The sequence below is a fragment of the Peromyscus californicus genome, unplaced genomic scaffold (assembly GCF_007827085.1).
Source record: "Peromyscus californicus insignis strain IS unplaced genomic scaffold, ASM782708v3 Scaffold_5__1_contigs__length_169319896, whole genome shotgun sequence".
NCBI lineage: Eukaryota > Metazoa > Chordata > Mammalia > Rodentia > Cricetidae > Peromyscus > Peromyscus californicus.
In genome coordinates, this window is record NW_026294573.1 from 43267909 (window position 1) to 43339269 (window position 71361).

General features: G+C 45.5%; 1 protein-coding gene across 4 annotated transcripts; it reads right to left on the bottom strand.

The window, feature by feature from the left end:
• Positions 1–2780: 2780 nt before the first annotated feature.
• On the bottom strand, positions 2781–47029 carry LOC128096059 (cytochrome c oxidase assembly factor 7). 4 transcript variants are annotated; one of them, XR_008213517.1, is made up of 5 exons: positions 46763–47029; positions 33726–33807; positions 30897–31037; positions 22790–23312; positions 2781–4032 (listed from the first exon to the last, which is right to left on the bottom strand). XR_008213517.1 is itself a non-coding variant. In XM_052715171.1 (4 exons), exons 1-4 carry the CDS (start codon positions 46808–46810, stop codon positions 22864–22866), a joined length of 720 nt encoding a protein of 239 aa, XP_052571131.1. In that variant the 5' UTR covers positions 46811–47028; the 3' UTR covers positions 20198–22863. The 4 variants fall into 4 exon arrangements, 2 of the variants coding, with proteins under 2 accessions (XP_052571131.1, XP_052571132.1); XR_008213518.1 differs by lacking the exon at positions 2781–4032 and adding an exon at positions 18879–19531; XM_052715171.1 differs by lacking the exon at positions 2781–4032 and having other exon boundaries at positions 20198–23312; positions 46763–47028.
• Positions 47030–71361: the final 24332 nt, after the last annotated feature.

Here is a 71361-nt window from a genome sequence, read left to right on the forward strand (position 1 = left end):
TTGACATATGGAAAATGCACTGTCCTACAAGGCTGTTTTCCAATCCCGTCAGCCCATTCTTGCACCTTAATTTGACGGTCTCATTCTTATGTAATACCCGTACAGATGTGAAAGGACTATAGAGATTCTGATGTGCTTGTCATGTGTCATTTTTTGTTATTAAATGAATATTCGGGGCTGGAGAGAGAGCTCGGGTGTTGCGTGCCTACAGTCATGAAGATCACCTGGGTTCGGTTCCTAGCACCCACGTGGTGGCTCACAAACACCTGTAACTCCAGTGCGAGGAGATCCGAAGGCATTTCTGCGTACACACGGTACACATACATACACCTAAAATTAAAAAAAAAATAATAAACATCAGAGAAAGATGCCCTAGATTTTTTTTCCTCAGTTCCCCTCCCCCACCCTTGTCAGGTTGACTCTGAAATAGTCTATTAACATAGGTGATACTAAAAGTCCATGAGTCTGGCATCCTGAGCCTGATTCTCCTCTCAGAATCCCGTGGATCCAACTTCCTTACTCTATCCATCGGGGCAGTCTAAATCCCAAGGCCAACGCAGGGTGGGGACTAAGGCCAGAAGAAGGACAGTCCTGGACCACCAGGGACAAGCAGGTGTCTCTGCTGTCCACCACCTGGGCTCACCGGTGGAGCTACAGCCTAACTGTCCCTGATTTGTCCCTTTTCTCCCAGCCAGCCTCCTGCGGGGCCTCATTTTCTACACTAGCCATATTCATGGCGTATTTTTCTTCCATTAATTCCAGTTAAACCACTTTGTCAATGCTTCTGGGAATAAAGCCTCCCTCACTTAGGGCGGGAGCAGAGGAACCTACCTGCCCCTTCCCCACCCCTGGCCTCTCCCACGTCCTTTTCCTGTGAGCTGTACTCCAGGCCAGACTGGTGGCTGCTGAGCACTCCATCTCTGCAGGGTCTGTCTGGTACATGGTGTTCTCTCCCTGATAGCCTCCTAGGAAAAAGCTGCTGATTCACCCCAGGGCTTGACTAAACCTGTGTTGTGTGAACTCCTCCTGGGGAGATGTAAACAAAGTTGACTCATCTCAGATAGGTGCCGAAGGAATGGCCCAGCTTAGTGAACTAATGAGTTTATTGGGCTGACTTTCGGAGGCCCGGGAGACCCCAACACAATCACATCACCTAAATGTCTCACCCCAGCATGGCATCTCCTCCTTCTGTGAATCTTCCACACTCTATATATTATTGCACCTTGGGAGCCCACCTGCCGCTGGAGCAGAATTACAAACAGTTAGAGTTGAGTGTGTGTAGGAGGGAATAGTTAGAATCTCAGGGGTGAGTATAACGACCCTCCCCACCTCCTCCTTCTATGAAGGAACACCTGTATACTGTGTTGGAAATGGCTTCATATGATGCTTGGAGGACTGTATTCCACAACAGGTATCCATGTGTTCTGATAGGACCACTTCACAAAATGAAACAGAGCAGCACATGTTACTTTGAGTTCACACATGTGTCAACACCACCAGAGTGCCAGCCAGGAGCTACTCAGATACATGGGTCCCAGTCCACACTGTTTACAGAGTTTCATTGAGCTAGCACCTCATCCAGGCATAAAAGTGTAATGCTTGGTTTTAATGTCAACTTGCCACACATTAGAATCACTTGAGTGGGGAGGCCTCATCTGAAGAACTGTCCTGATTGCCTTAATTGCCATGGGAAGACCCACCCCAGAGGTGGCAAAGGGAAGGTTATTCACCTTTTGCCTCACTGGCCTTCCCCCTTGCCTCTGGGTTGGTTTTACCCTGTTGCAGCAGCTGCTGATTCATTTGCTGATGTTAGAACCAGTTTTTCCAGGTCTCCATCATGGACCAGGAACCAGCAGCTCTCAAGGAATCTACCAGGTTTTCAGATAGAGATTGCCGAGGAACCCAGCTTCCTGGATTGAGCAACAACCAGCCTCTCAGGTATGAGACAACTGTTCTTTCTTTCTTTCTTTCTTTTTTTTTTTTTCCTGAGACAGGGTTTCTCTGTGTTGTTTTGGTGCCTGTCCTGGATCTCGCTCTGTAGACTAGTCTGGCCTCGAACTCACAGAGATCTGCCTGGCTCTGCCTCCCGAGTGCTGGGATTAAAGGCATGCGCCACTACCGACCGGCTAACAACTGTTATTTCTATTTATAGATATTCATATTCCTTTAGAAAACCCTGACTAATATAGGAGGCATTCCTACCCCCTAAACTAAAAGTTGTTTTGAAAGCTATGAACAAACAAACTATACAGTGTCAAACAACAATGTATTGAGATAGAAAGTGATGTCTAAGTCATCACTTAGAGACATCCAGCACTTGAGAGGTAGAGGAAGAAAGATCAGGAGTTCAAGGTCATCTCTGGATACACATGGAGTTTGAGGCCAACCTGGGCTACATAAACTTTGTCTGAAAAGCAGAAACAAGACAAAAAGGAAGGAGTGAAAGAAGGAAGATGTCTGAATACAGTGCACCACAAAGAAGTCTATCGTCAGCCCCATGCCTGTGCCATTGCCGGTCACCTCTGCTCTGTTGGACTCTCGGCCACTGCAGCCTCCTGAATAACCTCTGACCGTCCTCACCCTTCTGCTTAATTCCCACCAGACTCAAAGTCCTGACAGGGCGTGAACTTGGTCAAATCCAGGCCCACACAGGGTCAGAGGGCAGAGTCACTGATTCCTCCAAACAGGAAGAATATGGATGTGGGATAACCCAAAGCCATGTCTACCTAGCAGTCAATGATCTTAAATCAGATGATAGTCCATTTTACAGATGAAAAGACTGAGGCCCTGAAAGATTTATTTGCTGTCACCCAGCCTTACAGAAATAGAGGAGCCCCATGAGCTCCTCCATGGATCCACAAAATGGATAAGAGCTGATTTTCTTGCTAGGAGTGTTTGCTTGGAGGAGATTTTCGAAGACTCATCTACATCCCCTGGGACTCTGGACATGGCTTCTCTCCTTGGCCACAATCACAGTTGTGTTTGATCCAAGGAGATTCCCGTGCAGAGGACCACACCCCCACCACCTCCAGCTTGTTATCATCACCACCATGCTGATGTTTGCTCCCTGGAGCCTCACAGAATTTCCGTTTAGGGCTCAGGGAGTTTTTAATGGCTGTGGCAAATTCACAGGGCCCATCAGAGCCAGAATCCTATCCAGAACTCTTGTTTCCAGAGTCCATTCTAGTGTACAGCCTCTCAAAGCTGCAGGCTGAAAACAGTACAGGCAGGCGTCCACACGGACACAGAGCATCAAGGCAGGAAGAGGCCTGGGCTGTGTTCGCACCCTGTCATCTTGTCATTGGCAGGAAAGCCGAGTTCCTGAGGGAGGTGAGAAGTATGCTTCATTACCCCGTGCCGCAGATGACATCCACACACAAGAGCTCAGGTTTAAACGAAATTCTCTTGCCTCTCAGTTTAGAAGTGTTCACCTCACCATCACGGAGTTCATTTTAAAGTCAATTGACTAAAATGGACAACAGAGAGCAAATCGGCTACCCAGATGTTGGTACAGGAGCTGGCTGAGGTGTGGGCTCACAGGAGAGGACAGGGCAGCAGAGTGGTTGGGAGGGAACAGGCTCGTACCTCCGGAAAACTGTTCTTTCCAAATCAGGTGATGTCTGCACACATTAAGAGTCAATTGCCCTCCCCTGGTTGGAATTGACTGCCATAGACATAAACCTGTGGGGTTATTGGAATACCTGGGAAAGAAGCCTAGAGGTAATTAGACTTGAGTAGACCAAACATGCACAGCCCAAAGAACTGGACAGTCTGTGACTGTTAGCACCTTGACCTGAGGCCCACACATCAGCACCTGGAAGTGTCCATGTTCTTTTGTGATGTCCCAGCCCTTCCAGGGTCAGCTCAGACACTTCTCCAGCAAATGTTGGTGCTTCTCACACCAGGTGGGATCCTCCTCTGGTCTCCCAGAAGCCCCACAGCTTCTGTGTCTCGACTCTGGCCGCACTGGCTGTTAGGCCCTGTGTGTCTGTCTTCTCCATTCCAGTATGTTAACTCCTAGACATGAACTGCCTGAAAAAGAGAGAGGAAAGGAGAAGAGAGGAAGTACCCGGGAAGCCAGCCCTCATCTCAGCTCCCCTCTCTCTGCTCCCCTGGAAACCCAGGCTGAGGGACCTCAGGCTCCATCCTGCCAGCTCCAGGGTTTGGCTTTAGACCAGATTTCTCTGGTCATGAATCACTCATCATCCTCCAATAACTCTGGCTAACTGCCCTGCTTCTTACCAAACTCAAGGGTCCTGAGTTGCATAGAAGCTGTCCCCAACCCTGAGTATTCCATGTGCCAGCACTCAATGAGGTAACCCGGGAGCTGTCACAGGGTTAGCATGCACTCTGGGAAGGTACTGAAGTCACAAAAGTGGACAAAGCCCACCAAGGAGACAAACCCTGGATTGGCACCTGAAACGTTTCCAAGGACGGCGGAAGAGTCAGAGAGCAGTAACCAGGTAACCAGGCGGTGCCATTAGTGAAGGGTTCCAGCAGTGAGTTGGTGCTGCCACCGTCCCGTCCCCCTCCCTTCCCCCTCCTCTTGCTCCTCTTCCACATGGATCCCAGGCCAGTCTTAAATCCACTGTGTAGACAGGCCTTGTGATCTTCCTGCTCCGTCTCCCAAGTGCAGGGATTGCAGTTTGATGGCGTGCTGCGGATGGAACCCAGGGCTCCGTGCATGCTACACAAACACTCTACCAACTGAACCCTTACAAGGCACTGAACTAGGGCTCGTCCGGGACTCACGCTGAATCCTGGAGATGTAACCAAGCAAGGAGGGTGCCAGGACATCTGGAAGAAGGATTTTAGGGACTTGGCTAAATTCCAGAACATGCTAACATTCTGACACACTAATGCTCCAGAGCTACACATGTTCTTACTTTGCCATTCCATTTCAGGGGACCTTCTGCCCCCCCCACACTCCACCCCATCAGCCAGCACTACAACTAGACCATCCTTCACTACAAGTATTTCTTCTTCTCTTCATTCCTTATATCAATAACTCTAATATTTCGAGGAATGTAAACCTCCTTGAAGAAAATGTGCAAACTGATCAAAGGAATGGTCCCTTCTCCTTGGGGAAAAATATACATGTAAATTTTATATATCACTCTATCAAGTCAATGATTCTTGGCAGAGTCTACAGACTCTAAAGTTAAGAGCTTTTTAATTTTGCCTACCTTGATCCAGAGGACATTTAAAATAAATCAAGAGCATCAGGTTTAAGACAGGTCAAGAGGAGACTAGATAGAAACAAGGTAGGAACAGAGTGGGGCCTGCAGTGATACCAAGCACAGACCAAAGTTTGTGTCATACATTCAGCTCTGAGGACTCCAGCAGCCAAGAGAGAAAGGGAAACATCACTTACACAGGTCATGGCGTTCATGGGATAAAAACAAACCCCTTCTTCCTCAGAAGATGCACAGCCAGTCTCCGTTCGGTAGACGGATGAGATTCCCTTCTGAAAGTCTCATAACGATAACAAAGGACACGTCTCAGCAGAGCCCTGCCACAGACTCGGATGCCTTCCCTCTGTGGCAGTGCGACCCATGTCTCCTCTTTTGCCTGGAACTCTCTTGGTTTTAGTGCGGCTCACATTGTAGGCAGGCTGAGAGGGCTGGTCTCAGGTTTGAGTTACAATTCAGTTAGAGCTTGTGTGGGGACCGGCGAGATGGCTTATCAGATAAAGGTGCTTGCTTGTCACCCGAGTTTCATCTCGAGGACCCCCACGACAGAAGGAGAGAACACAATCCCACAAGTTGGCCTTTGACCTCCTCAAGCATACCGAAGCATTACATGTTTTTTTAATGTTTTCATTTTAGGTGTACAGGCATTTTTGCCTGCATATATGTCTGTGCACCACTTGCATGTCTGAGGCCCATGGAGGAGGCCAGAAGAGGCTTCAGATACCCTGGAATTGGAGTCACAGACAGTTGTGAGCTGCAATGTAAGTGTTGGGAATTGATCCCAGGTCCTCTGAAAGAGCAGCCAGTGTGCTTAACTCACGAGTCATCTCTCCAACCCCCCCCCAAAAAACACACACACCAAAGTTTGTTTTCTTTTTAAGCTTCTATTAGCTGGGAGTATAGCCCAGTGGGGAAGAGAACATGTTTAAAACACCCAAGATTGTCCATTCCATCCCCAGCCAGAAAAAACCAATAACAATAACAGCAAAACTACTTCATCTAAGACAAAGTCTAGAAAGTTGTGAATAATTAAAATCATTCTTTTATTTCTGCTTTTGCATTTGTTTGTCTTTTGTTTTTTGAGACAGGATTTTATGTAGCCTAGGCTAGCCTCAAATTCCTTAAACTCCTGGTCCTTCTGCTTCTACCTCCCAAATTCACCACCACACGCAGCTCAGTTTGTAGACTCCCTCCACGCACCCAGGAGGTAACAGCACTGAGTTGAACACACACAGCTCTTTCCTCCCCTGCCGATGGAAGAGACCACAACCCCACTGTTGTGAGGACTGATAAAATACTGGCTTGCTCAAGGGCAACACTATAGAGTCATGTTCAGTGTGCAAGATGCACACACATGAAGGAACTGACGAGGTACCTAGCCACTGGGACAGAGAACAGTCGACTTTCCTCCCCTTTGACCCACTAACCGCAGGCTAGCGCTGGTTATATACCATCTGTTTAGTATAAAACCTATTTTTCAGCCAGGCAGTGGTAACAAATGCCTTTAATCCCAGCACTCAGGAGGCAGAGCCAGGTGGATCTCTGTGAGTTCAAGGCCAGCCTGGGCTACAGAATGAGATCCAGGACAGGCTCCAAAGCTACAGAGAGAAACCCTGTCTCGAAAAACAAAAAAATCTATTTTTCTATTTCTGTCTCTTTAGCTCTCTAGTCCTTGTTTGTTTGCTTGTTTTTCAAGACAAGGTTTCTCTGTGTAGCTCTGGCTGTCCTGGAACTTGCTCTGTAGACCAGGCTGGCCCCGAACTCACAGAGATCCTCCTGCCTCTGCCTCCAGTGTGCTGGGATTAAAGGCGCGCTCCATCACCACCCACCACTGCCTGGCTCTAGTCTTTTGATAGCAAACATAATCGAATTTCTATAAACTAAACAAAAACTGTACCTATCTCACAAAATTGTTATAAGAATGAAAAAGAATCGATATTGCGGGCTGTGGCTGTGGCTGAGTGGTCACTTGAGCTGGGTTTGGTCCCCAGCAGTAGGGGACAAAGAGTAAGCTCCAAATGTATTAAATACAGGTGGTCTGTTTGGGGCCTTTAGGGGTTTTGGTTTGTTTACACTTCTGAAGCAGGGCATTATGTAGCTCAGGCTGGCCTTGAGCTCCTGATGCTCTTGCCTCCACCCCCTCAGCACTTGGATTATAGATGTATGCCACCACAGGCGATGCCGAGGATGAAATGCAAGCTGTCCTTCGTACTTAACAACCATGCTACCAACTGAGCTACAACCTCAGCCCGCCTCCTGTATTTCCTATAGTGATTCTGCATAGAGCTCCTGTTGGAATCTGGCAGCAGACCCTGTGGCAGAGAGAGGCTGCAGAGCCTAGCTCTCTGTGCGTATAATGGACCACAGAGGCTCCTAGAGCATGGTGGGCAGCCTTCTTCAGATTCCTCCAGAGTGGGGAGACTGACTCTCACATGGGACGCGTTAAGTCGGAGAGGGGGGTCGTGTAGCCTTGCCTCTTTCACCACACTTGGTGACTGGCTCCAGACACACCCAGACAGCAACAACCCCAAGTTCCCGGTGTTTAGACTGCACAGCCCCCTCCCATGTGGCCCGATGGTCCCCGGGGGCAGGCAGCCCCGACTGGTTGGGATCTGTCTGGAGAACTGGCACCCTGGGCTTCGTGCCAGAAAGTCAGCCACAAACCAATGAACCACTGAAAGTGAAAACGGGACACTGTGGAATGCTGCGCAGATGTGAGGGGCTGGGATTAGCATGCAGCAGGGAGTCCAGGGGCCAGAGAGACTAGAGCTTGGACCAGCCTGCGGAGGAGGAGGGGAGGGAGAAAACGGGACTGATTCAGAAGGCTCAGAGTGGAATATACCTGATGCTTTTTTCTCAAAAGCTTAGAAAACACCTACTTCAGTTGCAATTCTAGGAATAATGGCCATAAAGTCTAACCTAGCTGTTAGGGAACAACCTTCTAGAAACTCCACCACTTACCAGTGTTGCGATCAACAAGCCACTTACCTCTTCCAAGATTTAGTTTACATGTCTGTTAAATGGGAATCCTGCAACATGCCTATACTGTAGACTTGTTCTGAGGGTTAGATAAAATGACTAATATCTCTACACGGTACTTCATTTATGTCAGGTTCTACTCAGCATGTTTTATGTATGTAAACTTAATCCTCACACTAACCCAGGGGAGGGGATATTTTTATCCTCACTTTCCAGGTGATAAAATGGAAGTTCAGAGAAGCCAAGCAACTGGCCCTGAGTCACACAGCCAATAAGTGGTGGGGACAGGCTTGACTGTCCTGTGGACCACTCTTCACTGATCTGCTATTGCCTGTGTTCCCATGAAGGACAGCTATTTGCACACAAGAAACGCTCTCTCTCACCTGTCCATATCACAGTTGCATTTTAACAGCTTTATTGGGGTATATTTTGCATATTATGATTACATTTTGGCTATCAGGAAATCCTTCCGACACCAAGCTTAAGTCTCCTCGAATCATGGTGGCTTCCAGTTTGATCCCCTGAATTTCTCTAGCCAGGCTCCTCCCTCGCATCTGTACAGTCTTGAAGAGATTTGCAGTAACAGGCAGACCTGCCTGGTGGGGCTTCGGCTAGCTTCCTTCCTGTCTGTTGGTGACTCACCCATTAGCCTAAAGGATGGGATCATGGGATTGACAAGCCTCTGACAAATCCCAGAGCCACTGCAGGTCCGGAGCAGTTGCCTCCCGCCCCAGAGCCCAGCAGCCACATAAATAAACTACCGAATTTTCAGGGTCCGGTACAAAATAAAAATCTAGGTGTCCTGGTGTGGTTTCTGTGGCTGTGATAAATACCATGACCAAAAGCAGCCTGGGGGAGAAAAGGGTTTATTTGGCTGACACCTCCACATCACAGTGCATCATTAAGTGAAGTCAGGGTGGGAGCTAATGCAGAACGGCAGAGGAGCTCTGCTTACTGGATTGCTTCCTCAGCTTGTTTGGCCACTTTCTTAGACAGGCCAGGCCCACTTCCCTTCGAATGGTACCACCTACAGTAGGCTGGGCCCTCCTCCATCAATGAACGGTCAAAGTCCTCCACAGATATACAGGCCAGCTTGATAGAGGCACCTCTTCAGCTGACGTTTCTCATCCCAGGTGTGTTGACAACCAAGATCAGCCACCGTGTAGGGAAGGCCTCATCATCAAAATCGTTAAGACTTTCAAGATAGTGACTGAAAGGTCTCAGACTTCCGAGCTAGATCATCTTCTTGGGTAAGAGATTTATTGGGCAAGTTCTTAATGCCACAGAAAGACAACACAGGGTGCCACCAGCAATTCCCAAATACCCAGCGGCCACTTCCCAAATTTCTATACAGAGGCTTATATTAATTATAAATGCTCAGCCAGCAGCTCAGGCTTGTTACTGACTAGCTCTTACACGTAAATTAACCCATAATTCTTATTTATGTTTAGCCATGTGGCTTGGCACTTCTTCTCATTTCAACATTCTCATCTTGCTTCCTCTGCATCTGGCTGGCGACTCCTGACTCCGCCCTTCCCCCTCCCAGCTTTCTTAGTATGCTCACCCCACCTATACTTCCAGCCTGGCTACTGGCCAATCAATGTTTTATTAAACTAATTCGAGTGACAAATCTTTACAGTGTACAAGAGGATTGTTCCATAGCAACAGGACTCTGAAGAACCTTCAGGCCCATGTGACTAAGTGGGGACCTCTTTCTAGGTTTCCAAGAGAATGGGGAGGGCTCTCACCTCATGTGTTGATGAGTAGCCTGGAGTACAGGCTAACAATTAGGTTGTCTCTGATGGCCGACTGACAGGAGGAGAAGGGAGAAAGTTTCAACCTTTTAACTAGTTCTTGTGTGTCTATCAAGCAGGATGTACCTACCACATGGAGGGTGCCTGGTAAACTTGCTTTGGGAAGCGGGGATTTTGCAGTTACTGCCAGCCACAGCAGGGCATGTGCCGTGAAGCTCTGAGGGTAGAGAAAGAGGCCTAAAGACTCTCTAGAGCAGTGGTTCTCAACCTTCCTCACACTGCGACCCTTTAATGCAGTTCCTTATGTTTGGTGACCCCCAACTGTAAGGTTATTTTCACTGCTGCTTCATAACTGTCGTTTTGCTACTGTTATGAATTGTAATGTGCACATCTGCATTTTCTGATGGTATTGAGACCCCTGTGAAAAGGTCATTCCACCCAAAGGAGTTGCGACCTAGAGTCTAGGCCAAACTAAATAGTGACCAGGTGCATTAAGCCAGACTCCACCCTTGGCAAACATACAGGCCCCGAGGGAATCCTTCATCTTTCGCCCCTCATCCCACCTGCAGCCCATCCCACCACATGCCCACTGGAGGCTGAGTCTAGAAGTTGCGAAACAAAGGAAGTATCAGGGTCAGAAAACTACAGGCCAGCTGGGCTCTGGCCTCTCACACAGTGCTGACACATGGCTGTGCTGCTGCTGGGCCTCAAGCTGCTCTTCATTTGCCCTTTCTCTTTCTGTTGTTTGGAAACTTGCTCTTTCTCTTTTTGTTGTTTGGAAACCTGCTCTTTTTTCTTTTTGTTGTTTGGAAACCGGGTCTTGAATTTGTAGCGTCAGCAGGCCTGGAACTCACTCTGTAGGCCTTGAACCCGGAGCAGTCCTCCTGCCTCTGCCTCCTGAGTGCTGGGATTACAAGTATGTGACACCTCACCCAGCTACAACCTGTCTTTTATAGACTCCTGGGCCACGTTCTACTGGGGCACCAACTCGGAAACCTGGGCATTTGTCCGCTATGCCCAGGACCCCTGAGGTCCCAGGAGTACTCTTTCCCTTCTCACAGACTCAGGGTCACTGGCAGGGGCAGCGAGGCTCAACCCCAGGCCTGCCACATACTCACTAGGACTTTGGGCAAACTATAGCTGAGCCCCAATGTCCTCATCTGCAAAATGGGCTCCATGTTCCGCAGAGTTCCTCACAGGAGCTCTTTTCCAGGTGCTTCTTGCACACAGAAAGCAATTCGTGTCACCGTTCCTATCCACCCCACAGCAGCTTCACCATCACAGCTTGCTCAAGAGGCAGAGGCAGGAGGATCTCAAGAGTTCGAGGCCGGCCTGGTCTACAGAGCAGCCAGGGCTACAAGAGAAACCTTGTCTTTGGGTGGGGGGAGGTGATCACAGTTTGCTGCCACTGATGTCTGGAGCCTGCCGAGGCCTCGGGGAACCTGATCAGAGGCCATCAGCAACTGAGGAACACTGTCAGTTGCTATTCCTGGAGCAAAGAAACCCAGCTGGCTTCAGGTTCCCTCAGGGAATCCTGGCCCAGACAGATTGCGGATCAGGTGAGCAGTATCTGACCTCAGTTTGTTCTCCTGGGCCCTCCATGTGGCCGGGCTGAGAGGCCTCTGGAGCACAGTGTGCTGTGGAGACACCATGTCCCCCCTGCAGCTGACCTTAGCCTTTACCTCGTGTTCCCTAAAATCTATTCCATGCTCAGAGATGAGTGTGTGCTGTTTGGGTTCCAACACCTCAATGGAAGGATGGAGTCAGGACCAAATCCTAATCCCAGCTGCCATATTCAGAGGGTCTGTCTGTGTTCCTAGAAGCTACTTTGGCCGGGCCTCAGTGTCTCTGTCTGGAAAAATGTCAAGAATGGGAGTTTCCTGGGAGGGTTGCAAAGAGGACTGGAATAGTTTGTGCTCAAACAATGGTCACCGTTGAGACCACGAGTTCCTCAACAGCAAATGCTCTCAGTGCCTCTGCGTCTCCAGCATTCATCCTCAGTGCTGGCTGAGTGAATAACAGAGCAATGCGGTACATGTGTCCCTTCACATGTTAAAAGCTCAGTTCCCAGAGCAGTGCTGGCAGGAGGTAGGGGAACCTTTGAGAGGAGGGGCCTTGAGGGAGAAGTTTAGGTCACTGTGGGGTGGAGGATGAGGTAAGTCTTGTGAAACTGCTCAGTTCTTTTGTTTCACGTGTAGATGTGTGTGGCGTGTGTGTGTAGGTGCCTCCATGTTTACATGTGTGTGCAAGTGGAGCCCAGAGTTTGGCAGCAAGTGTCTTCCTTGGTCACTCTCTACCTTCTATGCTGGGGCATGGTCTCTGACTTGGACCCAGAGTTTGCTGATGTGGGCCAGTCTAGCTAGTCTGCCAGTTCTGGGGAGCCCCTGTCTCCACCACACCTACCTGGCTCTGCCTGGGTTCTGAGGATCTGACCTCCAGGCCTCAGGTTTGGACAGCAAGTGCTTTATGTGGGCGTCTTCCTTCCAGCCTCACTCCCCTTGGCAGTTCATTCTTCCTGCCCCACTCTCCTCCCCACCCTCCCACGACAGGGTTTCTCTGTGTAGCCCCGACTGCTCTGGAACTCACTCTGTAGACCAGGCTGGCCTCAACTCAGAGATCTGTTGGGATTAAAGGCATGGGCCGCCACCACCTGGCCTACTTGGTAGTTCTTAAGAATGTCGTTACATAACTGGTGGTGTGTAATCCTAGTGCCACAGGAATTTCACTAATTCGAGGCTAGCCTCGGCAATACAGTCAGCTGTGGTTGTTTGAATGAAATCGTCCCAACAGGCTCATACATCTGAAACCTTGGTCCCCGGTTGGCTGTTTGGAAAGGATTAGGAGGTGTGTCACTGGCAACTGACTTGGGATTTTTTGGGTGGGTGGGTGGGAGGTGTTTTCGAGACAGGATTTCTCTGTGTAACAACCCTGGTCATCCTGGAACTCACTCTGTAGCCCAGGCTGGCCTCGAACTCACAGAGATCTGCCTGCCTCTGCCTCCTGAGTGCTGGGATTAAAGGCATGCGCCAACACCACCTGGCTCTGATTTGGGATTTTAAAAACTTCCCACCGTTCTCACTGTGCTGTCTGCATCCTGCTGGAGAGATGGGAGCTCTCAGCTGCTCTTGCCGCTATGCCTTGGCCCACCATCATGGATTCTATCTATAACCTTCTAAAACCATAGGCCCCATTACATGCTTTCTTTTACAAGCTGCCTTATAAAAGGTGTTTTATCATAGCAATAGAAATACAAGCTGGGTGGTGGTGGTGCATGCCTTTACTCTCAGCACTTGGAAGGCAGAAGCAACTGGATCTCTGTGAGTTCAAGGCCAGCCTGGTCTATAGAGTGAGTTCCAGGACGGCCATGGCTACACGGAGAAACCCTGTCTCAACACACACACACACTCCTAAAAAATTAAGAAAAGAAAAAAAAAGAAAAGAAAGGAAAAATAAATATAACTAATAAATAGCTTGGGCTATTTGGCAAGACCCTGTCTCAAAACAAAACCAAGCACAAAACAATGAAAAAAGAAATGTGGCCATTGAGTCTGCTCAGTGTTTGCTGCCTAAGCCTGGCCACCTGAGTTCTGTTCTGGGAACCCATGTAAAGGTTGAAAGAACCAGCTCCATAGAGTAGTCCCCTGGCCTCCACGTGAGCACCGTGGCACCCACACCCACATCACACACACAGACACACAGGAATAAATAAATGAATAAGCACTTCCTTTAAAGAAGGGAAGGGGTTAAGCAAAGGCAGCAAGCCTGGCCCTTCCCACCCCCCTTGCCGGGAGCCTGACATCAGTCTCCTGTTGGCCTCTGCACACACACCAACCGCTTTTGCTCTGCCCTGAGGTACACAACTGAGGGCGGCCCTTGTCCCAGAGTCTCTTCTGTGACTTAGATTTTTGAACTTCCAGAACTGTGAGCTCAGTCAACCTCTTTTCTTATCAAGTCAGCTGTCCCAGGTCCTTCGTTGCAGAAAGGCAACACTAAGGCAGACACGAATGCCCCATCTGGCTGCTGTGTTTCAGATTTTTCACACTGCTTCCTACTACATTTTACCTTGAATCACCACCTCTTTGTCAACCCTGGCCTTCCAGCACCCAGCGTGGCCTGCATGCGCCTGGGACCGGAAGTTCACGGAGGTTTCCCATCCCACCAAGCAGAATGTTCTTCCTTCTACACGGTTTCTACACTCTGAGGTCTGTGTCCAGGCTATGGTCCACTGGGCCTACTTCTGCTCTCTAGATGGAGGTGAAATAAGTCTGGTTCCACTTCCAGGAGAAACCATTAGCAGTGGCAGGCGTTGAGCTGGGCACCTCATTTAATCCTTTAACCGTGACATTAACCTAAAAGTGGATACTGTCTACTTCAGAGATGAGGGACACAGGCTCAGAGAGGACACACACTTCGGACAGGGTTTGGTTTTCGTTTGTTTTTTCTTTCTGTGTATCCCAGGCTGGCCCTAAACTATGTAGGTCAGATTGGCCTCAACCTCACAGCAGTCCTCCTTCCTGGGTGTTGGGTTTATGGGCACCTGTTACCACATCCAGCTAACGTCCATTTCCATGACCAAGCATTTCTCCAAAGTACTGCCATTTCAATGCTCGGTGAACTACACAGAGAAACCCTGCCTTGAAAAACCAAAAAAAAAAAAAAAAGGTGTAATCCACGCTCCAGACACTTACTCCAGGCATTTCACTGTTCTAAACCCTGTGAAAAGAGATGGAGAGGCACACGTCTTGAGCATCCAGGAGGGCTTCCTGGAGGCAACATTTGGGCTGAGTTTTGAGACTATTAGTTGTGCAGGCTCATGTCAAGGAGCAAGAAAGCAAGATGTTGCAGTGTGGCTGTGTCTGAAAAGCTCCAGCTGGGGGTAGGCATGTCGCTCAGCTGGTAGTGCTTGCTTAGCATGCAGAAGGCCTTGGGTTCAATCCCCACCATTGCATAAACTGGGTGTAGTGGTGCATGTCTGTAAACTCAGCACTTAAGAGATGGAGGCAGGAAGATCAGGAATTCAAAGCCATCTTTGGCTGCATAGTGAATTCGAGGCCAGCCTGGGATACACGAAATTGTGCCTCAAAACCAAAACCACAACCAGAAATACCGAGACCATGGAGCTGGGATGCAGAGAGGGCAGAGTGTCTAGCTAAGGAGGACCCTACTTCAGTCGCTGGCACAGGCCGCCTTGCCTGAGTGCACATGACTCCTCGGGGTTGGTTCGTTTGAACTCCAGGCTGTCATTCCCTGGGTCAAGGTGGACCCTAGAATCCCTGTTTACAAGATGCCCCGGGAGAAGGGGAAGTAGGTAAAGCTAGAGATAAAACCTCAGGGACTGAAAGAGGACAGAGCTCTTGGTCTCTGTTAACAAGTAGTTATGATGAACAAAGACTGTCAATTATTATTTTCTTTTTTAAGACAGGGTCTCTCTACATAGCTAGGCTGGCTGCCCTGGAACTCACAGAGATCCACCTGTCTCTGCCTCCTGAGTGCTGGGATTAAAGGTGTCTGCCCTATGCCTGGCTTGATCATCAATTACTTTAAAAAAAAATTTATTAGGTGTATGATGCATGCCCTTAATCCCAGTACTTGGGAGGCAGAAGCAGGAGATCCTATGTGAGTTCAAGTTCAGCCTGTCTACAGAGTGAGCATTCTAAGACAGCCAGGACTGTGTAGGGAGACTCTGTCTCAAATACATACATACATACATACATACATACATACATACATACATACATACATAAGTAAATAAATAACAATAAAATAATTTTCAAAAATTACTATTTAAAAAAACTTGCAAATAAAAACATCACATATTACTGGGAGGTGATGTCACACACCTTTAATCCCAGCACTCGGGAGGCAGAGGCAGGCAGCTCTCTGTGAGTTTGAAGCCAGCCTGGTCTATAGAGTTCTAGGACAGCCAGGGCTACCCAGAGAAACCCTGTCTCAAAAAACAAAGAACAAAAAACAAAAGAAAGAAAGAAAAAATATTAACCAGACCCCAAATCTACATAGCACAGTGATTTCTACACAGTGAAACTGGCATTTAGAACAGCTGCTGAGCTTCACATTAAATTTTACACTTTTGGTATTGAATATATTTTATGCATTTATCTACCAGCAAAAAAACAAAACAAATTTCATGACAAAGTTAGAACTAGAAAAGTAATTAGTTTTGTATTATCTTTTGTATTATTTTGTCCATCACCTGCATTCAGTCCTCCGTCAATTATTCTTAGTATTCCAAAGATATGTGGCCTACTTAGAATTCTTTGGCCAAGAGGATATTAATATTGGTCTGCTGGCATTAAATGACCAAACACATGCTTTAAGATGCCAGGGTGGCAATTCTAGGTCCTGTCACTTCATTATTTCAAAATTCAAAATTTGTTGTTTAGCTCAGAGACCAGTGAATGCAGAGCTGATCTTATCTACTGTATGTTTAAGCCATGTCAGTGCAGCAGACTGGGGTTGGGGAGTGTGTGTTCATTTACAGCCCCAAGAACCACACAGAGCTTTATGGATGAGAAGGAGCCTAGGTCTGATTTGTCTTGGTGGAGGAAGCTGTCAAGTCTTCTCAGCAAGTAGCCACTGAAGGCCTGGGATGTGCCCAGCCTACCTCAGGTCTCAGGGTAGAAATAGAACCGACCCAAGCCCCTGCTCCCCAAGAACTCAGTCTTCTGAGGAGCAGAGACCATAAACACAGAGAGTTCAGCAAGTGTCATCAGGGCTGTGATGGATGGAAGCTACGGGAGGGAGCAGACTCGTGGAGAAAACTGCACCACTGCAGCCTGGAGGAACGTGCAGCCTTCCAGTCTGGGAGGCGAAAGAGAAAAGGGGTTCCAGGAAAGAACCCAGCATAGGCAACCCGGCTATTTTTGTTGTTTCGATTTCACTCATAGTAAATTGACAAATGAAAAATGTATATATTCAAGGTACACAGTGCGATGGATGTACACATCATGTACTGATTATCGGTGGTTAACGAAGACCCCCACCCCCACAGTTAACACGTGTGGCCGGCCATCTTTTGTTGTTGGGTGGCAGTGCAGGACTACCGGCGGTTCCCTGACACAGAAGCCTAAGGAAGGAACAAGATGGAGCTAAATACAGTGGCAGAAATTGGCACGGGGGGTGGGGAGACATATGCTGGGCAGAGGATTGTCTTTCCCATTTAAACAGCAGGGAGGCCTGATAACATAAACTGTAACACAATCGGCACTCCTCAGGCCCGTGAAGGGGCAACAGCTGGGAATAGTTTCCACTCTGAGCCCCTGGCAGGTGCAGTTCTCAGGGACCGTGTGCAGGCAGCCGAAAAAGGAGAGGATGGTAGGGCCCCAAGTCCCCCACCCCAGGCCCACCTCGTGCAGCTGCTCTGTGCCATCAAAACTCCCCTCCCTGGTTCCTCCCTGGAAAGCCTCCTCCCTGGCTCCCCTGATAGTAAAATGATGACAGCCTGTTTTAGAAGCTAGACTCCCACAGGAGCTAACAATGCCGCCGCGTGGCAAGAAACAATGATCTAACTGTAGTCTGTCTTTAAAGTCCACCATTCTGTGATAAAGGCCATTACTTAATCCTTCCAAGGACCTATTAGAGGGCCTTCTTATCTCTACCTCAACACAGAAGGTTGGGTAACTTGTCCAAGGTCAGAGAGTCAATAAAATACAGAACAAAGAGTGGAAACCAGTGTATGCCCTTTGGACCTAGAAGCTGTAGTCTGGGTCCTCACAACCACCACACACCATGAGGTGGACTTCGAAGTGGAAGGTCTACGCTGCAAAAGCTTGGCAGCCGAAGAAGCTTTCTAAAATGTATTTCGATTTTTATCATCACTATGATTGTTAGTGTGTACGGGTGCCTGCATGCTACAGACACACAGGGAGATTCCAGGTCGGTTTCTTTCACCATGTTTAGGGGGGTTCTGGGGACTGAACTCCGATTGTCAGTTTGGGTGGCAAGCACCCTTACCCACTGAGACGTCTTAGCCCCTAAAACAATTTTTTTTTTGTCTCATTCCTTGTCAGATGCCCTGTTTAGTCTGTTCACTAATCCAGAATGGGGCACACCTGCAAGACACAGAGTCAAGACTCTTTCTCTGCTGTGCTGTCTTTACAAAAAAATTCAAAAAACAAACCAAAAATGTAACTTATTTCAAAATATATATTTATCTTTAAAGCAGCAAACAGCTGTTTCTTGTTCCAGCCCCTTCACACAAGCTTCAAATCATTATGAATGACTCCCACTGTCCTTGGAATTGCCCGAGCTAAAATTTATGTTTCTCTTTAAATTCATGCTTGATTGCACTCTAAATTCTGCCTATCCGGTTGCCTCAACCTTTTTCCCGCCCTCCCTTGCCTCACGTTCCTTAGCTCGGGCCCCACACCATCCATGTGTCCCATGCTGGAATCTTGTTTTTTTTTTTTTTTTTTTTTTTTTTCTCTTGAGACAGGGCCTCATTATGCAGCCCAGGCTGGCTTGGAATTCAATCATCTTGCCCGCATCTCCCCAGTGCAGGGATTACAAGTCTACACCACATCTGGCTGGAAATGTAACATTTTGACAGCTAACTTTCTCTATTGTTCCCAGCTCCACCTCAGGATGTGACCTAATGGCATAGGTGCCTCAGGTCCTGGGCAGGAACTACTCCACACAAAAGAGTAAGCACCCAACAGTCAAGTAAACTAACTCCTCAAAATCACAAAGCCATTGTCTAATTGAAAGGATATATATAAAATTTGTTGTTTTGATTTTCAAGACCAAGACAGGGTTTCCCTGTGTAGCCCTGGCTGTCCTGTACTCACTCCATGACCAGGCTGGCCTTGTCCACCTGCCTCTGCCTCCCGAGTGCTGGGATTAAAGGCATGCACCACCACCATCTGGCTCCAATTCATCATTTTTTAAAAATGTATTTTTTTTTTTTTTTTTTTTTTTTTTTTTTTTTTTTTTTTTTTGGTTTTCCGAGACAGGGTTTCTCTGTGTAGCTTTGCGCCTTTCCTGGTACTCGCTTTGGAGACCAGGCTGGCCTCGAACTCACAGAGATCCGCCTGGCTCTGCCTCCCGAGTGCTGGGATTAAAGGCGTGCGCCACCACCGCCCGGCTTTAAAAATGTATTTTTATATGTATGTTTGTCTACATGTATGCACCATGTGTGCACACATCTGTGTGCCTGGGGAGGTCAGAAGAGGGCCCTGGATGCCTTGGAGCTGCAGTTAGGGATGGTTGTAAGGCACTAGGTAAGCATCGGGAATCTAACCCAGGTCCTCTGCCAGAGCAAGTGCCCTCAACCATCTCTCCAGTCCCAATTCTTAATTTTAAAAAGAGTTAATTCGGGGGCTGGAGCAATAGTTCGGTGGTTAAGAGCACTGGCTGCTCCTCCGGAGGACCCTGGTTCAATTCCCAGCACACACATGGCAGCTCACAACTGTCTGTAACTCCAGTTCTCGGGGATCGGACATCCTCACGTCAACACACAGACAGGCAAACACCAATGCTGCTTACATCCCACTGTGTACAGCATCCTGTTTTTCTCCATCACTGACCTTTGGCTGATGCCACTATGAACACAGGCTACAGAGAAGTCCCTGGAGATCCAGCTTTCAGTTCCTGCAGATAGGTAAGCAGAAGTGGAATTACTGGCTCACAGGGCTAATTTAAAATTTCCTATTTTTCTCATAGTCAGGCGCTCCAAATGCATAGGCTTGGTCTGCCTCTGACTAACCCAGAACTGTATACCCAGAACTGTAAGAGCCAGAATCCAGGCGTTTTCTCTGCTATGTTGATAGCCACAAATCTTTTCAAGTGATTTCATAAACAAAAATGCAATTTATTTCTAAACTTTCACATTCCCATCAACAGTGCATAAGGGTTCCAATTTCTCTATACTTGACATTTATTTTAATAGTAGTGGTCCTACTAGGTGTGAGGTAGTATCTCAGTGTGATTCTATTTTGAATCCATTTTCTTACAGCTTTTGGTTCAAAGCAAAATTGAGACAACACAGTAATTTCCTATATATGAAGAATCAGCCTTGAGAGACATCCTGACACCTTCAGCAGAAGGCACATTATAAATGACGAGCCTACAGGAACACATCGTCCTCGCTTACATTAGGGTTCACTCTTATTTCACGTTTTACCAATCTGCACAAATGGCTGAAGACCTGTATCCACCATCAAGAGAACCACAGAGAGTGGCCTCGTGACCTTAGAACCTCTTCTTTAACCATCCTACCATGTGAACACTTTTAGATTTTTGATTTGTGTTTAAGACTTTTGCCTTTATATATACGTGTGTGTGTGTGTGTGTGTGTGTGTGTGTGTGTGTGTGTGTGTGTGTGTGTACCATGTACGTGCCTACTACCTGTGCCAAGACAAGAAGAGGGTATGAGATCTCCTGGAACTGGAGTTAGGAGGTTCTGAGCCATCAGTGAGTGATGGAACCAAAGTCAGGTTCCCTGCAAGAGCAGTGAGTGCTCTTATACACTAAGCCACCTCTGCAGCCTGCCACTCAACTTTTCCTGGAGTACTGGAACCTGTAGAACCCAGAAACTCAGCCTTCCACCACAGAGCCACACTGCCAGGCTCTAACTTACTTCTATCACTTTTTTTTGAGGACACCAGTATCATACATTGGAAACAAGAATGTAACTCCAGGCAGTGATGGTACACACCTTTAATCCTAGCACTCAGGAGGCAGAGGCAGGAGGATCTCTGTGAGTTCAAGGCCAGCCTGGGCTACAGAGTTCCAGGACAGGCTCCAAAGCTACAGAGAAACCCTGTCTCAAAAAACAAACAAACAAAAAAGAACGTAACCCTTTCAGATTTGGCCTTTCCTTCAGTAATAACCCTCTACATCTCTTGTGACTAACTCATTTCTTTTTAGTACTAGACAGTCCATTGTCTGTATGTATCATTTACCCTTTCATCTACTGAGGGACCTCTTTGTTGCTTCCGAGTTTTGGCAATTATAAGTAAGGCTGCTATGAAAACCCCTGTGCTGGTTTTTGCATGAGTATACTTCTAATTCCCCTGGGGAAATATAAAGAGGCAGGGTCACCAAGACACTGTGTTTAGTTTTGTTAAACTCATCAACTGTCTTCCCAAGTGGCTGAGACGTCTTTTGTTTTCATGAGTGAGGCAAGTCCTTGCCTCTCCACAATCCCACCTGCATTTGGTGTGTTTCAGCCTCTACAGTCACAGCAGTGTGCTCGGTGCAGTTTGTACCCTCCTGACACGCTGCAGAGGACCTCTAACACACGCATTTGCCACTTCTGGTGGGTTCTCCTGGTTAGGAACTTCCGTGTACATCAGGCTGTCTGTCTCCAGAGTGTGCCCGCCACCGCACACAGCTTTCAGTTCTTTTCATCAACTGTCTACTGTTTTATAATTCTTATCACATTTGTTTTTACTGTGTGTGCACTCCTGCATGGAGGTGAGAGGACAGCTTGCAGGAATCAGTTGCCTCCTTCCCGGGACAGCAGAAGAGTTCATGTGGTTTTCATGCATAGGCCCCCACGATTAGTATCTTTTCCTATGCGTTGGCCTACAGCAGCCAATCACACCAAACGCAATTTCCAAGACATCCTAAACACAAACTTGATGGCTTTTAAACGCTCTCTCCACTCAGGACAGGCCCTCCCCTGTATCAGCTTGAGAGGGCAGCTGGCTGAGCTCACAAGGCTCAAGGCAAGCTTGCCTTCTGGAGCAGCTAGCTGCCAGACCGGAAAGGAGACCAGGGTAGTGACAGCTACAGTGGTCCAGCTATCAGAGGAAAAGGACACGCTCGCCCCCTGGTGACCAATAGAGACAATAGAAGGGAAAAAATTATTAAAAAGGCACACACACAAAGGCAAGAAAGAAAAAGGCACAGCCACCATGATGAACACATTCCATCCTGCCAAGATCTGGAGAACAAGAGCATACCAGATAAATCAATCAACTGAAACAGCTCACTCATCTGGACAGTTTAACAAGTTCAGTCCTGCCTGGTATAGCTGAGGCAGCCTGGGAGTTTAAGGCCAGCATAGGCAGCACAGGCCTGTTCAAAAGAGCAGCAGCCACGTGATGATGGCACACACCTCTAATCCCTGCACTCGGGAGGCAGAGGCAGGCAGATGTTTGTGAGTTCGAGGCCAGCATGGTCTACAGAGTGAGTTCCAGGACAGCCAGGGCTGTTACACAGAGAAACCCTGTTTAGAGCACCCCTCCCCGCCCCCACCGCCGAAAAGAAAAAGGCTCTGTTCAGTGGACAACTTTGTGCTATCCCTCTCCCAAATTCCCAGGTGGAGCTGCTTCAAGAGTCCTCTGTCTTCCCCTGAGGAGCAGAGGTAGCTGAGGAGGTTAATTTTTAACTGTAAATTTCTTATCTAAAAGAGAGGACACTTAGGTCTTGTCTTCTTTGGCCACCACAAGGCATAACCTAACTACCTTCAACTTTCATGTGGCACAGAGCTCCCGATCCCTATAAATCTGTCGAAAGGTCTGACTGGAAAGGCAAGGAGCCCACACCGTGGTTACATAAGGCAGAGGGCGGCAGTCGTGACTGCCGCTGTTCTTAGCTCCTCAAGACCTCTGTTATGCAAATTAGGATACTTTCTAATTTTCAAGATCTTCCGACTAAAATGATAATGATAGCTGATTCTTTGAGGCCCGTGGCTGCTAAATTTCCCAACTTCTCTTTGTCTCCCAACCCCAAAAGGCTATGGCTCTACAGTTTGCTTCTATTTTTCAGAGGTCCAGTTTAGAAATTAAAACCCCCATAACGTGGGTGTCGTCACAGAATACACACAAAGGATTATTTACTAAAACAAACTTCCAGCCACTCCCAGCAGGCGACACTCGGGTGCACATGGCACTGACTGACCTCCAAGGGCTCTTCTGGCCTCATCAGAGCTGCCAGTGTCAAGTCGTCTGTTGCTCGGGAGGATGGGCCACACACTACCCAAACGTTAAAGGCTGGACGTTTTTCTGCTGTTCTTTGTGCAGCTGCTGGGCCCGATTTTTCAGCATTTCAGCCTTGGCCTCATCCTTATCAACACCATCCCCCAGTTTGTACATGCGGCTGGCATTGGCGCAGGCCCAGATGTGGCCCAGGTCACAGGCCTTCATTGAATATTTACATGCCAAACCCATGTCCTTGGGGAAGCCAGGGGCACCCTGTAGAAACATGGCACTGAGGTTGAAGCAGCTGGCTGCAAAGCCACCATCACAGGCCCTGGTGTAGTAGTCCCTGGCCTTTCCCAGGTCAGGCTGGCCATCCTCATTGACCTGTCCATCGTGTGCCAGGAGTCCAACATTGTGACATGATTCCACAGACTTCTTTCCTGGTTTCTCACAGGCCATCAGAAAGCAAGCAGATGCAGCCTTTAGGTCTTGAGTCAGGCCACCTACAAACATAAAAACAAAGAAAACTTTGTAAACTCAAGGGCTGGGCAGATAACTCAGTGGCAGAGCTCTTTGCCTAACAATGTCAGGCGGCTTGGGTTCAATCCCTAGTACTTCCCCCACCCCAGAAAAAAAATCACCACCCTACCCCTCAACCAGGGCTGAACCGATTTCTTTCTGGCCAAGGTTAGGGAACAATCCTTGAGTGAAGTCCTGTGAGCTAAATTAACATGGAGGAAGGTAGCCAGTTTGGTAGCCATGGAATCTTTGATTCACACGCTGTCTTACAGGGAAGCCAAGACAGGAAGAGACATGGCAACTTAGAGCACCAGAGACTACCACATGGGCTACAATGAGAACAGAGAATTTTTAAAATAAGCAATTCAATGTTCCTTAATCTAAATATACAGTTGGCCCTACATATGTATGAGTTCTGCATATGCAGATTCCATTAGTTATGAACATTATTACAGCATTCAAACCAGACAGCAGCTGCAAATTTAACCAACCATGGACTGAAAATATTCAGGGAGAAAAAACCATGTCTGTGCTAAAAATATATGGACTTTCCCCTGTCATTCCCAGAACAGTACATGATACAACTATTTACATTAGTGTTTATACTGTATTAGGTAGCACAAGCTAGAAATGATTTGAAGGGAAGGAAGGATGTGTGGGTGTTTATGCCAACTCTCTGTGCACAGGAATCTGGAGTACCTAAGGATTCTGATCCAACAAAGCTCCTGGAAATAATCTCCCAGGGCAGACTAAAAAAAGAAAAAAACAAAACCAAAGCTAAAGGTATGCGTGCACACCTTTAGTCCTAGCTCTTGGGAGGCAGAGGCAGGTGGATGCCTGTGAGTTCCAAGGCAGCCAGAGCTACCTAATAGAGAGACCCTATTACAAACAAAACAAACAACCCCCCCCCCAAAAAAAAACAACTAAAAAAAGAAATGACACAGGAGCTGGGAATGGTGGTATATGCCCATAATGCCATATATAACCCTAGCACGGAGGAAGTAGAGGCAGGAGAATTCAAAGTTTGAGATCACCTAAGCTACATAATAAGGTTGTTTCAAAAAAAGTAGCATCCAGGGGCTGGAGAGATGGCTCAGCAGTTAAGAGCACTGACTGCTTTTCCAGAGGACCTAGGTTCAATTCCCAGCATCCACATGGTGGCTCACAGCTGTCTTGTAACTCCAGTTTCAAGGGACCTAACACCCTTACCCAGACATATATGAAGGCAAAAACACCAATGCACATAAAATAAAAATAAATTTTAATGTACTGAACCTCTGAATCGTAAGTCACCTAATTAAACGTTTTTCCTTTATAAGAGTTGCCATGATCATGGTGTCTCTTCACAGAAATGGGAATCTTAACTAAGACGGAAACTGGTACCAGGGACTGGGGTATTGCTGTGATAGGCCAGACCAAGTTTCTATTTGGAATAATATGGACTTTGTGAGTTTGGGTTAGGAAAGCAGTGGAATGCTTTAAGCACTGCTTAATGGGCCATCCAGGTAGAAGCATGGAAGACAGTGGTGTTGAGAGTGATTTGAACCATGGGGACCTGACTCAAGAGGCTTCAGAGGAGAATAATATTGATATGTGGCCTAGAGATTGTTCTTGTGATATTTCGGTGAAGAATGTGGCTGCTTTTTGATCTTGTCTGAAGAGTCTGCCTGAGGCAAAAGTGAAGAGATCAGGATTAATTCTGATAGCTGAGGAAATCTTGAAACAGCTTAGTATTGACTCTGCTGTGGGGTTATCACTAGTCACGCTCATAAAGGTTTATAATGAAAAGGAGCAAGCTGAGCAAGGAAAATTTTTTGAGGAGAAAAGGAGCACCAGAAAGTGGAATGGAGCTAAGTCCTGTGTTGAAGGAGATAAACTGATTAAGAAATGGAATAAAGGGTGGTGAGGTGACCTCAGTGCAAGATCCCACCCAGCTAAGTTTCCAACTTGTGAAAAGGAATTAAACAAAGCTTAGAGCCAGGTGTGGTGGTGCATGCCTTTAATTCCAGCACTCAGAAGGCAGAGGCTGACAGATCTCTGAGTTTGAGGGTAGCCTGGTCTACAGATCCAGTTTCAGGACAGCCAAGCTTAGGTAGTGAAGGGAATCATCAAAAATAGAAAGTTGGTCTGTAGCCTTGCTTGCTGACCTTGACCTTGATGTCCTCCCTATGCTAATTCCCTGCCAGGTTCCACCCTCCTGAATGCTTAAGGGAAGTTCCTTGTCTGTGTATCCTGCATAATGGGCATAAACAGCTTAGATGCAAGACTGTAAAACATCTGTAGCCCTCCGGGGTTCTCCCATTGTGCTGTAAGCCTGTATTTAAGACCTCTTCCCTCCTCCAATAAACAGCATTCGGCATAAAAAAAGAAAAAAAAGAAAAAAGAAAAATATGCCAGTCTTTTAAAGCTTAATAACTTCTCACAACTGTCCAAATTTTATACTATTCTTGTAATTCAAAAAGAAAAAACACACCTAAGATTGCCGTACTCTGTGATCACTGTGTGGTAGGAAACTGTCCTATCATAACCAGTCTCTTAGAGTTGTAAATGGTTTTTCAAATTCAATACACTTCTTGAATTTAATTCCTAAAATAAATACAATACAATTACTATATAAAAAAAAAATAGAAAGTTGGTGAAGATGTAACTGAATGAGGGGGTCATGTTCCAGCCCCAGCAAGCAGCAGAACTTGGCAACTTTGGCCATGTGGTTCTGGCTTTAGAGTTAAGGACAAAGAAAGGGGTTGCGGAACTTGCCTCAGCAACTAAGGAAAGCCGATGAGGCCAGACATGTGTCAGGGGTGTCCCTGAATGGAGGCCTAGAGAGGCCATTTTGTGAAGCTGTGAAGTTGAAGCTTGGATTGGGTTGGAGACCCCAAGATGTTGGAGATGCCAGAGTCATGGGATACCTGCCGAGAAAAGCTGCTAACAGGGAGTGGAACCAGCTCAAGAGAGAGAAGTGTGTTGCAGTCAACAAAGCTGAAAGAGTTGGAGATCTGAAGAGTGCTTTGACATCAGATGTAGAGATGCAGAGTTTGGAATTGCCCAGCTGGTTTTCAGTCTTGCTTTGGTCCCATATTTCCTCACTATGCTCCCTTCCCTGTGTTTTGGGATGGTAATGTAGATCCTGTGCCATTGAATGTTGGAAGTATGTGATCTGCTTTTTGATTCTGACTTATAGGGGATCACAGTTAAGAGAATGCATGAATCTCAGAAGAGATTTGAACTTTTTAAACTTATCTAATGAGTACAGGTGAGTACCTGCATGTATATCTGTGTATCACATACATGCCTGATACCTGCAGAGGCCAGAGGAGGGCATCAGACCCCTTGGAATTGGAGCTACAAATAGTTGTAACTGCCATGTGGGGGCTGGGAATGGAGCCCAGGTCTCCTAGGAGAGCAGCCAGTATGAACCACTGAGCCACTCTGCTCCAATCCTTTTTGGATTCTCTGTCGGGCTACTTACCCTGAAGAGAGCTAAAGGCAGATCATCAGGAGACTCCAGCACAGCAGGGAGATATGGAGAGCTCAGTCACTGGTATCACAGGTCCCCTGACAATAGCTGACAGGAGTCAAGGCCTTTGCTATCAGGCCAGTGAGTTAAGTCAACATCTGAAGACCAACTTCAATCACATCTTCCAACGACTACAAGTACTACTCCCTTGCCAGTGTTTTGACCAAAGCACCCAGCTAAACCAACCCCATATTCCTAAGCCACAGAAGCAAGGAGGGAAACTTGTTATCTGGCAAAAAATTAGCATTACTTAAGATATAAGGCCAATTAGAGCATGAGAAAAAATATAAGGCATAATATCTCAGTTCTTATTCTGTGCTCAGTACATCCTGATAGCTTTACTATATATATGTTTGTTTGTTTTTTGAGACAGGGTTTCTCTGTGTAGCCCTGGCTGTCCTGGAACTTACTCTGTAGACCAGGCTGGCCTCAAACTCATGGAGATTCGCCTGCCTCTGCCTCCAGAGTGCTGGGCTTAAAGGCGTACACCACCACCACCCCATCACTTTACTACATTTTACTTTTAAATTTTATTTATTTTGAGTATTTTGCCTGTGTACATGTATGTGTACCATGTGTGTGTCTAGTGCCTGAGGTCAGAAGTCGAATCCCCTGGAACTGGAGTTACAAATGGTTGTGAACGTGGGTCCTCTGCAAGAACAACAAGTGCTCTTAACAGCTGAGCCATCTCTACAGCCCACACACTAATAACTTTACCTGAACTGCCCAAAGTAACTCCATTTTGTCCTAGCTAATCTAACCTATCTAACTGCTCCCCAGCACCCTCAGCACCACATCCTGCTGAGCACAACGTTCTCATGTAGCTTCCGGAGGTTCATTGTTTTACAACATAAAACTGTTTTAACAAACTGACCTCTCCCTCCCCACGGACACCCTCCCCACCTTCCCATGCCTCTGATGTGATGTAATTGTGATGTGGACTTTAGAAACCCACCCCGTTTCATCTCAGGTAGAGAGTCCTTTCTGATATGAGCCTGTTCTCAGGCCCTAGGAAATAAAGGACTTTTCATTGGCCTTGTATTCTTGGTGGTCTATAATCTACTCAAGTGGGCATTTCATACCTATACTGTCTATCCTTCACAATAAAACTATGGAGTAAGAGCTACTGCTTTCATGCTGTGGATTTCGCTCTGTATGCTGTGAATGTGTTGCTCTGATTGGTTAATAAATAAAGTGCTGATTGGCCAGTAGCCAGGCAGGAAGTATAGGCGGGACAAGCAGAGAAGAGAATTCTGGGAAGAGGAAGGCTGAGTCAGGAGTCGACAGCCAGACACAGAGGAAGCAAGATGTGAAGGCAGAACTGAGAAAAGGTACCAAGCCACATGGCTAAACATAAATAAGAATTATGGGTTAATTTAAGTGTAAGAGCTAGTCAAGTTAGTCTGAGCAAGTGGCCGAACAGTTTTAATTAATATAAGCCTCTGTGTATTTACTTGGGTCTGAGCAGCTGCAGGAGCCGGGGTGGACACAGGAAAACTTCAGCTACACTTTTGTTTTTTCTTTTCCTTTTGAATTCTGAGGCAGAATCTTAATCTGTAACCCAACTATGTAAGTTCAGGCTCTGTAAATGGCAGTTTACTGGGACATAGAGTTGAAAGTGACTAGCTAAGGCTGGGATGGTTGTCATGCCAGATTGCCAGGGGCCATGCCAGGGGACCAACAGAGAGCACTGGAACTCATTGGAACTGTGGGGAGCCATCCCATCCCCACTTTACCCCAGGGTACTCTTGAGCAGGAGCAGCAGGAAATATTAGATAGAAATATAGCTGAAGAGAGAGACAGAAACACAGAAGAGCCTCAGGAGGACCTGGATACTTATCCATCAGGCTCTGACTTTTACAGGAATGCCAAGCAGAGGGGCAAAAGACCACCCCCCAGCACAGCAAAGTGTATACCCTTCCAACCACCTGGCGACCTTGCCCATGGTCAAATCATCCCCTTATGTGGCTCTGCTGTGTCAGGCAAACTCAGATCTCACAAGGAAACTTCTGGGGGCTCCCACATGGAACACAGCTAGGTGGTCAGCAAAGCCACTCCAGAGTGAGCCTTGGAGAGGCACAGCCCAGGAACTACATGTCCTGTTATTGAGTATGCCTCTGTTTAGTTCCCTTGCCAGCAACACACCCCTCACAATCTATGAGTTGTATGAAGACTCTCAGGGGGTTTCTAGCCCCTCACTGGGCAGTGTCACTGGCACTTAGAATAATAGTGATTGACTTTTTCCAAGCATTGCTGCTGGAGCAGATTAATGACTCAACCACCACCCTTAGAAAGAATTCATAGATGTAGATGGTTAGTAAAGTTAGGTTAAGATGTTTTTGTTAATGGCTTTGAGGTAGAAAATCTTGAGGAACAATTTAATGTTTAGAAGGGCTCAAACAGTTAAGTGAGGGGCTCATTGAAGTCAGGAACAAAAACAGTGGCAGCCTGGTTATTGCTGGCTGACATACCTTTCCTGCTAGCAGAGGCTGATGATCAAAGATGATGATTAATTCCTTGTTAACCATTTCTGCTCTCAACTTCTCAATAAAAAACTGTTGATGAGCCGGGCATAGGTGGCAGAGGCAGGCAGATCTCTGTGAGTTCAAGGCCAGCCTGGTCTACAGAGCGAGATTCAGGACAGGCTCCAAAACAACACAGAGAAACCCTGTCTCAAAAAAACAAAAACAAAACAAAAAAAGTAAAATAAATAAACTAATAATAATAATAATAATAATAAATGATTGATCCTTTTGTAACTGCAAAATGCAGCCTGCCAGTAAAAGACCTGGCTGAGAAAAGTACCTTGCTTGCTTAAACTTTGTTAGTTTATAACAAGTTGCTTGGACATGGATGCATGTGGGTTCTTGGGGAGAATTTGTTTTTCACTTGTAATACGTAAAATGCATTACGTAGGTGAGATCCTGACATGGGTGTGTGTGTGTGTGTGTGTGTGTGTGTGTGTGTGTGTGTGTGTCCTTCAATTCCTGAGCTGCTGAACGCTGGTCCTTCCAGCAGCAGCTCCTCTGTAAGGAAGCAGAGGCAGGAGCGTCCTGAAAATTCCAGTTCAGCTTAGACTACAAACTGAACTCTAGGCCAGTGTCTTAGTGAGGGTTTCTATTGCTGTGATTAAACACCATGACCAAAAGCAAGCTGGGGAAGAAAAGGTTCATTGGGCTTATTCTTCTGCATCCATAATCCATCCCTGGTTTTCTTAGCCTGCTTCCTTTTCTTTTTTTAATCTTTCTTTTCTTTTCTTTTTTTTTTGAGACATGGTTTCTCTGTGTTAATAGTCCTGGCTGTCCTGGAACTCGCTTTGTAGACCACAGCCTGCTTTCTTATAGAACCCAGGACCATCACCACCTGCCCAGGTGTGGCCCCATCCACAATGAGCTGGGCCCTCTCTGATCAATCACTAATTTAGAAAATGCCTTACAGGGATGCTTACAGCCTGACCTTATGGAGGCGTTTTCTCAATTAGGGTTCCCTCCTTTCCTATGACTTTAGCCAGAACACCCAACAAAACTACAGTAAAACCATATCCTAAAAAAAAAAAAAAGAAAAAAGAAATATGAGCCAGACCTGGTGACGCAGCGCTCAGGAGGTAGAGGCAGGCAGATCTCTGTGAGTTTGAGGCCAGGCTGGTTCACACAGTGAGTTCCAGGACAGCCAGGGTTATGTAGAGGGACCCTGTCCAAAAGAGCAGTTTAATCACGAGCCAGAGAAATGCCTTGTTGCTGCCAAGTCTGATGGCCTGGGTTCAATTCCCAGAACCTACACAGTGGAATTAGAGAACCAACTTCTGCTAGTTGTCCTCTGATCTCCACATGTAGGACATGGTACACATCAAAATAATTAAGTAAATGTAATTTAAAGAAATTTTTTAAGAAAAAGAAAAAAATTAACTAGCTCAAGGTCCCACAGTAACCTCAAAGACGGCTTCACGGAAAGGGCGATCCTGTTCCACCAGCTCTCTGCTGAACCCCTGCCCATACTCTGCCCACCACACTGCCCTCCATGCCTGCGAGGCCCGTGAAGACCTGCATCTTACCTTTTCCAGTCACGTAATAGGCCCCCAGCTTATAGCAGCTGTCACTGTGCCCGTTGTCCTCACAGTTGAACTTCAGCACCTTGGCGGCTTCATCAAAATTCTTCTCAATTCCCTCCAGATAGTCCACCAGCCGATAGCAACCTGGAGGAGAGAGGAGTTGCCCATGCCAGCAGCTGCTGGTCAGCTGCTCAAGGGGTCCAGGGAGTCAGATGGAGTCTAGTTCTTACTCCTCAAGTATGGCAAGCAGGCTGAGCACAGAAAGGCACAGTGTCCGGGCCCTCCCACAGGGGACCATGTCTCCCCGTGGCCAGCAATGGAGACAGAAGACTGAGCCCAGCAATGGCTCTACCACTGCCAATCCTAATCCCTGTCAGCCTAGCCCAAACACTAGCTGACCTCCATGGCTGACACTCTGCTAGCTTTGGAACTGCTCTGCAAGTTCTACAATGAAAACACTAAAACCTAAAAGGCTTTGTGGGCTCCTCTCGCAGCAGCAAACCAGAAATGAGGTGGCCCTTACTCCCGGAAGCCCAGAAAACAGAGATGGAAGCTACCACAGTGGTGGGGAATAGGTCTCCCTCCTGGGTGTCCCAGTCCTAGCCAGCCCCTTAGCATTCTCAGCAATGTCAAAGATGGTTTCTCATTCACTCGCAGTCAACAAATATTTAAACATATACATACTACCATATGTGTGGAAGTATGTACCAGATACACAGCTGCTGGGAATATTGTCATTTGCCCTCCTAAAATTTATACTCTAAGCCAGGCATGCAAATTCATGCCTATAATCCCAGCACTCACAAGGTAGGGCCAAGATAAGGAGTTCAAGGTCCTCCACAACCTAGTCAAAGAGTACAGCTCAGGCTATGTAAGAAGGAAATACAGTAAGGAAATTCAATGTTTTCAAACACTAAGTGTTATAACTGAAATAAGCCAGGATGATGAGAAAGTTCGCTGTGCATCTTGGGAGAATGGTGAACACAGTTTGGGCCACCAAGGACCATGATAGCTGAGCTGGGACCTGACTACGAAGAAAGCACTAGCTACTTAAAGACAACGGGGTGGGGGGTGGGGTGAGATTGGGGGGTTGGGGGGGGGTCTGGAGGTGTTGTTCCATGGCAAAGGAGAGTACAAGGCCCTGGGTGGTTCCAGCCCTAGCATGTCAAGAAACTTAACTGGAACTAGAGGTAGAGGGCAATGATGGAAAACTTGCCTAGTACACTCAGTTTGGGTTTGAGCCTCAAGATTGCAAAACAAAAATTAATTTGACTTAATTCTCACAGATCCTGACTTCAACCTTCCAAAAGAGAACTTGGTTTTCCCACCTCTCCTCCACTGACTATAAACTCACCCCTGTAGACCATGCCTAGCCACCCTGCTCCTCAGGGACCCCAAGGGTCAAGTCCTCTGAAATTTCTCTTCAGCTGGGACATGGACTATCTCCCAAAGAATAATCCAGGTTTCCTTGTCCACACAGTCACTCTGTAGTAGACTAGTTTCAAGAAATAGCAAGTCATTTCCTAGAAACTAGACTGCAAGCTACTGGAAGGGACGGCCAGTGCCATTTTTTCTTTTCCCTTACATAAATAAAACTCCAGGAAAAGAACTCTGAGACACTGGCTGCTTCTCTGAGCATCGATCACCCATCCACTCAACCACCTCACTGCACACAAGAGGCCATTTCTGCCTCCGACCTTTTCATTAGCTGTTACCTCTGCCTGGCAAAGACCTACAATTGTTTGTTTCCTCCTTTAAAGCTTTATTCAAAAGCCATTCCACTGTGCTGTATTCTCCACTTAAAAAAAATTAATTTTGTGCCAGGCAGTGGTGGCCAAGCACAAGTCTCTGAGTTTGAGGACAGCCTGGTCTACAGAGGGAGTTCCAGGACCGCTAGGGCTACACTGAGAAACCTGACTGGGGAAAAAAAAAAAAGATTTAATTATGTGAACAGGCCTGGTGGCTCACGCTGGAAACCCAGGAGGCAGAGGAAGGGGGTTCTCTAAGTCCACAGCCAGCGTGGACTACAATGCTGTCAAGGCTACATGATACTTGGTCTCAAAATTTTTATTATTTTAAATTATGTATACGTGTGTATATGTGCAAGTGGTGTGGAGCCAGAGGTCTCGATCGCCTGGAACTGTAGTTACAGACACTTGTTAACGGCCCCACGAGGGCAAAAGCAGTATGCGTTTTTTTTTTCCTTTTGATTTTCCGAGACAAGATTTCTCTATATAACAGTCCTGGCTGTCCTGGAACTCGCTCTGTAAACCAGGCTGGCCTCGAACTCAGAGATCTGCCTGCCTCTTACTCCCGAGTGCTGGGATTAAAGGTGAGCACCACCACCGCCTGCCGCAGTAAGTGCTCTTAACCGCTGAACCCATCCATCAGTACAGTCTCCTTATCCACTCCTCTTTTGGACCGTGTTTCGCTATGTACCCAGGCTGGTCCGTAACTCCTGAGCTCTAAGTAATCCTCCTGCCTCAGCCTCCCGAATGCTAGAATTACAGCTGACACCAAACCTGACTCGCATTTACTACCATCACATATTTCATTTGTTTTCTATGCGTGTTAACCGATTCCTTCAAAGACACGTAAGCGGAGGGTCCATCGCACCTCCAGTCCTTACATCCTACTCCGCACCACTCTGTTCAAGCCTGAGGGCTCCGCCCCTCCACAGAAGCCCCGCCCCGCTGCACCCCAAGTCCCCGCCCACAGCCCGCTAGTGTCCCTGACCACGTCCTCAGGCGTCCTCGGCCCGCCACGTGACCGCGTCCTAGTCAAACGCTCGCGCCCCTCCTCTGCGTGCCCGGCTGCGCGGGCGGCACTCACCGTCCGGGTCCTTCTCGCGGTAGCACTGGTAGTGGCACTCCACTTTCATGTTCTCCAGGAAAGACTTCACCTGCTCCTCGTCCTGGAAGTCAACCAAGCCCGCCATGGCTCTGACTCCCACAAACCGAGCGCTGGCCCCGCCCCTCGGCCACGTGAGCCGCTCAGGGGGCGGGGCTTGCGGCGGCGTGCGTGATGTCAGGGCTCCGCGGTACTCCGGATGACCGCCGCTTCCCAGCAGCCCTTGCGGTGGCGGCGGTGGCGGCGGCGGTCTCCGCCCGCTCTTCTTCTTTGTGGAAGGCTCCCTTCCAGGATCCTACCTCAGCTTATCTGATAAAATTCTGCCCCTTAATAGTTTGCTCCCTGCAGTCGGGATCTGACAGCCAGCCGGGAGCTTCGGGTCGGTTCCTGCCTTTCCAGAGCTTGCCGCATTGGGCTGGAGCTCACCACTTAGTGCTCCCAGCACTGCCAAATAAAGAACTTGAAATTCATCGGGAAATCATTTGCTTATTCAGGCAGCAGGCATTTTGAGTAACTTGTGTGCCCACATATGACTGGAACAACTGACAAAAAAAATAAACTTGTCCAAAGCTATACAACGAAAGAATTGGTGCACAACACTTGTTAAGAGAAAGAATGAAGATGTAGCTCGGTGATAGAGGGCTTGCCGAGCATGGGCAGGAGTCCTGGGGTCAGTCCCCAGTACCATGCAAAAAGAGAAGCACGTCAAGATGTGGGGGAAGAAAGCGTCACCTGTGTTTTGTTTGGTTGGGTTTTTAAAGTTTTACTTAGAATCATTACTTTCACAAACCTGAAACAAGCCCCTCAAGCATGCACCCCTGCCTCCTGGCTAATAGCCCAGCACCTCAAGCATGCTAGGTAAGTGCACTATGGCTAACCCATACACCCCAGAGTGCCAGTTCATCACTGACTGCCAACCAGCCCTAGTCCAGAGCCTTTGTGGAGCACAGCCCGTGTTTCCCCACTATCTTAATAGCATGGCTTCACCACTAACTTGTCTAATGGCAGATGGGGAGCAACTTACTTCAGCTAGTACATGTCTTTGGAAATCCCTGATTTATTTATTATTTATTTTTCATTTTTCAAAACAGAGTTTCTCTGTGTAGCAGCTCTGGCTGTCCTGGATCTCACTCTGTAGACCAGGCTGGCCTCAAACTCACAGAGATCTGCCTGGCTCTGCCTCTCGAGTGCTGGGATTAAAGGCGTGCGCCACCACTGCCTGGCTGTGATATGCCATTTTTACATATGGCTTCTTTTGTTGATTTTCCTTGGCATAGAATCTCACTGTGTAGCTCAGAACTACCTTTAACTTGAGACGATCAACCTGCTTCAGCCTACTGAGTACTATTACAGATATAAGCATCTACATCCAGCTACTCATATTCTTTTTCTTTTCTTTTTTATATCCTGGTCACTTGAGGAAACCCTCAGAAAACATGCCCTAGGATGGGATGGCCTGATCTCTGGTTTTTTTTTTTTGTTTTGTTTTGGTTTTTTTTTTTTTTTTCGTTTTTCGAGACAGGGTTTCTCTGTGTAGCTTTGCGCCTTTCCTGGATCTCGCTCTGTAGACCAGGCTGGCCTCGAACTCACAGAGATCCGCCTGCCTCTGCCTCCCGAGTGCTGGGATTAAAGGCGTGCGCCACCACCGCCCGGCCTGATCTCTGGTTTTAAGAGTCCCTCCTTAGCCTGACCTTCAAGGCCCTGTGAAATCTCATCCTACCCTCTCAATAAAGTTTGACAGATACAACTGCCATGCCAACCCAAAATAGATCTAGAAGCTTCTTCCTCAGTGTTTCATATTACTTGATATATTCTGTATAATATGTTAGGAAAGGACTAGCTTTGGAGGACAGACAGATCTTAGTTGAGAATCACTATCCCACTCTGAGGATGGAGCTCAGTGGTATAGCTCTGGCCTATCATACTCAAGGTCCTCGGTTTCAATCCTCAGTGCAAGGGAGAAAAGGAAAGGAGGAGAATGAGAGCCAGTGAGATGGTGTGGCACAAACTCCTCTCCTCTCATAAATAAATGTAAACCATTTTTTAAAAGTCCCTATCCTTGTCTGAAAGCTAGGTGTAGAGGCTGGAGGATCAGGACTTCAAAGTCATCCTGTTTTTATTTTTTCTTAAGGGTCATCCTAGACTACATACTAAGTTGAGGCCAACCTGTGCTATATAGTGAGAGCCTGTCTCTAAAGACAGGAGCAACAACAAACAAATTCAGAGAAAAAAGTAAGAATTCCAATGCCATATTTATTACGTTATGAGCTTAGACCTCATTCCTATTCTGTAAATACAAATCTATTTCCACCTGTCAGTGTAACTAAAAGATCTGTGCATGCCATGTGATTTGCATGGTGCCTGGTTCAGAGTAATTATTGTTGCAGAAATGTTTCTTGCCATGCCCAGAATGACATAAAAGCTGGTGTCTCCCACCAGATCGATTTCTGTCTCTTCTGCTGGTGAGAAGGTCAAGAAGAGGAACGGGGTGTGGTACAGCTTAGTGGTAGGGCATTTGCCTGGCATGTTCAAGCCTGGATCACCAACACTGTGAGAAAGTAATAAGAATAGAGCAGGGCTCCATGAGGATGCTACAGACAACTGAAGTCAAGGACTGGCCGCAAGCACAGCTTTTCACTTAGTCCTTTTCATGGTGTTAAACTGCATGGCGTGCAGCCAGCTGAGCAGTAGAGGGCAGTAGAGGGCTGGTGAAAAGCGAGGCACGACCAGGACACATACAAAGTCACACAATCAGACTTCTTGTTTGGTTTTTTGTTTTTGTTTTTGAGACAGGGTTTCACTGTGTACTAGTTCTAGCTCTCCTAGAACTCACTCTGTAGCCCAGGTTGGCCTGGAATGAACAGAGATCCACCTGCCTCTGCCTCCCCAGAGCTATGATTAAAAGCGTGCTACAAATTTTATAAAGAAATGTAAGATCTTTAAAAGAACAGTAAGCTGCTGCTTCATTTTGAAAAGCCCTTTCATTATCTCTGTAGGATTATTTCCCTCAGTTCTCTAGTGCTGAGATCAAACCCAGAGACTCACATGCTAGGCATGTGCTCTCCCACCGAGAGAGACCAGCTCTTATGTATTCTTACAAATGTTCATGCTCATTTTGTAAATGTCTCAGCTGTTCAATGAATACATTGATCAGTTTATCACAAATTAACCTCCTGTTTTTCACCTAATAACCCTTTTCTATAAGTGTGATATACAGCTAGCAGGCATGCTTCCGTGTTGCAGATAAGCATGTTTGTGGAAGTGATTTTCCGTAAAACACTGTGAAGGAGCTTTTCTAATCCTGCAGTTCACAGCTGACATCCCAGATGCTGGCGGGAAGAACTCAAGCATTGCAAAGCTCACTTTCTAACTCTGGACTTAGACTCAACCGATACCGATGGGTCTTTAACCCTGGGTTGAGTGCTTACATAATTCCATTTAGTCTTCACCGAATTCTCCTCACTCATTCAATAACATTCCTGGTGCTTTAATAGTGACTAGGGTTTCAAGGATGCAATACTAAAATCTAGAAGGTTTCAATCAAAGCATGCAGCTCTCAGAACAGGAAAAGCATCAGCTAATAGATATGATAAGCTCTTATTCTTAATGATGAAAGCCAATTAAAAACAGTGTGGGCCAGCAAGATGGGTCAATAGGTAGTGGCACTTGCTGCACAAGCCTGGTAATCTGAGTTTGATCCTCAGATCCCATATCAAAGTGGAAGGAAAGAATCAACTCCACACTGGGCAGTGGTGGCGCATGCCTTTAATTCCAGCACCTGGAGGCAGAGGCAGGTAGATCTCTATGAGTTCCAGGACAGCCTGGTCTAGAGATCAAGTTCCAGGACAGCCAGGGCCACACAAAGAAACCCTGTCTCAAAAAAAGAAAGAAAGAAAGAAAGAAAGAAAGAAAGAAAGAAAGAAAGAAAGAAAGAAAGAAAGAAAGAATCAACTCCACAGAATTGTCCTCTGGCTTCCATATGTTAACTATGAGATACACATACCCATATACATTATACATACAAACACACACACACACACACACACACACACACACACACATTAATAATACTATTTCGGCCAGGCGGTGGTGGCACACACCTTTAATCCCAGCACTTGGGAGGCAGAGCCAGACAGATCTCTGTGAGTTCGAGGCCAGCCTGGTCTACCTAGTGAGTTCCAGGACAAGCACCAAAACTATACAGAGAAACCCTGTCTCAAACGCCCCCCCCAAAAAAAAATAAATAAAATAATAATAATAATTCTAAAAATAAGACCCAGTGTGATAATTTCATCTATTTGGTTAATAAAGATTGGCTGAACTGGGCAGTGGTGGAGCACGCCTTTGCCTTTAATCCCAGCGCTTAGGAGGCAGAGGCAAGGGGATCTCTGAGAGTTCAAGGCCAGTGAGTTCCAGGACAGGCTCCAAAGCTACACAGAGAAACCCTGTCTTGAAAAACCAAAAAAAAAAATCCACAAACAAACAAAAAAAGATTGGCTGATGGCACATGTCTTTAATCCCAGCACTCAGAAGGCAGGGGCAGATGATCTCTGAGAGTTCTAGGCCAGCCTGGTCTACAGATCGAGTTCCAGAACGGCCGGCATCCTAGAGGCTGAAGAGATATATCCATAGTCAAGAGCACTTGATGTTCTTGCAGAGGATGCAGAGGATGGGAGTTCAGTTCCTAGCCTGTATCTGAAGGGTCACAACCACCTGTAACTCCAGCTCTGGGAGATCAGATGCCCTCTTCTGGCTTCCTGGGGCACCTACACACATGGTACACACACAGAGACACATATACATAAATTTTAATCTTTAAGAAAAAAGGATTGAGGCCAGCAAGATGACTCAGTGGGTAAAGGTACTTGCTGCCAAGGCTGACCAGCTGGGTTTTATCTCTGAGGCTTACATGACAGAGGAAGAGAACAGACTGCTGAAAAAAAGGATTGGCCTCCTATGCTCATATGCATGGTGGGAAGTTAGCATTCCTATACACTATTGGTAGAACTATAAATTGATGCTTTCTGTTTGGAGAGAAATTTCATGATATTTACTAACATTTAAAATGTGCTGGAGCCGGGCGGTGGTGGCGCACGCCTTTAATCCCAGCACTCGGGAGGCAGAGCCAGGCGGATCTCTGTGAGTTCGAGGCCAGCCTGGTCTACAGCGCGAGATCCAGGAAAGGCGCAAAGCTACACAGAGAAACCCTGTCTCGAAAAAACCAAAAAAAAAAAAAAATGTGCTGGGGTAAAGGATTTAGCTCAGCGATAGAGTGCTTACCTAACACTCATGGGGTCGGTCCCAGGAATTCCAGGATAGCTTGGGGAAACAACAAGCCATTTCTTAAAAAAAAAAAAAAAAAAAAATTAGGCCGGGTGGTAGTGGCACACACCTTTAATCCCAGCACTCGGGAGGCAGAGGCAGGCGGATCTCTGTGAGTTCGAGGCCAGCCTGGTCTACAGAGTGAGATCCAGGAAAGGCGCAAAGCTACACAGAGAAACCCTGTCTCGAAAAAAACAAAAAAAAAAAAAATTAGGCTGGGTGGTGGTAGCACAAGCCTTTAATCCCAGCACTAAGGAGACAGAGGCAAGAAGATTCTGTGAGTTCAAGGCCAGCCTGGTCTACAGAGTGAGTTCAGGACAGCCAGGGCTACACAGAGAAACGCTGTCTCAAAAAACCAATAATAATGATTAGGTTGAGGAAGTAGCTCATCTGCTGGAGAACTTGCTTTGTACCCTGGGTTCAAGTCCTTGTCACTTCATAAGACAGACATGGTACAATCCTAGCATGTGTGAGGTGGAGGCAAGAGGGCCAGAGGTTCAAGATCATCCTCAGTTACAAAATCAAGTTCAAGGCCAGCCAGGGTTAGATGAGTTCCTTTTCCTAAAAATTAGTTTCAGTCGGGCATGATGACACATTATACTGGCTGGTTTTGTGTGTCAACTTGACACAAGCTAGAATCATCAGAGAGGAAAGAGTGTGGAGTATTGCTGTGACAGACCTGACCATGTTTTTAGAATTGTGGATGGACTCTGGAACTTTGGGCCAGAAGAGCCATTGAGTATTAAGAGCTCTTCGGGATGCTTGGTGGGAGCTTGAAAGGTAAGAATGTTAAAAGCAGTCCAGTGTGGTGGCAAATGCATTCAATTCCAGCACTCCAGGACAGCCAGGGCTACACAGAGAAGCCTCGTCTTCAAAAACCAAGAAAATAAAAAAGAAGAAGAAAGCCGGGCGGTGGTGGCGCACGCCTTTAATCCCAGCACTCGGGAGGCAGTGCCAGGTGGATCTCTGTGAGTTCGAGGCCAGCCTGGGCTAGAGTGAGTTCCAGGAAAGGCGCAAAGCTACACAGAGAAACCCTGTCTCAAAACAAACAAACAAACAAACAAAAAAAGGAGAAGAAGAAGAGGGAGAGGAAGAAGGATGCTGTGGGATGGTCTGTATGTCAAATGTGTTGCTGATTGGTCAATGAATAAATCACTGATTGGCAGTGGCCAGGCAGGAAGTATAGGCGGGACTAACAGAGAGGAGAATTGAGAGAACAGGAAGCTGGGTGGGAGAGACACTACCAGCCGCCATCAGGATAAGGAAGATGTAAAGTACCGGTAAGCCACAAGCCACGTGGCAAGGTATAGATTAATAGAAATGGATTAATTTAAGCTGTAAGAACAGTTAACAAGAAGCCTGCCACGGCCATACAGTTTGTAACCAATATAAGTCTCTGTGTTTACTTGATCGGGTTTGAGTGGCTTGGGACTGGCAGGTGAGAGAGATTTATCCTGACTGTGGGCCAGGCAGGAAAACTCTAGCTACAGAAGGAGAAGAAGGTTGAGAGCAGTGAGAAGATGGAGGCCTGGGTTGTGATGTTTCAGATGGAAGTTTGAAGACGCCGTCAGGGCCATTTGTTATTTTGAATTAAGATTCTGTGGTTCTGGTCAGCTGGAGCTGAAGAATCAGCTGTGATTAATAAGATTCCAGAATTAATAAAGTGAAACGTTGTTTTGCACGGTTATTTGGTGCTGGTTGGCTAGAGCTAAGAAATTAGCAGTGATTAAGAAGAGACCAGCCTCACTGATGTGAAATCTTCTGGGAAATGTTTCCGGAGAGTCAGCACACAGAAGCTGTGTTCCAGAGGTGGCCAAGGTTGTACCTCGTGCTGGCAGCTGGACTTGGTAATGTGTAAGTGTCACCCAGGTGGTACTGGCTTTGAAGGCATGAAGGGGTCATGGGAAGCAGCCGAGGCTTAGCACTGTGAGAGGCCAGGGGAAGCCATTGTTGAAGCTGCAGCCTCAGTGGCAGTTGAAGGCCCAGGACTGAAGGGGTCATGCAGAGAAATTGGGACTTGGCACCTTGGGGAGAGCCTATGAAAGGATCTTGATGAAAGTGCAGTTCAGTTGCAGCAGAAGACCCTGGTGTTTTGGAGAGTTGCCAGTGCCATGGGAAGACCACCATGAACAGCAGCAGCAGTGGAGCCTAGAAGACAAGCTGGTGCTGCAGAGGGCAGAGACCTCTGGAGAAGTGACCCAAGCCCTTTGGAGGAGCCCAGAAGATCATGAGTAGATCCAAGCCACTGGACAGCTGGAATTTGAGTTTGCTTTTGACTTGATTGCCATTGTGTCCTGATTTTTCCCTCTTGAAGTAAGAAAGTATGAAGCAAGATCCTAATTAGTATTAACAATAAAAACCTGGAGTCAGATATTAGGCTGAAAGCTGAAAGATCAGAGAAGCAGAGCAGCAGCCACCAGAGACTTCTTACCTCTATGAAATCTCAGACCAAATGGGCGATCCTGTCTTTACAAATCCTCAGACTAAATGGGCCCTAGATCTTTTCTCCACCAGCCTTATATTCCTGTTGCCAACTCCCTAGTGCTGGGATTAAAGGCATGAGCCTCCCAAATGCTGGAATCAAAAGCTTGAGCCTCCCAAGTCCTGGAATCAAAGGCATGATCCTACCAAGTGCTGGGATTAAAGGTGTGAGCCACCACGGCCTGGCCTCTGTGGTTAACTAGTGGCTAGCTCTGCCCTCTGATCTCCAGGCAAGCATTATTTGTCAGAACACAAACAAAATATCATACAACAAAAGTATTTTACTGGAGCCCATAGTTGAGAGAACTTGAATTTTATAAGATTTTGAATTTTATTTTTTTATTTATTTTTTTTTGGTTTTTTCGAGACAGGGTTTCTCTGTGTAGCTTTGCGCCTTTCCTGGAATTCGCTTTGGAGACCAGGCTGGCCTCGAACTCACAGAGATCCACCTGCCTCTGCCTCCCGAGTGCTGGGATTAAAGGCGTGCGCCACCACCGCCCGGCCAAGATTTTGAATTTTAAAAGATTGTCTATTTTATTTTTATTTTTTATTTATTTTTTCCCCAGTATCAGAGCTTTATTAGGAGGAGGCTCGGGGACAGAAGAGAGTGACCAGGCCTGTGAAAAACACGTGCAGGGAGAGAGATGGGGGCGGGGCAGAAGAGAGAGATTGGCTATTTGAAAGGGACTGAAATTTTAATGTGTTTGAATTTGTAAAGACTGTGGGATTTCTAAAGTTATTTATGTTTTTGATGTGAGATCTTGGGAATGAATAAGAAACGAAGGGTTGTGGCTTATTAGTGATGCATTTGTGTATCAGTTGACAAAGGGTCAGTTGTACTGGCTGGTTTTAGGTGTCAATTTGACAAAAGCTAGAGTCATCAGAGGAGAAGGAGTCTCAGTTGAGGAAATGCCTCTATGAGATCTAGCTGTAAGGCATTTTCTCAATTAGTGATCAATGGGAGAGGGCCTAGCCCATGGTGGGTGGTGCCATCCCTGAGCTGGTGGTCCTGGGTTCTATAAAAAAAAGCAGGCTGAGCAAGTCAAGAAAAGCTAGCCAGTAAGCAGCACACCTCCATGGCCTCTGCATCAGCTCCTGCCTCCAGGATCCTGCACTATTTGAGTTCCTGTCCTGACTTCTTTCAGTGATGAACAGCAATGTGGAAGTATAAGCCAAATAAACCCTTTCCTACCCAGCTGCTTTTTTGGTCATAGTATTTCATCATGGCAATAGATACACCAACTAAGACACATATGTTTATATGCAGGTGACTGGAACTGGAAAATAGCTCTGTATCCAAGGCCACCCTGGGCTACATAACAAAATTGCCTTAAGTAAAAAACTAAACCTAAAAAATGAAGCTAAATAAAAATTGAACCCTGGGGACTGAGAGTTAACTTAGTAATAGAGAACTTGCTTAGCAGATGGAAGCTCTGATAGGACATCCAGCTATAAAGATACAAGTATTCACCTATCCTGAACTATTAATAATAGTTAGAGTTAATAATAATAATGTGAGTTAGAACAGAGTGTGGGATATTGTACAAGGGAATTCCAATGTTTGTATTTGTATTCCATAATTATTTACTTATTGGTTTTTCAAGCCAGGGTTTCTCTGTGTGGCCCTGGCTGTCCTGAACTCAGAGATCTGCCTGCCTCTGCCTCCTGAGTGCTGGGATTAAGGGCCTATGCCACCACCTCTCCGCCTCCATGTTTATTTTTTATTCAAATCCTGTACTGGGGCTGGGGATATAGCCCCAGTTATTTCAGTACTTACTAGCACCCTGGAAGGTGTCCGCTCCCCAGCACCTAATAAACTGTGCATAGATGCATGCCTATAATCCTAGTACTGGCGACTGAAGCAGGGGAATCAGAGGCTCATGGTCATACTTGGATATGAGACCCTATCTAAAAAATCATGTGACTTTTATAAGCAGACAAAAATAGTAAGAGCACGTGTTAGAAACATGCCACCTGGGCTGGAGAGATGGTTCAATGGTTAAGGACAACTGTGGCTCAGTCATGAGGAGCTAAGTTCATATCCCAACACCTACACTGGGCAGCTCACAAACACCTGTAACTCTAGTTCCACAGGACTAAATGCCCTCTTCTGACCTCGCTGGGTACTGCCCTGGTGTGTGTGTGTGTGTGTATATATATATATATATATATATATATATATATATATATATATATATACACAGACATATACACGCATACAAGAAATAAAAAGAATAGATAAATCCTTTTTAAAATGCCATCTCAAGACATATTCAGTAGTTTTCTTTCTTTTTTTCTTTAATGTGTGTGGGTGTTTTGTTCACAAGTAGGTCCGTGCACCACCTGTATGCCTGGTACCCAGAAGAGAGTTTCAGATTCCCTGGACCTGGCATTGCAGACTGTGGTGGGCCACCATGTGGGTGCTGGGAATCAAACCAGGGTCATCTGGAAGAGCAGCCAGAGTTCTTAACCCCTGAACCACATTTCTAGGTCCCAATAGTTAGTCTTAGGAGCTGTTTTAGGAGAAGCATTGATATCTGCTTTCTGTTAATGTCCTAGTTAGGGTTTCTATTGCTGTGATTAAACACTGTGACCAAAAGCAAGTTGGAGAGGAAAGGGTTTATTTGGCTTATACTTCCACATCCACAGTCCATCACTGACAGAAGTCAGGACAGGAATTCAAATAAGACCAGAACCTGGAGGCAATAGCTGATGAAAAGGGGTGCTGCTTATGCTCATGGCTTGCTCATCATGGCTTGCTCTCCCTGCATTCTTGCTTAACCAGCCCAGGGATGACCTCATGCACAGTGGCCTGGGTCCTCTCATATCAAACACTAATTAAGAAAATGCTCTACAGGCTTGCTTACAGCCCAATCTTATGGATACAATTTCGCAATTGGGGTTCCCTCTTCTCAGATGAATCTAACCCAGTAATTCTCAACCAGTGGGTCGCGGCCCCTTGGGGTTGGATGACCCTTTCACAGGGGTCCCCTAAGACCATTGGAAAACACAGATATTTGTATTGTGACTCATAACAGTAGCAACATTACAGTTATGAAGTAGAAACAAAAAAAAAATGTTATGGTTGGGGGGAGTGTCACCGCAACACGAGGAACTGTGTTAAAGGGTCACAGCATTAGGAAAGTTGAGAACCACTGCTCTAGCTTCTGTCAAATTGACATAAAATTAGTCAGCACAGCTTGAGTGTGTTGTTTTTTGTTTGTTTGTTTGGTTGGTTGGTTATTGAGACAGTTTCATTTATCTTAGACTGGCTCAAACTCAAAGATCCTCCTCCAGCCTCTACCTCTGGAGTGCATCACCATGCTGGGGTGTGTGAGGCTATGGATCTAAGCCAGGCCTTCATGCATGTTAGACAGGCACTGTGTCTGCCCTTTTTGTCTGTTTATTGAGTCTTTCAGGCAGTTCCAAGTACATTATACAAACTGTGAGGTTTTTAAACTTGTGACAAGGTACAGAAGGCAAATTCTCCTCACTGCAAGGAAATCCTCAATGAAACTTCAGAGAGCCGGAAGCACTTGGAAACTCATGAACCTTCAGCTGATCATCCTTAGCCTGTCCACTCTCTCTGTGGAACTGCCACATGTCCTTATTCTGATCATCCTGTAGCTGAAGGATTTTACTTCTCCATATTCTGGAGGCCCAATTACAGTACCATTGCAGGCCAATTCCTCCCTAAACGCCTTCACTGGTTTCTTTTTATAGTGACTATTAGTGATCCTTTGGACAGTAATAATGTGAAACTGTTTCATTTAGTATTTATTGTACTTTAAAACAGCCTTTAATATGGTTCTAAAGAGTAGTCGGGTTCTCATACATTTTTTTATTTGAAACTCTAAAAGAATTTTTTTCAAATACCAAATTCAGTTAAATACCTTTCAGCAATAATACCACATGATTTTCATTTCCCTTATATGGATAGAATCCATACATGGATAGATCCTCAGTGCTGGCAGGAAGCAGGTCATCACCCTTACTTGCGTCAGCAAAGAGGCCCAAAGAATGTAGGCTCGGAATAGTGGACATTCGATATGATTCCTTTTCCTGGGTGGAAATGGCCGGTGGAAGATGGCTGTGTGCATGTTGAGGAAGAGTGTGGGGAAGGCAGAGGCAGCTGAGTCCACTTAAAGGTGGGCCAGTGACTTTCTTTCTTTTTCTCCTCCTCCTCCTCCTCCTCCTCCTCCTTCTTCTTCTTTGTTTTGTTTTTGTTTTTGTTTTTTGAGACAGGGTTTCTCTGTACAGCTTTGGTGCCTGTCCTAGATCTCGTTCTGTAGACGAGGCTGGCCTCGAACTCACAGAGATCCACCTGCCTCTGCCTCCTGAGTGCTGGGATCAAAGGAGTGGGCCACCACCGCCCAGCTGTGACTCTTTTTCTATTGCAATTATTTGTGAGTGTGTGTGTGTTTGTGTATGTGTGTGTTCTTGTGTGTTCACCTCTGTGTAAGGCCAGAGAACTTTGGGTAGTGTTCTTAAGTACCAGCTGAAGTAATTTTGTTGTTTTGTTTTCATATTTTTTAAAATTAATTTTATGTTTGTGAATGTTTGGCTCATATGTATGTATTTGCACCAGATGCATGCCTGGTGCCTGCAGAGGCCAGACAAGATTGTTGGATCTACTGGAACTACAGTTATAGGCAGTAGTGTGCTGCCATGTGGGTTCCCATGGAATCCAGGTCCAGTGCAAGCGCCATCTCTCCAGGAGCCCCTCACCCCACCCCCACTCTCGTTTTTTGTGGTAGGGTCTTATGCATATAGTCTAGGTGGCCGCCAATTGTTTGTGTGTTTGTTTTTGAGACAGGGTCTCAAAGCATAACATCAGCTGTCCTGGAACTCACAGAGATCGTCCAGCCGTCAACTTTCCCCCACCAGCCAGGACAGGCTGCCGTCACACCTTCCACCTGTTTGAACATGTTATTAATATAGAGCCAAGGCACTCCTTGAACTCCTGATCCTCCTGCCTCCACCTCCCCAGCGTCATAGGTGTTTACCGCCACGCCCGGTCTAATAGGTCTTCGTCCCAGCACTCGGGAGGCAGAGCCAGGCGGATCTCTGTGAGTTCGAGGCCAGCCTGGGCTACAGAGTGAGTTCCAGGAAAGGCGCAAAGCTACACAGAGAAACCCTGTCTCGAAAAACCAAAAAAAATAAAAAAAAAAAAAATAAAAAGGCATTCAGACAAGTAAAGGTCACACAGCACCTACCAGATTCCTGCCTGTGGCAGAGATGCAGGACCAATTACGTTTTACCATGAGATCATTTTGGAGCCTTGGGATTGGTGTTTGTGTCTTAGCTCGCTTTCCTCACCAGCCTTGCACTAATGGTGACACAGAACCAGGGCTCGGTTCGTTCACGATCATACTAAGACTTTCCGGGCTTCAAGTCCTTGCAGATCTCTTGGGAACCTCCGGAACAGAGCAGCACAGCGGTCGGACGGGGAGACCTGTGTTTCCTGCTGTGGCCAGCCAATCGCTCAAGCCCGGGAGCCTACAGCCCTCCCTCACTGCCTCCCTCCTCCTACCCCAGGCTGTGACAGCTGTCACCCCTGCCCAGACTGCATATCAAGGGTGACTGAATGCAAGTCACACCATCCTCACGTGACCTGCCTGGCCCAGAACCAGCTTAAAGCGGCAGATCTATGAACTTCCAGCGCTGAGCTTGAAACTGCTTGTGCCCTGCTTTGAAAGGGAGAGAACTGGAGTTCACTGAAGAAGGGGCTTGGTACCAAGGCACAGTGGAAGTTAATGACAGCCCTGAACTCCTTTTTCTCCCTCAGGGTAGCAAGTTGGGTGGGAACCTTCCCAACTTCATCTTTGGTCTACTGTATATTAGGGCATTCGGGTCTCTTTCTTTTTCTTTTCTTTTGTTTCTAGACAGGGTTTCTCTGCGTAGCTCTGGAACCCGCTTGGCTTTTTTTCTTTTTTAAAAAAATGTTATTATTGCTGGGAGGTAGTGGTGTATGCCTTTAACCCCAGCACTTGGGGGGCAGAGGCTGAGGGATCTCTGTGAATCGGAGGCCTGTCTGGTCTACAGAGAGAGTTCCAGGACAGCCAGGACTGTTACACAGAGAAACCATGTCTCGAAAAAACAAACAAAAAAAAAAGAAAAAAGAAAAAAAGAAAGAAACCCTAATCTACAGGCTGGAGAGATGGCTCAGTGGTTAAGAGCACATAGTGTTCTTGCAGAGGACCCAAGTTCGATTCCCAGCACACATGTCAGGGAAGTTCCAATAGGTGGCCTGCCAGCCCTCTGTCCCTGTATGCAGATGGACACACAAATAAATCATACAAATATTTTCTTTTTCTCTTTTAGATTTTTCGAGACAGAGTTTCTCTGAACGACCCTGGCTGTCCTGGAACTCTCTGTAGACCAGGCAGGCCTCACAGAGATCCCCCAGCCTCTGCCTCCCAAGTGCTGGGATTAAAGGCATATGCCACCACTGCCCGTCTACATTAGGATTTCTTAAACCTTTTCCACTCCTGAGCCCCTTTCACTAGAGACCTTTTTACATGACCCCAGGTCTATAGCGACATATAATAGTATATAGACAAACATTTACTGACAATAAATCACTAAAAGGTTTTTGGTTTTGTTTCTTGGTGTGTACAGGAAAGTGAGACAGGGCCTCACTCTGTAGCCCATGCTGGTCTAGAACTCACAATATAACACAATTTATTTTAAAAACTTTTTGCTGGGCGTGGTGGTTCAGACCTGTAATTCTAGCGCTCAGGAGGTGGAGGCGTGCTCAAGGTCGTTGTTGACTTAATGCTAGTTCTAAACTAGCCTGGCTACATCGGACCTTATCTCAGAAAACCAAAACAATGGAAGAATGGCTCAGTAGTTAAGAGCACAGAGGACCCAGGTTTATACATCAACACCCACATGGCAGCTCACAACAGTCTGTAACTCCTGTTCCTGGGATGCAGATGCCCTCTTCTGGCTTCCTGGGGCACTGCATGCACATGGTTCACATACATGCAGGCAAAACACATAATTTTCCTTGTCTTTCTAGCCAACCCATAAAGAATGAATAAACAACTTTGTCAGGGAGACACACTTTACTTCCATCTCACAGATGTGTAAACTGAGGATCGGTAGGAGATGTGCTTGAGTCCTCCCCACACAGGAAAAGGCAGAACTGAGACCCTTCTGGAATTTGAACTGTCTGACCCCCAAACCCAGTGGCCTGACCCTTTGAACACCAGCCCGATCTACATAGTGAGTTCCAGGCCAGCCAGAGCTACAAAGTAAGAAACTGTCCCAAATAAACAAACAAATAGATAAAAAGTAAATAGACAAATCCTTCCTTGTAGCAAGCATTCTTCCAGATTTTAAGTGTACATTAGTGAACAGACAAAAACCCCTGCCCTTGTGTAGTATAAATCTTAGCAATGTCTGAGACTGATTAAGATAGTTAATGAAAATGACACGTGACATTTAATGTAACACTGAGGCATCACACACTAAGCAAATGGCAATTGTTCTTTTTTGTTGTTGTTGTTTTTGGTTTTTGTTTGGTTTTTTTTTTTTTTTGTTTTTTTTTTTTTTGTTGTTTTTGGTTTTTCGAGACAGGGTTTCTCTGTGTAGCTTTGTGCCTTTCCTGGAACTCACTTGGTAGTGCAGGCTGGCCTCGAACTCACAGAGATCCGCCTGGCTCTGCCTCCCGAGTGCTGGGATTAAAGGCGTGCGCCACCACCGCCCGGCGGTTTTTGGTTTTTGAAGACACAGTTTCTCTGTGTAGCTTTGGAGCCTGTCCTGGATCTTGCTCTGTAGACCAGGCTGGCCTTGAACTCACATAGAATCGCCTGCCTCTGCCTCCTGAGTGCTGGGATTAAAGGCGTCAGCCACCACCGCCTGGCAGCAATTGCTCTTAATGGGAGAAAGAGACCGAACACAGAAAATGCTTGTGTTACATTAAGCTTGAAGCTCCTGGGGAGCAGCCTCCGATTCCCATCTACATCAACAGAAAATGCTTGTGTTACATTAAGTTTGAAGCTCCTGGGGAGCAGCCTCCGATTCACATCTACATCAACAGAACTTAATGCAGGGCTTAGGACAGAGGAGGGTTTGGCAGGTATTGAAGGAGGGTCAAAAGCAGAGATCAGCATTGCCGTTTCTCTGCCTTCGTTAAGCTGTCTTAAACGCCGACAGCTCAAACATAAACCACATGCTCCAGATATGCCTTCTGCCCTTCATTTGTATATTTCACACTTACCAGTGTTGAAAGGTAACTTTCTCGACACATCACATGTTATGATAGGTCTGAAATGTGGTTGGTGTGTTGGTAAATCTGTGTTAAATCAATGAATGAGCACCTTAACTATAGGGAAATAGAAAGATTTGAGAAAATTCAGGCATGGTGGTACACACCGGTAATCCCAGTACTCAGGAGGTTGATACTGGAGGATTGTGCTTTATAGGCATGCAGAGGCTACATCCTGCTTTTGTTTTGTTGAGAGAAATAGGGGAGAGGAGATACTGAAATGCAGAGAAAATAGCACTGGACAGTTAATTCCAATTCTTGTGTTTTGTTTTGTGTTTTTTTATTTGTTTGAGACAGGGTCAGGTCTCACGGTATAACTGGTCTGAAACCTGCTATGTTGACCAGGGTGTCCTTGAACTCATGGAGAACTGCTGCCATTGCCTCCTGAGTGCTGGGATTGTAGGTATATGTGGCTGTGCAATGGGGCACTTACTTTCTACATTACACCAAGGTGAGGAGGACACATACTAAACTTTTGCTGTGTCTGTATGTGGTCATGGGCATGTAATTGCAGAGGGGAGGCCAGAGGGACCAGATCACTTAGGGCTAGAGTTACAGGTGGTTATAGGCCACCTGATATGGAAGCTGGGAACTGAACTCAGGTTCCCTGAAAGAGCAGATCCTTAGCTCAGCACTCAAAGCCCTCCGATCAGACCCCCAGGGACACACCACTGGAAACTTCCTCAGCTACACCCCATCCTTTTCCCAGAACTCAGGCTTTCTTCCTGGCTGCCCTTCCTACATGCCCCCAGCCTCAGCTCAGGCTGGGATACACACCCTTGACATTATTCCTAGTCGAGTTCCAAATTTGGCTGGTTGTTAGGGCTGTGGGTACACAGCTGAGGTTTCCTTTTCTTAGATAGCTGCACCTATTTCCTATTTTTCATTTTAGTACCTATTTTACCAGACCATGAACTCCTTAAGGTTAGGAACCCAGTCTGATTTATTTGACCACTGTGTTCCAACACATCACTAGGACCTCAACAAGTATTCAGTGTATTCTTTCTGGCCAATGATTTCCAAAATGTTTTCTGGGTGTAATGCATATCTTTGTACATTTAGATCTGAAATGCCTGAGAGTTGGGACCTGATATTCATTTCTTTTCATCTCACTTGGGATGCTCCATGTGTCTGAGCACAACAGGCTCTCTTCACCACGCACTCCGATGGGTTCAGCTGGGGATTGCAGCCATGCTCGAAGTGTGCACGTGGACTTGGGGAAGTTCACATGACCCAGCTGGCCGCAAATCTAAGGGCAGGGAAAGAATTGGGTTTTGTGGTAAATTATCTCAAGTCTCAGCTGAGATTTAATGCCTTCTAAAACAGCTTAAAAGGTGTTGTTTGCTTTAGCAGTTCATACACTATAATTGGAGTGACAGTGTTGTGGGATATTTCACCCAGTACACTGTGTGAAAATGTATTGCTGTGGTTAGTATAATAAAAAACTGAATGGCCAATGGCTAGGCAGGAGGTACAGACAAGGCTTCTAGGCACAGAGAGCGGAAGTAGGAGGAGATAATTGAGGTGCAGAGAGACACCAATGAGACCTGGAGGAAGTTGGACATATAGAATGAAAGGAAGGTAAAAAGCCACAAGGCAAAATGCAGATTAATATAAATGGGTTAATTAAGTTATAAGAGCTAGTGGGAAAAGCCTAAACTAAGGCTGAGCTTTCATAATTAATAAGAAGTCTCTGGCCGGGCCGTGGTGGTGCATGCCTTTAATCCCAGCACTAAGGAGGCAGAAGCAGGCTGATCTCTGTGAGTTTGAAGCCAGCCTGGTCTACAGAGTGAGTTCCAGGACAGTCAGAACTGTTTCACAGAGAAGCCCTGTCTCAAAAAACCAAAAAACCAAACAACAACAACAAAAGAAGTCTCTGTGTGGTTATTTGGGAACTATCTGGCAGCCCAAAGAAAAATCCAACTATATATTATATGGTGCCCAAAGTGGAGCACATACACAGAGCCCATCACTCATGATGTACAGAGGCACAGCTCTTTTAAGAGGCCCTGGCTGTGCAGCAGAGCACTTGAGCAGCTGGCCTGATAGGTAAAAATGCCTGCCAATCGGACTCAGCACATTCCCAGAGCTGGGGTGGTAAACACATCTCTTGCAGGTGCTGCCATAAAGCTAGGCTCTCACGGAACTGGGGAGGGGGGGAGACACAGGGGGAGGGTGGAGCCAGCCACCAGAGCTCTGGGGCAGCTGGCATGGCCATTTAAGGTTTGTCTCGTGGTCAGAGAACCTGCAGATGCACAGAAAGTCAGGTCCAGATGTAGAAAACCTCTCAACGAGTAGGCTTAAAAATGTGCTTAGATGCTAAAGAAAGAAATGAAAATGGGTATAGACAGTCATAGGAAAAATAATTAAAAAATAATAAAGTCTTTAAAAAGAGAATAAGGTTATATATATGTGTGTATATATATGTATATATATGTAAAACCCACATAAAGATGGAAAATATTATAGCACAGGGAGTTTGGACCTTATATGGTGCTTGGTTAATTTTGACCTTTTTAAATGCTAATGAAGAGAGAATGGCAACTGCTGAGAGACACTGGATTGTGGAAGGGACTGCTGAATTAAACCAGCCTAGTTACTTTAGGGGTATCTTGGCTTCAAAATGAAAGTCAGACAATGTGTTGTGTTGGGGGAGAGGTTGTGCTTTTTTTCCACAAGAAATGAAAAGCTATGGATTCCTTCAAAGTTAATTGAGATCAGATTTGATTCAGGGGAGACCTCCTGAGGATGTTGGCTACAGACATAGGGGAGGAAGCCATGTGTGAACTATATGCTGATCTCTTGACATGGGAACAGCTCTGAGACTGGGTGAGACATGATAAATCTTGTTGGCTACAGAGTCCTCATGCCTTATTATTACATGCCATTCTTTCATATGGCATAGATAGAGGTTTGATTATACAGTCCAAACAGACTTATAGAGTTAACATATGCCTTTTACCTGCTCAAACATAGAACAAAAAAATTATCTTTAGCTGACTTGTGCACACCACACATTCCATACTTGTGTTAATGCAGATATATATGCTACCTTTAAAAGTTTATGTGTTTTCAGAACAAAAGAACCAAATACCAATAAAAAAGACAAGTAGCCCAGGTGATCCAGCCTCTCAGAGTGCCTTTGTTGCAGTCTCCTCTCCCTCCAGAACAACCTCAAAGCTGCTAGCTGTGGTCCAACCTCACAGACTATCCAGCCAAGACTTCAGATAAGCCCTACACTTTCCCATCACACAGAGACTAAACAAAAAAAATAATACTGCTTGCTCTCCCAGGACTTGATCATTATCCCAATTTTCTCAGGGTTCCCTAAAGATGCCATTGCCCCCAGACAACAGGAAGTAATTTTAAGAATATGCCTACATTCCCAAGAGGTGGGGTGGGTGGTTTTTGGTCGTTTGGTGGATTATGAATGTTTGTCATCATTTAGGGGTGTTGGTTGCAAATTGTTACTGGTCCTGGTAAGGGAGGAAACTAAGCAAGGGAGGTTGGATTCAAGGATCTCTTCCTGAAAGAAAAAAAGGAGAGAAGATATGGGAAGGATAGGATAAAGGGGAGGTTATTGAATCTACTTTAAAAAGCAACCATTAGCCGGGCGGTGGTGGCACATGCCTTTAATCCCAGCACTCGGGAGGCAGAGCCAGGCGGATCTCTGTGAGTTCGAGGCCAGCCTGGGCTACCAAGTGAGTTCCAGGAGAAGCGCAAAGTTACACAGAGAAACCCTGTCTCGAAAAACCAAAAATAAATAAATAAATAAATAAATAAATAAATAAAAAGCAACCATTAATCTCAAATATTTTATATTGGTATAGATTTTATATATTGATACAATTTAAAGTTATTTTTGTTATACTGTATATATGTTTCTACTATTGTCTAAGGTATTGTACCTATGCAGCTCTTAAAAATGTAATGTATAATTTAAAATGTAAATGTATAATTATGAAATACAGGTTTAAAAATGTAATGTATAATTATGAAATACAGGTTAGTAGTTTGTAGTAGTCATCTATAATAATCAAACTTGTAGTTATGTTAAGTATGTTTTCAAGGTTAAACAGAAATATATTTTAGATAGATGGTCTTAAAACACTTCAAAGACCTACAGAATATGACATTTAAGATGTTTCAATAACCTAAGGCTTTTCATGACTGTGAGATACGTCTGCTCCTGACAGTACCAATTTACTTCAAAAAAAGGATGATGGGCATTGAAGAACTTCCATATGAAGTTTGCCTTTGTTGTGGCAAGTTAGCCACTTGACAAAAAACTGCCCTTGCCTTGACTACTGACAGTATGCTGTCCAAATTGGATGAGCAGAACATAAAAGAAGGTGACAGCCGAACTTTACCAAGACAGGGTAGGACAGTCCTTCAGAATTCCTCTTCACAGAAAAGTCTGTCAGATATTCTAGGCTGAAGATGGATGCCCTAACATTGCAGAGGAAACTTGAGTGATTGTCCAGGCAGCCAGCTGTCTCTGTCATTTCTATAGTTTTGGAAATTGCTTGTTCTCTACTTCCTGTTTACACAGGTAATATTATATCCTTCTTTGGTCTATGATAGAGTTGAGACTAGATAGTTATATTTAGTTTTCCTTGTTACCAAAATCAGAAAAGAAACTCATAAAAGAAGTATAAAGTGTATAAGTTTGAAAAATATACGAGCTTAAGTTGTTTATCTAAGAAAATGTTTTGAAGTCTAAAAAGATAATTTTGAGTTGGTAATACAAGTTAGGATAGAAAGTAAATTAGGTACAAAACTTTTGACTCACCAAGATAGGATAGATAATGTAATATTTTCTCTGAATTTGCCAAATACAGATAGACTGGACATTGTAAATATAATTCTTACTTGATAATTGTTCTTATAATATATAGTTTTACTATGTTAGAGTTAAAACCTTTCCTTTTATTTAGACAAAAAGGGGGAAATGTTGTGGGATATTTGTATACTATGTGAAAATGTATTTCTGTGATTTGTGTAATAAATGGCCAATAGCTAGGCAGGAGAGATAGGCAGGACTTCCAGGCACAAAGAGAGGAAGTAACAGGAGATAACTGAGGTGCAGAGAGATGCCAACAAGACTTGGAGGGAGTTGGACATACAGAATGAAAGAAAGACAAAACATAGATTAATATAAATGGGTTAATTTAAATTATAAGAGCTAGTGGAAAAGCCTAAGCTAAGGCTGACCTTTCATAATTAGTAAGACGTCTCTGTGTTGTTATTTGGGAGCTGGCTGGTGGCCCAAAGAAAAATCTAACTGTAACACAGAGGTTAGCATGGCCCCTATGCATGGACAATACTCAAATTTGTTCCATAATTTTAGTTAGGAATGGTGATTCATAAATTCTAAGACCCAAGAGGCTGAAGCAAGATTGCCTTGAGTTTCAGGCTAGTGTGGGCTACACAGGCAGATCCTGTCTGAAACAAACACAGAGCTGTTAATTCTACTGGTCAAGAATAAGACCAACGACCACAGTTTAAAACCAAATTTGAAGCAAGCTTTTTTTTTTTTTTTCCCCTGAGACAGGGTTTCTCTTTGTACCCCTGGCTGTCCTGGAACTCTCTTTGTAGACCAGGCTGGCCTGGAACTCACAGAGATCTGCCTGTCCCTGCTTCCCAAGTGCTGGGTGGGATTAAAGGCGTGGGACCAATGCCAGGTCTTGAAGCAAACTTTAATTAAATAATGGTCAGGTGCATGGGTTCTGGCCAGGTCCATGCCTAGGTTCCCAGGAAATGGCCACTAGTCATGGTTTGCAGGGGCTTAAAGTATTTCTCATCAGGTCCAATCAGGGGCAAGAGTACCTCCTGACCTATTTCTTGCCCACTGTGACAAAGCACATCCAGTACAGATAGGTCAAACAAGCTTGTTTAGGGGCATGAAAACATGTGGCTTGTTATCTCCCATACACAATAGCCTCCAGCACTTCAGGAACTGTCTGTCCTTGGGCAAGGGGCTTATAGATCAGAGGCAATTTTTGTTTCATGGATCTCTTAGGCATAGTAATGAAAACATTTTTGTAACTTTTGGCTCTCACACGCCTAGAGAGATGGCTCAGTGGTTAAGATTGGGTGCTGTTTAAGCTGAAGATCAAAATTAGCTTCCCTACATCCATGTTGGGTCATTCACAACTATCTATAACTCCAGCTCCATGGGACCCCACACCCTTTTCTAGACTCATTGGGCATCTGCACTCACATGCACATACTCCACCACACACACATATATACACATAATGAAAACTAAAGAAAAGAAATCTTTAGATAAACACAAACAAGCACAACTAACTAAGCCCACAGGATTTTGAGCTGTGATCCCAAAAGTCTCTTCCTAAAGCCTCCCGCCAGTACACGGGAATGGGTGCAGGTAAGTGCTCAAGCATGAGGAATACGTCAATAATGAGTTACTCTGGACTTTTCAATGCCATCAAGGGCTGACTGTCAGAAAAGCACCGGTGCCGGTAGGGTGTCACCAAGTGTCCCTCGGCACTGAAGATAAAACAGAAGCTCGCTCTCCAGAGTACTCTGCCCCAGCCTGCCTTTCCAGCTCTGTCTCCCACGTCTCACTCACATAAGTGAGTCTCTATACTTCTTCCCTCTTCTCAAAATTTAATTCTTCCTTGTCCTTCAAAACCCAGGAAAAACAGTGCATCTGAAAAATGTGACATAGAAACCTTCGCTGACCTCTGTTGCTTACCTGGACTGGGTATATCTATGTTCCAAAAGGTTTCAAGGTTTTGTTTATGTAGTCCTGGCTGTCTTAGAACTTACTGTATAGATCAGGGTGGCCTTAAACTCACAGAGACCCACCTGCCTCTGCCTCCAGGGTGCTAGAATTAAAGGCATATGCTATAGTTCTTTTTCTTGGCTCTTTGTTCTTTCTGTTTTTGGGGTCCCACCACCCAGCTCCCAAATAAATCACACGGAGGCTTATTCTTTCTTATGAATGCCTGGCCTTAGCTTGACGTGTTTCTAGCCAGCTTTTCTTAACTTAAATTATCCTGTCTACCTTTTGCCTCTGGGCTTTTATCTTTCTCTATTTCTGTATATCTTTTCTTTCTTTGTTATTCCATGTCTGGCTGCGTTGCTGGGTGGCTGGCCCTCTGCATCCTCCTCTTCTCATTCCCCAATCTTCTCCTCCCAGATTTCTCCTATTTATCCTCTCTGCCTGCCAGCCCCGCCTAGCCTTTCTCCTGTCTTGCTATTGGCCATTCAGCTCTTTATTAGACCAATCAGGTGTTTTAGACAGGCATAGTAGCACAGCTTCACAGAGTTAAACAAATGCAACATAAAGGAATGCAACACATTTTTGTATCATTAAACAAACGTTCCACAGGATAAACAAATGTAACACATCTTAAAATAATTTTCTACAACAATATGCTACCACACCCAGGTTGATTTTTGTTTTGTTTTGTTAGTGCTGGGACTAAAACCCAGTGCCCTGTGCAAGATGAGTGTTAACTCTTCAGCTGACCTACATTCCATATCCTAGCTATGTGGTAGGCTTAGGCTTAGGGTTAAGGTTAGGGTTAGGGTTCGTTTAGGGTTAGGGTTAGGAATAGAGTGACGGTTAGGGTTCATTTTATGGTTTGCCTTTTATTCAAATTAAGGAAGGTTAGGATTAGAGGTTAGTGTGAGAGTTAGGGTTAGGGTTTGTGTTACTTTCAGTGTTGGGGTTTGGGGTTTGATTTGGGACTGTGGTTAGGTTAGGGTTTGGATTGGCATTATGGAAGCAGTTCAGCATTAGGGTTAGGTTTAGGGTCAGGTTTAGGCTTTAGGCTTAGGGTTATGTTTATTCTAGCATTAGTACTAGGTTTAGGGTTTGGGAAACCGTCAATGTTACTGTTAGGATTACGAGTTAGGGTTAGTGTTTCGGCTATGGAAGCGGTCATTGTTAGGGTTAGGGTTATAATTCGGTTTGGTGTTAAGAAAGCTGTCAGTGCTAGGGTTAGGGTTAGACTGAGTAGTTAGTCTTATGGTTGTGGTTAGGTTTGGCGTTAGGATTGTGGTTTGGATTGGAAATAAGGAAGCTGTCAGCATTAGGGTTAGGGTTAATGTTTGAGTTGTTGTTAGGGTTAGATTTAGGTTCAGTTTTGGTTTTGTGAAAGAGTTAGGGTTAGGGAAGCAGTGTTAGGGTTGGGTTTAGGAGTTAGAGTTAGTGTTAGGGTTAGGTTTAACTGTAGGGTTGGGATTAGAAATGCATTTAGCATTAGGGTTAGGGTTGGTGTTGTGTTAGGGAAGCAGTCATGGTTGAGATTAGGTTTAGAGTTTGGGATTAGGGTTAGTGTTAGGGTTAAGATTGGAATTATCATTATGTTTATGTTTGGGGTTAATGTTAAGGTTTCAGTTGGGGTTAGGGTTATTCTTTTGTTTAGGTTTAGGGTTACCATTAGGGTTAAAGTTGGCATTAGGGTTGGTGTTTAGGGCTAGTGTTATGGTTAAGATTATGATTAGCAGTTACAGTTTGTGTTGGGTTTTGAGTTGATGTTAAGGTTAGGCTTGTTGTTAGAGAAACAGTTTTAGAATTAGGGTCATGATTAGGGTTGGGGTTGAAGATGGGTTTAGGGTTTGGGATAGGAACGATGGTTTGTGTTATGGGTTAGAGTTCGGTTAGTGTTTAGGGATAGGTTTGTTTGTTTGTTTGTTTGTTTGTTTATTTATTTTGGTTTTTCGAGACAGGGTTTCTCTGTAGCTTTGGAGCCTGTCCTGGACTAGCTCTGTAGACCAGGCTGGCCTCGAACTCACAAGATCCACCTGCCTCTGCCTCCCAAGTGCTGGGATTAAAGGCATGCGCCACCACCGTCCAGAAGGATAGGTTTATTATTAGAGTTATAGGGTAAAGTTAGGGTTAGCATTAGGGTTTGGGTTGGGTTCACAGTTAGTGTTATGGTTGGGCTTAAGAGTTATTGTTAGGGAAAGTTTAGGGTTAGTGTTAGGATTAGTAGTTAGGGTTAGTGTTAGATTAGGGCTAGGTTTAGGTTTAGTGTTAGGGTTTGAACTATGATTGTAGTTAGTGTTATAGTTATGGGAAGCTGTCATGGTTAGGGTTAGGGTTATGGTTATTATTATGGTTTGGGTTAGGGTTAGGGTTGGGCTTTTGTTTGGGTTAGGGAAGCCATCAGAGTTAGGGTCTAAGTTATGGTTAGGGTTAGGGATAGGGTTGGGGTTAGGTAGCAGTCAATATTAAGGTTAGAGTTAGGGTTCTTAATGTATCAGGGTTAGGATTTAGTGTTATCGTTAGGGTTCAGTTTGGCATTATGATTAGTGTTGGGATTAGGGTTTGGGTTAGCAGAAATAGTCAGGGTTAGGGGTAAGGTTAGGCTTGAGTTTGGGGTTAGGGTTAAGGTTGGGTTAGTGTTACGGTTTATAGTTAGTGTTAGGGTTAGAATGAGGGGGTAGAGTTAGGGTTAGTATTATAGTTATTCCTGGGGTTTAGTTTAACAGTTATGATTAAGGTTAGGGTTAGCTGGTAGGGTTGGAATTAGCCTTAGGGGGTTTCTTTTAGGGTTATGATTAGGATTAGAATTAGGTTTAGGGTTAGTGTTGTTGTTAGAGTTAGTGTTGAGATTACTGAGGCAGTCAGGATTAGGGTTAGTTTTAGGGTTAGGGTCAGGGGATTAATGTTAGGTTTAGGGTTAGGGGTTTACTGTCAGAGTTAGTGTTGGGGTTGGTCTTTGGGTATGTTTTAGGATTTGGTTGAGTGTTCATGCTTTGGGTTAGGGTTAGTTTTGTCGTATGAAAATTGTCAGTTTTATGGTTAGTGTTAATTTTTAGGTGTTTGGGTTAATGTTAGGGTTGGGGTTACTGTTAGGGTTAGGAATGCAGTCAGTGTTAAGGTTGGTTAATGTTAGGGTCAGGGTTGGGTTCAGGTTAGGGAAGCCAGCAGCTTTAGGGTTATGGTTAATGTTTGCATTAAGTTTAGGTTAATGTTAGTGATCATAGTTAGGGTTGGACTTAGTGTTTGATTTAGGCAAGCAGTCATGGTTTGGATCACAACTAATTTATGTGACCTCAAGGCCAGCCTAGGCTACCTGAGCCACTCCCTCAAACTAAACAAATAACAACAAAACCCTCACTAATTTCAAGTCACTTATTTATTCTAGAAGTAAAATTAATTTTTCTAATGAGAATTGCCTTTATGCTCCTAATGTTAGGAGATCTTGTTATATATTTTATTATTTTGTTAGCTTAGTTTTATTTATGTTTTGATTTGCTTGGTTTTTGTTTTTTCCTTTTCTTTTCTTTTCTTTTTTTTTTTTTTTTTTTTTGGTTTTTCAAGACAGGGTTTCTCATGTAGCTTTGGAGCCTGTCCTGGAACTCACTTTGTAGCCAGGCTGGCCTCGAACTCACAGAGATCCGCCTGGCTCTGCCTCCCGAGTGCTGGGATTAAAGGCGTCCGCCGCCGCCGCCGCCGCCGCCGCCGCCGCCGCCACCACCACCACCCGGCCAGTTTTTGTTTTTTCAAGACAAGGTTTTTACATAGTCCTGGCTGTCCAGGAACTGGCTCTGTAGCCCAGGCTGGCCTTGCACTCACAGTGATCCACCTGCCTCTGCCTCCCAAGTACCAGGATTAATGGTGTGAGCCACTCTATCTGGGCTTATTATGCAATCTTGACTGGCTTGGTACTGTGTAACCCAGACTGGTCTTGAACTCACAGCAATTCTCTAGTCTCACCCAGGAAAGTGTTGGGATTCCAGGTGTGAGCCACCTACACATTCCTGCTGGGTAATCATAACTTGATTAGTGGCTACACACCACAATGCTGGAGACCACATCAACCTCCTCTGGCAAAGGGAGCTTATAACTCATGTGAACAAATAGTTTTCTACTACAGCAGTTTAACAAAATTGCTTCAGAACGACTAAAACTTTCTGATGTTTTTGGGAAGCTGTGCTCATTTTGATGAAGGAAGGATTCAAAGCGTATTTTTCACTTAAATCCAATAATAACTGCTCACTAATTCTCCTGTATTGTTTTCTCTTATTTCTTTAGGGACAGATGTGGATGGTTAATCCAGGGTTCTGTGCTCTCAAAACTGCTGTGTCCTTTTGTTACTCCAGAGCTTGTCATCACGGATCTTAACATTATTATAATCAAGTCTCACCTGTGATATTCAAGTAGTATAAATGATTTCTCCAGAAAAATCAATTGGGTTCAGAATTTAAAAGACTCAACTTTTAGTTTTTCAGGTTTGGGGACCTAGGACCTAGTCCCTTCCAGTACACCTTGCTCAATCGGGTCTTCCAACTCATCCTATTGTTGAGAATGACCTTGAACTTCTGATTCTCTTGCTTCTGCCTCCTAAGTGCTGGACTTACAGGCATACACTGCTATGTGGGGCTTTAATGGAATTGTCTTTTCTTTTTTTAACTATTGTCCTTGCTTTTTTCTCCAATAACTGGGGCTTAAGCCTACGATTCATGCGCGCTCTCGTGCGTGCTATTCAGTTACTCTACCATTGAACCACATTTCTGGCCTAGATTTTTGTTTTAAACATTAGTTTATTTACTTTTATAATAGAAAATACATTCTCATAACTAAAAATACCAATCCTTGGGGGCTAGAGTGAATGGCTCAACAATTAAGAGCACTTGTTGCTCTTCCAGAGGACCCAAGTTCAGTTCTCAGCACCCATGTCATGTGGCTTACATCTCCAGCTCTGGGGGATCCGATGCTCTCTTTTGTGGCTTCTGCAGGCACTCTCACATGTAAACACACACACACACACACACACACACACACACACACACACACACACACACACACACAATACATAAACAAAATAAAAACACCTGACTTGGTGTCACATGCCTGTAGTCCTAGTACTTCAGAAGTGAAGTCAAGAGGATGTGGGTTCAAGGTCACTCTTGGGAACATAGTAAGTTGAGTTTGAGGATAGCCTGGGCTACATGAGATTCTGTCTCAAACAATAACAACAACAATAGCAAGTTATACTGTGCTGCTTAATTTTTTGTCACCTTGACACAAGCTAGGGCCAAGTCATCTGGGAAGAGGGAACTTCAACAGAGAAAAAAACCTCCATCAGAGTGGCCTGTAGGTAAGTCAGTTGGGTATTTTTATCTTTTGATTTTTTGAGATAAGGTTTCCCTGTGAAGCCCTAGTTGTCCTGGAACTCACTCTGTAGACCAGGCTGGCCTTGAACTCAGAGATCTGCCTGCCTCTGGTTCTGACTGAATTAGTTTTGGGTGCAAGTGTAATAAGGCAAACTGTCCTCTGAATGAACTTTTTGGAGATTCTTTTATTTACCTTCTTATGCCATAATTAAAATGAGATGCATTATGGGAAGGGCTGTGCACAGTAAATGTGAACCACCACAACCTAGTGTTATTTTCTTTTCTTTTTTGTTTGTTTGTTTTTCCAGACAGTTTCTCAGCAAAGCAGTCCTGGTTGTCCTGGAACTCACTCTTTAGACCAGGCTGGCCTCGAACTCACAGAGATCCACCTACCTCTGCTGGGATTAAAGGCATGCGCCACCACCGCCCGGCTGTGTTGTTTTCTTGATTAATGATTGACATGTGAGAACCCAGCCCACTGTGGGCAGTGCCACCCCCTGGTTAGGTGGTCCTGGGTTGTATTAGCAAGCCATGAAGAGCAATTAGTTTGCCCTCAGTGCTTTGGTTTCTGCCTCCAGGTTCTTGCCTCGGCTTCCCTCAGTGAAGTACCATAACTTGTAAGCCAAATAAACTTTTGCTTCCTGCAGGTTGGTTTTGGTCAGTGTTTTATCACAGCAATAGAAAGCAGACCAGGACAGATGCCAAGGGTATTTACACTATGAAAAGTCTCACTCTTGCCTATCTCCTGCTACAGGGTCTTCTTCCAGGGACAGTTGATGCACATGCAAGCAGTTATGAGAGTATATTACCACTACCACTTCTTCCTGGGATGAGCATGTGATCCACACTGTTTAGAGCCTGTTTCACTCTGTAATAGAGCTTAGGGTGCAGTCGAATCCCTCCAGCTGCTCAAGTGGCTCTGGTCTTCTGTGGCTCCTCTTTTGGCTTCTGGAAACAGGAATGGTATGGCTGGTATGGATGTCTTGATGATGTCATTGAGGTATTCATGAAAGTGTGCATGATGTCAGAGGAAGTAAAGAGCAAAAGGTAATGCTCTTCTGCCTGAGTGAAGGCAAAAGCATCATCCTGGAAGAGGCAGGGAGCCCCTGGCAGGTGATGTGGGCCAAGTATGGGTCATGCCTACTCATCTTTGTCAGACCAGAACTGCAGCTATGCGCTCTATGATGCAACCTAATGGACCAAGGCGGGGAAGAAGTGCGGTCTGGTGTTCATCTTCTGGGCCCCTTGTGAATTACCCTCTAAGAGCTAAAGTATCTCTGTAGTACCAAGGATGCCATCAAGAGGAAGCTGACAGGGATCGAACCACTTGGAGGATGTCGAGGATGGGTGCGTCCTGTCAGAGAAGCTAGGAAGCAACACTGTTATGTCCCTGGAAGGCAAGGCTTTGTGATCTTCTTCCAGGCCCCTGCCTGGAGTATTCAGCAAATTTGCCCCACAGGTTGGGGAGATCCCAGTAGTCAAACAAATCCCTGACCCCTGTGTTGGGAAAAGAATAATTTCCATGTTGCTCTAAGGAACGCAGGAACAAAGTGAAATAACCCAGCAATGCTGTGGGGTGTCCACCAGAGAAGATTGCTCAGACATGAATTTAAACCAATAGAAAGTCTTTATTAGATGGTGGGGACTACACTGGGTGTTCAGGATCCCAATGTAGCCACAAGGTTTTCTCAGGGTGAGCTTTTAAGAACAAAAACCATGTCCTCTGTTGACATACTTCAGTTAACAAGAACAGTTAGCCAGAACCGGAACTGCAGAAGCCAAAAAGCAAGGTTAGTACATTTAGAGACTTTCCCAGAACTATGGACTTGGATGGATTAGGTCTTTTAGTTTTGGCAGGTGGTGCTGTGTATTGAGTCTTATGACCTGAATGGTACTTCCATTGTGAAGTCAGTCGTGCTTAGGTCCAGGGGCCTATTTTTTTTTTATTAATTTATTTTTTTATTTTATGTGCATTGGTGTTTTGCCATGAGTGTCAGGTCCCCTGAAACTGGAATTACAGACAGTTGTGAGCTGCCATGTGGGTGCTGGGAATTGAACCCGGGTCCTCTGGAAGAGCAGACAGTGCTCTTAACCACTGAGACATCTCTCCAGCTCCTCCAGGGGCCTATTAAGGTCTGGGACCCTGTTACATTCCCCACTGGTTTTAATGACAAATTAAATGGTCAAATTGTGGGTTCATCCTGCTCCAAAGAGGCATAGTTGATCCTAAAGACTATTAATTTTACTGAACTGCTACATAATTGGTCATATAGTTTAAGATGCAGGCCCTGCCCTTAATCTAGTCAGAATGAGAATTAAAGGCCCAGCAGGTGCTGATAGCAGAGCAGTTATCCAGAGGGATCAAGAGAACAGAGACCGGTACCAATTATTCCCCCAACCATGGCAAGATGATTTTCTAATTACTCCTGATCAATTAGCATAGAAACAACAAGTTTCTCCCAAGTCATAGTTTTTTCAGTTTTTGTTTTTTAATCTCATGAGAAGTCTAAGCTTCTCCAATTTTGTAGAACTATCTTTGCAAGGGAATATAACTATTGTTTTAATGTAGAAATGGAAACTTTTAATACCTCTAAGTCCTGATCAACCTGTCTACTTAGTTTGGAAAACATCAAGAGAGGCCTGTTTAATCAAACCATTAGTACATGCCCACCAAGTAGTCTCAGAGGCTGGGGAATATTGCCTTTAATCCCAGCACTCGGGAGGCAGAGGCAGGCAGAGCTCTGTGAGTTTTAGGCCAGCCTGGTCTACAGAGCGAGTTCCAGGTCAGGCTCCAAAGCTACACAGAGAAACCCTGTCCCTCCTCCACCCCCCAGAAAAAAAACAAAAACAAACAAAAAGGTTTTGGATATTAGACAAGTTTCAGCTCCTTGGAAGTCTTCTAACATTAATTTGAGCTGCCCTCAGTCACAGTGAGTTTTATCAGTCAATGGGCTGACAGTCTGGTTAGTTCCTATCCATACGTACTACAGGGGCTGGGTGTCTAAGCATAGCCAACAGTCCTGACTGGTTTCTGGCCGGGAATGATTAACTCTTATCCTCAGGGACCCTTTCTGTGTCAGAGAGGCTGATTCCCCAGGTTTTTCCTGTTTTCTAAAGGCCAGAATCTTTTAAAAAGATTTTTTCAGGAAGCCTCAGTTTTACACCAATTTTTGCAATGGAAACTCCCTTGTTTCTGGCAACTAGGGGGCCCAACCACATGTGGGGCGTTTACCCACCACCCCCACAGTTCACCACAGTTTTCTTGAGTGCGAGCAGCAGGAAATATTAGATAGAAGGATTTATTGCGGAGAATCTTGCAGAGTTAGATAAAAAATAAAGGATAGCCTCAAGAGGGCCTGGAACCTATTCCAACAGGCCCCGACTGTCTCAGCTCCAGGGTTTTTATAGAGACGCCAAGGGGCGGAGCAAAAGACCTCCTCCCCCAGCACAGCCAAGTGCAGACCATCTCGGACACCTGCACTCAGGCCCGTGGTCCTGATCATCCTCTATGCGGACCTGCTGGGTAAAGCCACGAGGAACCGAGACTGGGCTCCCACAACCACAGTGCATGAATAGAACTGTAAACGCTGTATTCCTAACTTTTGTTTTGTTTTGTTTGAGACAAGGTTTCTCTGTGTAATAGGCTTGGCTATCCTGGAACTCATTTTGTAGACCAAGCTGGCCTTGAACTTGCAGAGATCTGCCTGCCTCTGCCTCCCAAGTGCTGGGACTAAAGATGTGTTCCACCTCACCTGGCTTGTATTCCTATCTTAAAAGATAAATTCCCCTATCTTTCCTGTTCTCCGTATAACCAGATACTTAAAATGGGCATCAGTAAGTAAAGGTCAAGATGGAATATGGGTTGCTCATTGTGGTCACACTAGCTAACACTTTCCCTGTGTCTGTCTTCCTCAGTTTCCAGTCCAGGCCAGAGGGCAGTGGGGTTGGACCATGCATGACCCTGTATTTATACCCATAGTGCAAACACAAGACTCAAAAGGAGGTAGAGGGGCAGCGGGTGGAAGGGCCCAGGGCCCAATGAAACCTTAATTTTAATGGGTCCATAGTCCAGAGACAGTCCCTTGGGTAGCAGTGTCTGTGGCTTCTGCTTTCTGGACCTAGGTGTGGTAGATCCATGGTGTAATGGTAGTTATCTTCATCACAGTAAGAGTGGAGGGTCTTGTAGGGTCCTTGCCAGGTTAGTTCCAGCACTCCTTTGGCTATTCACTTGGCTCAGACAGTATCACTGGACTTAAACAAGGGGAAACTGGGTCTCTGAGATAGTTTAATGAATAGCCTGTATGGAGAAGAGGAGGGCTTGTAATGTCTGGAAAAAGGAATGGCTAGAGAGTTCTGCCAACTGCTGATCCCTGAGCCTGGGAAGCAGTGGGGTGGTCTTCCAAATATAATCTCCTGGGGGTAGGTAAATCCCTCCCTTCACGGGGAGCAGCAGAACAAACCAAAGCAAAGGAAGGACGTCTATCCTGCTGGACTCTAATCAGAGTTTTGTTAGAGTTTTTTTTATATTTATTTATTTATTATGTATACAGTATTCTTTCTGCATGTATGCCTGCAAGCCAGAAGAGGATCTCATTACAGATGGTTGTGAGCCACCATGTGGTTGTTGGGAATTGGACTCAGGACCTCAGGAAGAGCAGCCAGTGCTCTTAGCCTCTGAGTCATCTCTCCAGACCATTAGAGTTTCTTCAATGTCCTGTTTATTTTTTCCATCTGCCCAGAACTCCAAAGTCTATATGTACAATGAAGTTTTTAATCTGTGTCTAAAGCTTTAGCTATTAATTGAGAGGTTTTGGCTATGAAAGCCAGGCCATTGCCGGACCCCATTGCTAGGAGGAGGCCAAATCAGGGAATAAATTCCTGGAGGAGCTTTTTAGCTACTATGTGAGCAGTTTCAGTCTGGGTGGGAAACGCTTCTATCTACTTGGAAAAGGTAGCTATAAAAACTAGCAAGCACTTTTATATTCCCCCAGCAGATGGGATCTTGGTGAAGTCCATTTTCCCAGAGTTCACTGGGGTGTTGGTCTCTTATTTGGACCCCTTCCTGGGTAAGGACTCTCTGTTTTATATTTACTTGTGCACAAACATGGCATCTGGCTAAGACATCCCACGCTAGGCTGTCCAGTCAGTCTAGGTATAACACATACCTTGGTCTAAGCAACTCAGAAAGTTTTGTGGATACCAGATGAGTAGCCTGGTATAGATTAGTTTTGGGAGAATGATCTTTCCCTCTTGTGTCCTCCATCAGCCTGTGGGTTTGAGCTGTTTATTTCTTTACCTCAGAGTCTCAGGCAGCACCAGATCATGGGATGTCATCAGAATATCAATAGGCCCCACTGATCTTAGGGCTGTTTGTTAGGCATCCAGGTCTAGAGCCCAGCAGCGGAGGACAGCAATTTGTAGAGGGAGGCAAATAGCTTCTAAGAGGGCCAAAGTGTATGTGTGTATATATATTTTATATATATATATATATATATATATATATATATATATAAAATATATATATATATATGTTTTTGTTTTTCGAGACAGGGTTTCTCTGTGTAGCTTTGGGCCTGTCCTGGATCTCACTTTGTAGACCAGACTGGCCTCAAACTCACAGAAATCTGCCTGGCTCTGCCTCCTGAGTGCTGGGATTAAAGGCGTGTGCCACCACCACCCAGCTGGGCCAAGAGTTTTTAACAAAATTTTTTTCCAGTTGTGAGAATCCCTTTTTTTTCTTCTATAGATTATACCATGGATATGCCTGGTAGAAATAGAATAATTAACTGACAGTCCATGTATATGGATGGTGGTGGACTTTCCTTTTCTCCGTCTGAGTGCCTGGGTCAGATGAATCAGTTCTGCTCTCTGGGCTGAGGTACCTGGCTTGGGCTCACATCATTTCGGTTAAAGTAACTACCGCAGCTTCCACATACCTGCTTTCATCTTTCATCCGACCATCATGGATGAGCACCTGCATCATCAGGCAAGAGGGTAGCTCAATTGATGGCACTGGGGTTCTCAAACAGTACTAGAGTAAGCCTGGAGTAGGGCTTGGTCCTGGGTCACACAGCCAGCATTCTGGTGCTCCTCAGAGGAGGGCCTCAACCACGTTGTGGCGTGCTGCGAGTACAAGATCTTGACCCAGAGTTAGCTTGTTTTGCTTTCTTTCATTAAATTAGCAGCAGCCACCACAGCCCTTAGACAAGTGGGCCATCCTGTGGCTACAGGGTCCAAGCATTTGGACAGGCATGTCACAGGGTATTGCCATGGCCTCAAAGTTTGGGTTAAAACTCCTTCTGTCTTTTGTTTCACGGACAAACATGAAAAGGTTTGAAGACATCTGGAAGTCCTAGGGCTGGGGCGAAGTCAGAGCTGCTTTAGAATCTCAAATGTCTTCTGTTTAGTTTCAGTCCAGATTCAGGGCTTAGTGCCCCCTTTGTGCTGGTGTATAGAGGCCTTGCTATTTCCACAAACTCTGGTGTCCAGAGGCAGCACGATCCAGCTGCACCTAGGAACTCCTGGATTTGTCTCTCAGTCTTTGGAGTTGGGATCTGAAGGATGCCTGGAATCCTACTCTGAGACAATCCCCTCAGCTGGTAGCCAAGACAGGTAGCCTTGTACAAAGTTGGGCTTTCTTAGCCAACATTTTGTAGCCCAAGGTCTGTAACTCTTTTCCCAGGAAACCTGACAGAAGGGCAGCATTTATTGTCTTTAAATCCTGGGGCAACCTGGTCCAGGTAAGTTGCCTACTGTAACCTCCCTTCTGGGTCTGTCCATTTAAAAGCCAAGATGGGTTGACTCACCTCTGCCAATGGGAGGCTGAAGAATCTTTCAGGTCTAAGACAGTGTACACCTGTCTCTCTGGAAGAACCAGACTCATGAGAATCAGAGGTCCCAGGTTTCTTCATAGGCAGGAGAGGCGTATTCCAAGGTGACTGGCAGGGCACCAGGATGCCTATCTATCTCTTGAAGCCAGACAATACGGACTGCAATTTTCCCTTTTGTTTCCGAAGTCATTGGGTATTGTTTAATCTGGATGGAGGTAGCTAAACTGGTTAGTTGAATAATTATAGGAGCTTGGTGTTGGGCCAGTCCTGGGGGGTTGGTTTATTTGGACAGAAAGCAAGACACCAAAATTTTGCTGGGTATCTGTAGTCTTAACTGCATCTCATCATCAGAGAAGGTGACGGTGGCTTTCCAATTATGCAAAAGGTTTTGTCCCAATCAGTTTCTGTTGTTAAACACCCTTTAAGCTACCTCCAGCAACTGGACCTACTTATATCGATGAACTTTGTTTTTAACTTTTATAACTTTTTAAAAAATATCTGGGGCCTACTAGCAACAAAGAAAATTATTTTAGTAGCTGTCTTTAATCCTTTAAAAGGGACCTAGCTGTTTAAATCTCCTTGGTTGGTGTTGGACAGAAGGGAAAATCTGTTCTGTCTGTGCTGTGTTGTCTGGTCGGGGTAGGGTTTTTGTTTTGTTTTTCTTTTTTCAGAGAATGGTGGGTTTTAAAGACCACTAGTTAAAAAGATAACATAAATCATGAAAGAGAATGGAGTGGAACTTTCTTCTCCTTCCAGCTCAGCCCAGGGGAATTTTTCCCCTTCTCTGGGGCTGCTTGGAGCAGACATGGAGCAGGGCAGAGGGAATGCTCACCTGGGGGAACTATTTCCCCCTCCCTATGTACACTCAGCTTAGGTGCAGGGGGCCCTGGATGAGAGGCCAGGCCCTCCCCACCTCCACACAGGGACCAACCCTGAACCTGAGCAGGAGTCAAGCAACAAACCAAGCAAGTGCTCCTGATCCTGTTCCTAGAGTGGGACAGGTGGAGGGGTTTTTGCTTTTTTTGTTTTTGTTTTTGTTTTCTCTGGATGACCTGGCAGAGCCAAAAGGATTCAGGTCCCCAACAGGAGGGGGGACGGGGGGTGTGTGTGTCTCACACTAGAGAAAGCCATTGGTCAATACAGGGGAACAAAATTGACAATAACACATAGAAAGACACAGACACAGACACAGAAAGAGAGAGAGAAGCAGAGACAGAGACAGAGACACAGAGAGAGAGAGAAAGAACAACTAGGGTGGCCACCACATTCGTATACCTTAGCGGACAGAGGGATCCAGCAATGTCTCACATGGATCCTGGACACTGGATCAGCAGCCATGTCCTACAGTTCTGGGAAAGTCTCTAAATGTATTATGCAGCAAGCTTTCTTGTCGGACTATCTTTGGACTGTCAGCCTGCAAATAATGACCAGAGACTTATTATTAATTATGAAAGCCTAGCCTTAGCTTAGGCTTTCCCCCAACTAATTCTTATAACTTAATTAACCTATATTTTTAAAATCTATGTTCTGCCATGTGCTCGGTTACCTCTTCTTAGTATGGCACATCCAACTTTCTCTGAGTCGGCTGGAAAAATCACAAGCCTAGATTCCTTCTCCCAGTTTCTCCCTCTCTACCTGGAAGTCCCGCCTATTCTCTCCTGCTTAGCTATTGGCCATTTAGCTCTTTATTAAACCAATCAGAAGGCACCTTAGGCAGAGACACATCTTTACATTGTAAACAAATATTCCCCAACAATATTAACCTTGCTTTATAGCTTCTGTAGTTCTGTTTCTGGCTAACTGTTCTTGCTAACTGAAGTGTGTCAACTCAGGACATGTTTTTTTGTGTTTAAAAGCTCACCCAGAGAAAGGCTCAGTACTACACTGGGATTCCAAGCACCCAGTGTAGTTGCCGGCCAGCTAATAAAGACTTTCTTTTGGCTTAAACCCATGTCTGAGCAGTCTTCTCTGGTGAATACCCCACATCAATACTAAATGTATCAATCTTTTCTTTAAGGCATTTTTTTAGAGATTTATTTTTAACTATGTGCATGTAGGTTTCCTTGGAGGCCAGAGGCAACAGTTCCCCTGGAGCTGGGGATACAGGCACTGGTGAGCAACCTCCCATGGGTGCTGGGAACTCAGATCCTCTGCAGTAGCTTAACCCCGAGCCATCTCCCCAACCCCTCTTTAATGGAATTAGGTTTGGTTTTGTGTTTAAAAATACTTTCCTCATGTTGAGAATATAAAAAAATTTCTCTTACACAAAGAAACCCTGTCTCAAAAAACAAAACAAAACAAAACTTCTCCCAATATTTTTGTTTCATTTTTTCTTTACATTTCAGCCTATTTTGCTAAGTAGCATGTTGTGAGGCCGTCAAGTTAATATTCGGTGCAGCAATAACCTCAAATAACTGGCTGGTGATCCCAACACCAAATATAATCCCACCCTTTTCTTACGATTTGATATTATATCTTGATCATGTTCTATTCCCGTGTATATTGGATATATTCTCGGACTCTCTAATTGGTTTCATTGATTACACATCAACTTTAGCTCCATTTTTTGTTATTGTTTTTTTCAGACATGATCTTACTGTGCAGCCCC

Bases quoted from the DNA above. Each gene is read 5' to 3' on its own strand.
- LOC128096059 (XM_052715171.1), bottom strand. From the start codon at position 46,810: ATGGTAAAACGTAATTGGTCCTGCATCTCTGCCACAGGCAGGAATCTG. The intron at 33,808-46,762 runs GTAGGTGCTGTG...GTTGACTTCCAG, and splicing joins CTGCCACAGGCAGGAATCTG to GACGAGGAGCAGGTGAAGTC. The intron at 31,038-33,725 runs GTGAGTGCCGCC...TCTCTCCTCCAG, and splicing joins CCGCGAGAAGGACCCGGACG to GTTGCTATCGGCTGGTGGAC.